This window comes from Lampris incognitus, chromosome 19 (assembly GCF_029633865.1).
Source record: "Lampris incognitus isolate fLamInc1 chromosome 19, fLamInc1.hap2, whole genome shotgun sequence".
Classification (NCBI taxonomy): domain Eukaryota; kingdom Metazoa; phylum Chordata; class Actinopteri; order Lampriformes; family Lampridae; genus Lampris; species Lampris incognitus.
This window is the reverse complement of record NC_079229.1, coordinates 34772703-34844298: the sequence shown is the minus strand read 5'-3', so window position 1 is coordinate 34844298 and position 71596 is coordinate 34772703. Positions and strand designations below refer to the sequence as shown.

The window sequence follows — 71596 nt, the reverse complement described above, 5'->3', positions numbered from 1 at the left end:
CGCATGCACAGGGGCACAGGTAAAGCACTGGATGCCATCCCAGTATTCATGGACTTGCACCCATGCCTGTCACCATTATACGGTCAAATTTAAACGATTTATTTAAAAGGTGATAACAGTAACTTATTTCACCAGTCGACATATTTGTCGTGTTGCCTGAGGTGGCGTATGTGCCCATGTGTGGTGTAGCCTATAAACTGTAGTTTTTCTGTCAGTGATGTGTTTGTTATGACATAACTCAGGGGGAAGGCAGAATGTTGCCACACCGGAGACTTCGGGGAAGCAGGAGGATTTTCCAGTTCTGTTGTTTCTCCCTCATCTTTGACCCCGGCGGGGGCCATGGTGACCCAAAAAGTGCAGATGGAGGCTACAGGTAAGCTACGCTATGTCGTCTTTCAAGTGTTGTTGTTTTGGGGGGGGGGGGGCTTTCTTCCACATGCAGCTAGGCAGGGATGGAGAGAAAAAAAAATACTGGGAGAATCGCCGATCCAGCTTCTGATTTTGAACTTCAAAATTGAAAGCTCATTTCGGTCAATCTTCAATTTAGAATCAGAATCGTGACACCCCTACAACAGATGTATATCAGTCAGCATTCTATCGGTATTTATTACTCACTGCTGTGTAATCGGTGGATTCTGTGCTCTCTCCATCCGATAACATCTATCTTAACATCACGGCCTCGTCTCTTCCTCTGTTGTGCTCTTGTTGCTATTTAAAGTTTTCTCTCTCTCTCTCTCTCTCTCTCTCTCTCTCTCTCTCTCTCTCTCTCTCTCTCTCTCTCTCTCTCTCTCTCTCTCTCTCTCATATTGTATCCGTTAACATTGTGGCACTCTCACATCCTGACTTATCTGCTGCTACAGCATCAGGAGATAACTCTTCCCCCACCTCCTGTAGCCTCCTCGCCTGCGCCTCGTTGCCGTCATCCTTTTTCTTTTTGAAAACCCTTCTTATATCCACAGCCTTCAAGTCTTGCCTTAGTGAATTAGCTAGCCAGCTAGCCACTACCAGCAGGGGCGGACTGAAACAATGATTCAGGCTGGGAACTTGACTCCATCCCAGCGCCCCCTGTTCATGCAAACCACCAGACCGCTAATTTTGTTGGCTAACCCCATTTGTAGCCTCGGACGCTCAGGCCTAACAACACGTTGGCGTCTCTCGTGTCCGAGGATCCATTCCAAGAGATTAAGGTGTGTGCTTGAAACGTAGATGGCTTGACAGTCCAAGGTGAGAATAGAAGAGACTGGAACAGTGTGGACGGGGGATAGCAGGGGGTGGACCCACTCCTTCTTCCACATGCATTCGTTTGTCAGTTTCGGCCTTGATGGTCGATGGCTGGTTCCTAACAATGCAGACTATTGAGAACAGTTATGGATAAAGGTATAAAAAAAACCACAATATTAGTCATGTAAGTGTTGTTTCCAAATGTTTTATTATGTTATGCTCAACATTTTTAGATGTGGAAAGTTAAATCTGATTACTGATTTCTGTCCAGCATAAAAACTTGGTCCTATAATCTTTTGTTAGGTGTCCACCAGAATAACCATCACACCTCGGTAAAGCCTCTCATACCAGAATCAAGTGTTTTTCCATTTGTGTGTGTAGTACACACACATTTACATTCGTTTGTGAATAAAGCACTTATTCACAAACGAACAAGAGTCCAAATTACTCTTTCTTGCAAAGTTCATTCAACTTCTCACGATTTGGTTTTTCTCAGATTGCTCTTAAAACATGTTATCTGTCTCATTTTGTTCGACATCGAAGCCACACCAGATAACTTCATGTAGGTCGCTTACAGTTCTTTCTTTTTACAAACTCTTGATGTACTGATTTGTGCACGGGCCTTTTATAAGGTCCTGATATCCTCGATAATTTTCCTTTGTAATGGGTTTCAGTGTATTCCTTGATACTTACTAAACTGTCTCTGCACCAGTGCCAGTACAAGAAAGGAGAGAGAAAAAATGTTTGTTGTACTTGGCAATTAAAGCAAATCTGAACCTGACATGTATTATTCATTCAGATTCTCTGGTTCTAAAGCCCAAGTGAGACTGAATGGGCATATTGTACCAGACATTCTTGTCTCTTAAATGACCGGTTGCCAGACCGTACCTTGACTGTGCAATGACTGTTAAAATTAGAATAAAATTCAAGTTCTAAAAATAATTTGGAGGTGTAATACATAGCCAGAAAGAACACCCTTGTTTAAGAGTCCTTTAGGAATGTTAAAGGAAAATTCAAGCGGACCGGTCCTAGAAAAATAAACCTGACTCAAAGCTCTCCTTTAGCATCACGTGAACAGCCCGAGAGGATGTCGGTGTCGTGCAGTTTACAGATAGGAGACCTACACCGGAAAAGCGTGGTATACGATATTCATGAAAGCTTTTCCTGATATAGGCCTCTAATGATTTTACTGCAAATCCAAAATCCCATCATTCCGTCACTTTAGTGAATGCTCCTGGGAATGCTAACAGAGAAGGGGAGATAAGGCTGCAGGTTGGAGGTGTCAGAAAGTTATAGGCTAAACCTTCACCCATCTAATGACAATATTCAGATGCAGCTTGTTAGAGAATGTCCGATATGGCGAGTTTGCCTCCCACGCTCATGACCACCACTGGTTTAATAGCAACTGACAACCATCCAGTCATCTATCCATCTATCCATCCATCCATCTGACCCTCTTGTTCATCAGTACTTTCACTTAATATGCGTCACTATTCCATGAACCAAACCACTTGTCCTGCTCTCAGGGTTGCGGGGATGCTCGATCCTATCCCAGCAGTCATTGGGCGGCAGGCGGGGAGACACCCTGGACAGGCCGCCAGGCCATCACACACACACACACACACACACATTCACACCTAGGGGCAGTTTAGTACGGCCGATTCAGCTGACCTACATGTCGTTGGACTGTGGGAGGAAACCCATGCAGACACGGGGAGAACATGCAAACTAATTGGAAGTAATTCTGCTTCCATCCTCTGGCTGGGTTGCACAGCTAATGTGGTACTGGACCAGGTAGGAGTTCAGAAACCAACTCCAGGATATCGTCACTGGAATGGCCAAACAAAAAACAATTACTAGGGAAAAAAGAAATGACAGAGCAAGCGCAAACATGACCATCCTAAGATTTTAATTTCAGTGTGTTTTCACAAGTAGAATAGCTGGAAAACGTTGTTAGAAAACACGCTACAGAGAGAAGTAAACACTGAAAAGCTAGTCAGTTAAACTCGGCAAGCAAATTGCATCGATAATTTGCCCTGTAAGAAGAAAAATGAAGTTGTTGACAATGGTAAAGCAGTTGAAAACCATTGTTGTGGGAGGGTTTGCATGCATGCATGGGGGGCGGGGGCTTTTGCTGGAGTGGGAGGTGTGTTACTGCGGTATTCTGGGGGAAAGGATTGTATGTTTGTAATTTTTTTTTCCTTTGGTGGCGGCGTTTGTCGAATATGCTCATGTTGCACAGTTCTTTTAATACAGGGATATGACTCAGTCTAACGTAACTGCCCCCGAGGGGGGAGCCATTAAATTCACCGGGCTTAATTGCAAAGGGTTTTAGTAACCCAATAAAATGCAGCAGGATATTTCATTATTGGGGAGCAAATGTGATTTTTTTTTTTGTTGCAAGTTCTAGACCAGTTCAAGAAGGGTTGGGCGGGTCAGGTCTCCTCCCCTCTTTCTCTTAAGTCAAGGGGAGGATAGCTGTTCTGTTACATAAAGTGGTTCCTTTCGCTCATAACGTTACTTTCAGATCCTAACGGTAGATGTATTATAGCTACAGGACAGCTTCACAATACCAGTGTAATCTTGGCCAGTGTCTACGCGCCCCGAACTGGGATGACGACACCTTTCTTGTACGCAGCACTTCCACTTGTGCAGAACCCTGCTTGATATGGTGTGAGTTCAGACACCGTACATAGCACACCAAGACTCGACTGTCTAAAACATACAGTGGTGCGTCTCCGGCGGCAGTCGTCGTCAGACTCTGGCTGACCTCACACACGTGTTCTGGCTCTGCCGGTCATTAGGTAATAAGTGGACAGAAATCTTTAACACCTCGTCAATCATAATCGGTGTGAAACTTGATCCTGAAGTTCTCAGTGCACTATTTGGCGTGTGGCCCTCCTCGCCTCTCCTCTCTTCATCTAAACAGTATGAAATAGCTTTTGCCACCTTACTCGCGTGAAGGTTGATACTGATGAAGTGGAAATCACGGGTACCTCCGTCTCATTCACACCGGACGCGAGATGTTGTTTTCCTAAATTGGAAAAGATAAAGGTCATCCCTGCATGGTGCCCCTAGTAAATTCAGTAAGATTTGTGACCCCTGTTGCCATTATGTCAAACACACTTCCTTTGCAGGGATTCCAATAACATTTCGAAACAATAACGTGGATTATGTTGTGAATTTGACTGTGTGGCTCCCTTTTTTGTGGACATATAGATATAATGTGGTATATATGTGAACATATAGATAGAGGGCATGTCTTGCTGCTGGGGAGCCAATCAGGGAATGGGGAAGAGGTGAGCAAGGCAGGGCAACAGCAGTCCCTGAATAAAATCTAATCTATGAACATACAACATAGTTAATATACAAGACAAACAAGTTCAAACACAAAACTATATACAGAATGTACAAGTAATGTGGAAACATATAATAATATAGGAAATAATATAGAAAAACATACAACACAGCGAATGTACAACACAGTTAACACGTGAAAGGTTTGTGCGAATAGTGTAAATGTTGACATTGTTGGTTCTTCATAAGCCACCTCTTGACATGACACTTAACTCGTCTGGGGGTTATTGTTGTTCCATGGGGGGGGGGGTATGCAATTATAGTGATACATTTTTTCCTTTTTGTAATTTTTATTGTGGGGTGTTACAAAATTCACTTTGTATTTTAATGTTACGACCTTTTTTTTAATTGTAATACCGTGTAAAAACTGCTATTATTATCATTATGTTTTACATGATGCCAATGCAATACTGTTTTCAGCCTGAAATGAATGTATTTCCATCGTCAGATGTTGTTCAGGTATTCGCCTTTCCATGCGTGTGTGTGCAGGTTAGCTGCAGTTCTTCTATGGGTCAGTTTCATGTTGACGTGACAGAAACGTGAGACACGAGACGGTCATGCCAGCAGCAGCTGCTGTGTAAGTCCGTCCATCCGTTATCCAAACCGCGTGTCCTTACTCAGGGCCGCGGGGATGCTGGAGTCTATCCCGGCAGTCATTGGGCGGCAGGCGGGGAGACACCCTGGACCGGCCACCAGGCCATCACAGGGCCCACAGTCCAAAGACATGTAGGTCAGGTGAATCGGCCGTACTAAATTGTCCCTAGGTATGAATGTGTGTGTGTGTGTGTTGGCTCTGTGACGGCCTGTCCAGGGTGTCTCCCCGCCTGCCACCCAATGACTGCTGGGATAGACTCCAGCATCCCAGCGACCATGAGAGCAGGATAAGCAGTTAGGATAATGGATAGATGGATGGATGGTAACAAATTCTTAATAGTATTAATGGGCAACGCTATCGCCTGCATTGTATGGCCTTGAAGGGTAAAGTGCTGAAGTAGCTTTAAAGAGGCCTCTAACATATTAAAACATAGCATGTTATTCTTTGAGTTGAAGTGCTCGAAGTGGGGGGCATGAGTCAAAATAGGTTTTATGCATGGGAGTTAAGGGTCACCATAGGAGTGTAGCTACATCAAAGCTCTACCTGAGGTCTCCCAGTCCCCTGAGTGAGATCCTAAACAACGAGTATATCTCTGCTACATCCCACCATCGCTCCTCCCATATATTTTAAGGTATCTCTGGTAGGACTAAGGTAACCTTAACACCTGTGTATATGTAACTGGCGTGTATTCGTTAGCACTGGTGGGGGAGGTCACGCAATGTTTTAAAGAATCGTTCTTGACCCAACGTTTACGGGCCTGCCTCGTAAAGACCCGGAGGAATAAGAAAATGTAATAAATAGCCAATGTAGAGCTGTTTAGTGCAATGCGTGGCTTTCTCAATTACCCACTATGCTCAGTAATTATAACTGGCAGGGGCGGTTCTAGGATCAGAGCTTTAGGGGTGCTGAGCACCCAGAGTGCTGGCCGGCCAGGCAAGATACATTTGGGGGGGGTGGATCAAACCATTTTCGAAGCATGGGGGGTGCTGTGTTTTTGTTGTTCAAATATTACGTGTAAACCATACACCGGATATGGTTTTGACATTTCTTCAGCTTATTAAACATGGACATACAGTAAAAAATAAAAAAAAATCTCTTCAATTTTAGGGGTGCTGGGGTTCGATTTAGGGGTGCTGCAGCACCCCACCCCCCCAAAAAATGGGCTAGAAACGCCTATGATAACTGGATTGAAAATGTAAGGTTTTTTTTTTATTTGCAGTTTATTCAAGATCCAGTCCAGCGGAAATCATGTTTTCTAACAGAGGGTTCGTTAACGTAAAGCTGCACACAGTATATAAGAGCTTGTGTTGTGGCGAAAACGTGGCTGAAGCCCCTTGAGAAACTCTCCTCTCCTGGTCGTCAACGTAACCGGCTTCTGGCGATAAATGACGTCATCCAACGCTCCGATTTGATTGGACGGTCAATTATCGTCATCGGTCAGAGGTCTTGTTTTTGAGCAGGTGCCTAGCAACGTCACGCTAGTTAACGAGCTAGCTAGCTGGCTATCGGTGAAGGGTCTTGTGAAGCCAGCCTGCTGAGATGTGTCGTGTTAAGGTCAAACAGTCGATGAATAAATCAAACGAGACTCCCGAAACTGAAAAAGAAAAAAGGACCGTTTCAGTAGGAGTCCACAGTGAAACGTTACCGACTGGACCGGACCGTTAAGACGCCGGGATTAGCTGCGTAACGTGTCGGCAGAGAGGAAAAGAGGGCGACGTGAGAATAACTCTTTTTATGTGCTGTCTAAGTTTTGCCTGACGCGGTTTGGTAAGTAAAACACTTTTCCCAGACGGGCTCCCACCAGCCGCTGTCCCTCCGTGTTGACACACACCCGGGGGGAGGGGGAGGAGGGAGGGTATAAAGGGGCCTTTCTCCAGCCAGGCCTCTGTCTAACAGGAGGAAGAAAAGTCCCTTCATTCCCTTAACATTATTCTTGGCCAACGCAGTGTGCGGTGCCCGGGATGATTTATGTACGTTTTGGGGGTACACTATCGGCGAGCTGGACCCCTTCTTTGCGACATCGGGGGGGGGGGGGGGGTTATAGGCAGGCCGGTCCTCATTAACCCGGCCGGGGGGGGGGGGAGTCTAGTTTATTTCCCTCCCTCTGTCTTGAGGGTTTTGTGACTTTGTTGTACGATGTTTATATATATATATATATATATATCGGTTAAATGACCCCTTCCCTGTCCCAGACTGCGCCCGGCCAGGACCAACCATGTACTTTCAGCGTGGTCTGTCATTCAGCACACCCGAATTAACGTGCGCCTAAATGCCGCCTCCATTTTGAGACGCCAGCCGACCTCCGACCACGTGATGTGCAATTACGTCAAATGGGTGTCGGCGGAGCGCCTGCTGCCGCTGCCTGCCTGCCGCCTCTATCTGGATAAAAATACACATTTACGGCACACACGAACCCGTGCGGGACGGTTCCGAGGGAAGAAGTGTCGCCCTGCCTCTGGGACCTCCAGCCGTTTCTGTCGTGTGGACGGTTTTACTCGACTGGCTGCGCGGCGTGTGCGCATGCGCGGAGCGGCCCGCGGTGCAGGTGTGCGCTAATGGGAAGCAGACGGGCGAGCGCGGTTTGAATGCGGCAGGAAGACAGGAATGTCCCTCCGTCTGGACACCGTGTGGCCGAAGGGCATCCACAAGACCACGGCCTCACATAGCAAATTGGTCGTGCTTTACCTCTGAGTCATCTGTCCTTTCTTTGGATTTCTCTCGCGGTTATGTAAACTACTAATGAGACACATTAGTCCAGTGTTTCTCAGCCCGGTCCTCAAGGACCCCCTATCCTGCAGATTTTCTTTGCAGCCCTGAATGGGTACCTGTCTGTAGTTATTCAACCAATCAGCAATGAATTATGTCAGGCGTTGCACACCTTGCATAATTAAGTGCTGCGAGATGATTGGTCGAGTAAGTACAAGCAGGCCTACCTATGCAGGGTTGCAATGAAAACCTGCAGGATGGGGGGTCCTTGAGGACTGGGTTGGTGAACACTGTATTAGCCCCCTGGCTAGCGGGTCTGACCCTTTAGCCGAGCGGTCAGTGACGTCGCCTTGTGGTGCAGGACACCCGTATCGAATCCCGCACCGGGCAACAAAATAACCGGTTGCAGTTATGTGAATTCTGTCACATCTTCATCCTCCCACCGCTGCTGCTGTTTTCCTCCACACTGCACTTCATGACGCGTTTTATTTTTATTTTTTTGTTTATCTCATTCTTTCCTTATTTTGACTTTTATTGTGCTGTTGTTGCATTCTTCCCCTGTCGAGAGGACAACTGATGCATTTCATTGCCAGCAACTGTTAAATGTGGGTATTGTTGCTGTGCATTTGACAAATAAACTCGAATCTTTCTATTTTACTGAGGCTCACGTTCTAATTTACTAAACTATTCTAGTGTTATTTATTATTATCTTTGTTATTTTTGCCATTGTTGCTTTCCTTTAATCCTGCTCTAAAATGAAGGGAGTTATTTTCTTCTGGCATGTAAAGCACACGGCACAGTATTCTAAACGTATGACATGAGCCACGCAGAGAGAGTTTGATTGGTTGATTGACAGGTGTGTGTCATGGCGGCTCACAGGACTTGGTAACTTCATTTTCTTCACAGGTTTTCTGAACTCTCGGCCAGCTTCTTTTTGAGGCTGTAGCTGCTTCAGTCCATGTCCCGGTTTGAGCTTCGTGACTCGGTGTGTTTTTAATAACAGGGTCACAGCCGACTGCATTCTCTTCATTTTCTAATGCCAGTGAAATGCGTTGACCCGGGTTCGAGGAGACTTGGTGTTGGAGGACAGAAGAAAGCCAGCCCCTGTTTCAGATCAACGTCATTTGTTTTCTTGCTTAGTCGGCCCAACAGCCCATCTGAAACAGGAGTTTAAGGCCTTTAAAGTGCCTGTAAACCTCCGATGGTCAAAGGAGAGGACTCTCGGCATGCCAAATGTCGTCAATGTTGTTGTAAACGGAGGTCATGCCGAGCTGGTGGGCTTTTTGAAAAGCCAGTAAAATGCAGAGGAGCAGAGTGGTGATGGGTTGAGACAAGTCAGGACACTTTAGACGCAGTGCCAGTTTGCGACCCGGTTCAACAAGCTCCGGGTCGGCTCCAGGCCACTGGAAGTGCAGTGAAGGTGACGCTGGTAGCTTCAACCCACCTGGTCGGGTGGAGCTCCCACGAGCCCCCAAGGTTACAATGGAGATTCTGAGGGGGTTGCGTCACCTTTGGCATGTGGGGCTCTGGCTATAGAGAACCAGACACACAGCAGTAGTTCTGCTTCACCCTCCTCAGTCCGGTTTCTGTAGTTTAATGTCAGTCTAGTCCTTGGTGACCTCAGTCACTTCTTTAGCCGGACAGACAAGAAGAAAAGGTGCCGTAAAATGAGGCGGTGAGATGAATGGCTGCATTTCTATGGCGCCTTTCTAGTCCTACGTTGACACGGCTATATGACTTTATAGTATGGGTGGACCCGGCGAGAATTTAACCTCTAACCCTGGCAGCATCGGTGCCATTGTCCAGGCTGCCACATACAAAGACTGAGCTGCACAGGACCAGGAGATGGCTTGGAGGTCATCAGTAAATGAACTCGGCTTGGTCGGCTGCAGGAAAATATGTGGCAGGCGTGTTGAAGAGCATTACAAGCCAGTGTGGTGGCTGTAGATCTTAGTTTCATGTCGATGAATTTGTTTGTTGTGTGTGTGTGTGTTGATTTCAATGGGTCTTAGATGTATAAATAAAAGATAAATAATTGAAATGTGGGCAGACACTGGTGGCACTGTTGCAAAATACAAGGGTGGGAGCAACTGTGGCATGAAGGTGGGTGGTCTTAGCCTGCCCTGTGCGTGCGTGTGTGTGTGTGTGTGTGCGTGTGCATGTGTGTGTGTGTGTATGCTTTTGCACCATAGCATGTTTACTCAGCAGAATTTAATATGCTTTTGAATCATTTGTGCTACACTTCGTCTGTTTGAATTCAAGAAGGAAAAAAAAACGCTCTTAAAAAGCAAACACACGCATAACCTACTTCTTGATAAGCAGTGTAGGATGACAATTACGCCATTAAAGTAATTATATAGATTCCTATAAGTGAGCCTTCTCTGTAGTTAGCTATGTGAAGTGCATCATGGATTCATGTCAGTCTTGGATGAGGGGCCGGCGGGGCCTCATTCATTCCCTTTGTCATTTAGCCGACTGTAAGATCTACTGCAATCACATTTAATCACATTCAAATCCAAAACTCTACACGAAAAACAATATTTAACAAAAACAAAAGATTAAAAATTAGATCTTTAATTTCAACAGTATAGACATTTTTGTGAGTTACAGACTCGGAAGAGACTTGATTAGTACGTGTGTTTGGGGTCTAAACTGAAAACTGCATCACTGTCTTCATCCATGAAATGTTAGGAAGAGTGTAGTCATGTTAAAACATTGTGTGGGTAAGATTGATATTCAAGGACTTGCTTTTACTCACTTCCCTTCAACATCCACTCATTCACACAAATGTCCCTGTTACAGTACAGAACACAATAGTCTTTTCTGGGGTCCCTCACCCGAAATGTTTTCTCTTTCACATTTCCTGGTTTGTTCGGTGGGCTTAGAAAGTCAGCCCTCCCTCCACAGAGCTGCTTTCACACCTCCGTCTGTCTCTGTGACTGGCTGAACCCTGTCCGGTCCTGTAGCAGCATGCACGTGTGCTGTTTGGGGGAGGTGGAGATGAGTTACAGCCACTATATGGAAGCTAATAGGACTGGGGTCATGGGTAGGTAAGCTTGCAGATGCATTGTGGGTGTTGTCTGTTGGTATTCTGAAACCAAATGACTGGCAGTGACGTGGCACGGGGAATTTTTTCGAGGAAACCAAGTGAGACAAGACCTCTAATCTATTTCCTTTTTTTGGGGGGGGGGTCTTAATTGACAGGAGTACACCTCTGCTTGAACAGCCAACATAATGTAACCCGATGAGCCGCTAGAGTGCCCGGTATCATTTTACACAAAATTGTATCATACAGATAGTTGCAGGACTTGTACATGCTAGTTATCTACCTTCTTGCTGTATAAAATATAGGCTATACAATATGGCCCAGTTACTCAGATGCACAGTACAGATTGGATAATGAATATAAGAAGCATTCATTCACAAACTCAATCACACACGCACACATGTATCAGCCACATGTATCAACGATATGTATCAACCACATGTATCAGCCACATATATCAACCATATGTATCAACTACATGTATCAACCACATGTATCAACCATATGTATCAACCACATGTATCGACCATATGTATCAACCACATGTATCAACCGCATGTATAGACCATATGTATCAGCCACATATATCAACCACATGTATCAACTACATGTATCAACCGCATGTATCAACCATATGTATCAGCCACATATATCAACCACATGTATCAACCGCATGTATAGACCATATGTATCAACCACATGTGTCAACCACACGTGTCAACCACATGTATCAACCACATGACTTACAAACCCCATTGTATGTCCTTGACGTACACAACTACTTTCCATACTTAGTGTTTAAAACTGCCAAATGTTCATTATACGACATGACCTAAAAGACTAACAACCAGGTACCAGACCTGCAGAGGCTGTAAACCATCACCATCTCATCTAAACAGGTCACCTGGCCCTATGGCTGCTGTCTGTGCTGCTTATTTTTTGTCTGCAAACAACCGCAGTAAAACAACTTCTTCAGTGGACTGACCAACACATGCAGCTAAATCCAGCCAAGCAAGGCACAGCACATCTAAACAATATAACCACATCACAAACTGCACACACAGCCACATGGACGGCTCCGTCAACAGCAAAGCCACAGAGAGAGAAGGGGCTGTGTATTTCACTCTGGGTGAAGAGGAAGGCCATTCTCCTGTTTCTCATGGTGGCAAAGTGGTCAGCAAGTCAGTTTTGGCGCTGGCCTGCCGTCAGTCTTAAATTTAATTTCCTGCTACAGCGGTAGTTTGGTGATGTTTTTGTTTTTTTTACTAAAACTCCAAATCTCCACCCTCCATAACTGCACGGCACTACTTGCTAACGGTGATATCAAAAATAGCTCATGCTTGAATCTCCCGTTTTTTTCATTTCAGTGATGCTGATAACATGCTATTGTAACAGTGGACGACCACAGATGTGTAGACTTGCTAGCCCATTGGCTAACGGGTCCGACCCTTTAGCTGACTGGTTAGCGCTGTCGCCCGTGGTGCGGGGAACTCGGGTTCGATCCCGCTTGCTCCCTGAATTCGCACTACATTTGGTGGCTGCGGTGGGATCGAACCTGGGTTCCCCGCACCACGGATGACTATTTAACCAGTCAGCTAAAGGGTCGGACCCGTTAGCCAATGGGCTAGCAAGTCTACACATCCGTGGTCGTACACTGTTACACTAAGATTTGATTGGTGTGAGGCCAAAGGGTGGCAGGCTTCCCTTGGCATCGTCATGACTAATCACAGTTTGGCAGTGACATCACAGTGGCCTCATCTGATTGGTTAATCCTTACGTTTTTTTTTTTACCAAGGGCAGTCAACTGCGGCCGGGCCTCCTCGTCTACAGTAGCAGCACAATACTGTGTTTCACCACACACACTGACTGACATTCACCACATGTTAACATTCAACACCACATGTTAACCGTGTTGAGGCCCTAAATAAGGCCGCTGTGCAGCGCGCCGTGTCACCGATGAGCCGCGTGCATGTTTATCGTTTGTCTTTCCATTTGCATCGGTGCTAACATCAAGACTAGGAAGTCCCAAAGAAAAACCATCATGACTGCAACAAATGGTGCCATGCAACATGCACATGCAGCATGTCCCCTGCAATAACCAGAGATTCTTGCAAGAATCTATTATTATTATTATTATTATTATTATTATCATCATCATCATCATCCTGACTGAGCCTTAGTTCTGCATTGCAAACACCTGAATGCTGATTCCGAGTCTTCAAAGCGGTGACTTGTGATGCAATATAATCTGGCAGCTATAAACTAAATTATGTTTCATGTTATAGCTGAAGAAAAAAGGCCCTTTTCTTATTTGCTCCATCTGTCAGTTGTGTAAACGTGTATTTCTTTTCTCCATCTAAAGGAACGTGCTTGCAGGATGTGCAGTTTGTGCAAGCTTTGCAGGTTTTAAATATGCCATGTGATATAAAATGATTGATTTGACTTGACAGTAGGTAAATATGATATTGTATGAATTTACTATGCAATAATAACATGCAATGACATTCAAAGACCAAAGTCCCTCTGTAGGAACAGTGACCGAAGCTCAGTTTGGTCTACGGACTTTTAGGTTATTTGAAAACTCACAAGCATATCCAGTAATACAACACATGCACTGGGAAATCTCCAGCGTGTTATTAATATTACTAACTACAATGAAATGTCACAACAAATCTGGATTATAAGAGACTGGCCGGGATTTCTGTTCCTGGGCTGGTCGGCGAACCCATTTACTCGCTGTCAGGGACAAGTTTCAAACGGGATAGGATATCCCACTTTCCCCTGTTGCTGTGCAGCTGCCACCGTTGACCTTTGACCTCTTAAGGGTTAAGGAAAACGTGTAGCGATCGCGCCATAACTCAGGGTAAGTCATGTGGCGCTCACCTCCAGCACTGGGCTGCCTGTCTCTGCAGAGCTCAGACCTGCTTCGCCATGTCGGGGGCTCTCGCAAGTCATTCCTAAGTGTGTGTGTGTGTGTGTGTGTGTGTGTGTGTGTGTGTGTGTGTGTGTGTGTGTGTGTGTGTGTGTGTGTGCGTGTGTGTGCACCCCCGGGCTTATTTTCAGTACACACCGTTGGATAAGCCAATGGAAATGCACGCAGGCACCCGAAAATTGGGGCCTGCTGGCTAAAGACTGCTCTGTCCATGCGTCAGCAGGAGGAATTACTTTCCATTTTTTGGTCTTTCATTGTCCTCTTTCCACCTGACATATTAGTCCGGACGTTCTCTTTCACCTCTCCCGTGAGACGCTATTGTAAAGCCGAGTCCAGCGGTGGTCCCGTGTCCAAAATCTGCAGATTGAAGCCGGTGCGTGAAATGGCATCATAACCGATCGGTACAGACAAGAGAAATAAGACCCAGGTTGTAAAAAAACGGAATTAGCCTTTAATGGCATGCTGCATGGCCTGAGCTGGAGAGCGTCTGTCCGACACTGTCCTCTGTATTTGATTGGTATGGTGATCATAAATGGGCGTGTCTGTACCTGTGGGTTGTGTTAGAGCCGTCCAGTGTTGACTCCCCCCACCCCACCCCCCCCCACCCCCCGGGGGTCATTACTCTGCCAGTCCTTGGGGTTAGATTTTATCTTCCGGTTTTCCGCGCTGGGGTTTGCGGGCGACATTCCAGACATTTCTGCCCCCGACTCGGGATTCTTGACCTCCTCTCACCCTCGTCGGGGTCTCCTGGAGTGGGCGACACCGACTCCGAACCCTCTCCACCCCCGGCCTTGTCTCACAGGGCCAGAAACAGTCCGCTGGGAGGGTGAGTCGCAACAGAGGATTCTCGTTGTCGTTAATCACAGAGACTGCTCACAGCCAGACGAACCGATCTGACTGTAAATCTCCCGCTGTCAATCAAGCCCACCTTCACGGAGTAGGCGCACGTAACAGAAGTGGGGTTTTCCTTTGCCCCCAGACCCGACGAGGTCCACCGTTACCCGTCAGAACGCTCTCGTCCGGCGGCAGACGCACGGCTGCAGGGACGGTCCTGTGAGCACCGACTAAACCTGATGGGATGCAGGGAGCGGGGAATTAGAGGTTAGTCCTCCACCAGAGACCCAGCCAGCCCCGTCATTATCTGCCCCTGCCCAGCCTGCACGTGGGCCTCCACAGGACACGACGCCTCCTCCTCTAAGCACCGTTTTAGGTCTTTAGGGGCAAAACAAAAATTAGCTTCTGTCTCGTGGATTCCCACATGCAGGCCTGTGGTCCGTGAGACGGGGAAGGAGGGCAGAAGGTCCACCTGTCTGTCTGCCGGCAGGACGGGAACAGCGACACGTTCACCAGTCACATTTCCCATTTTACTTTCCCACCGACGGGAATTGTGTACAGACCAGCACGGTAGGCGGTCTTCTCCCGTATGGGGCAGGCTGACGTTTACAGGGTGCGGTGTGGGAAGACGGAGGCCGGAACCTCCGAGGGGCCGCGGGACATTACGCAGAACTCCCTCGTTCACTGCAGCGGCCTCGCCCAGCACCGACTGTGCGGCGTCTCTGTGCGTGTGGCGTGCGGGGAGGCGTGTCGAAGGTGTCTGGCTGGGAGAGCTGGCGTTGGATCGGCTGAGGGAGGCCCGGTCCGCTGCGTCCGGTGGGCCCGGGGACCACGGCCCTGACCGGGGCCGCGCCCGAAGAGGAAGCACCGAGGGCGGTCTGACAGGACGAGGAAGCGGGGCAGGCTAAGCTAACTGCTAGCCCATGCGGACCCGGGGTTCTGACAGTCGTCCTGGCTGGCGTTGGTTCTCCTGGACAGTGGACTTTTTGGACTGTGTTGCACCGAGTGGCCTGTGTTGTTACTGTTTGTGTTTTCTCGCTTTGTTGTCTCTGTTTTTAGCGGCGTCGCTTTTGGAAATGTTGGATGTGTGTTGGATGTGTGTTGGATGTGTGTTGGATGTGTGTGTTGGTCTTTTGTGTTGCGCTGCTGCTGCGGGCTGGGGGACCCGAATGTCATGTCTCGTGTGTGGACAAGTACACGACGTTCCTGATTCTTGAAAACTGTCTTCAGCCGTGTTTTACTGGAGTCTTTCGGTGTTCGTCCAGGGGTACGGCGAGACACGTGACCTCATGACCGAAACGAGAGGACGCCGCCTCCTCCCACCGACGCCAGCGGGAGAGACCCCGACTGAGCGGGCTCCCCCGCTGGCGTCGGTGGGCTTTTTCCTGTTTGCTTTAAAGGCCACTGTGTAGGATAGAGGAATAGACGACCAAAGTAAAGACTCGGGAGACCGAAACACCAGAGACCGGAATTCCACACCGGTCCGAGAGATGCACTTTGTCCAACACACACACACACACACACACACACACAGACACACACACACACAGACACACACGCATCAAACAAACAACCAGGACTCATCTCTGACACGTCTGCAGAGGCACCACCGAACCAGCCACTTGGCCCGAGTGTGTGTAGGTCCAACTGTGGCGTTTCACTGCTGGCTATCGGACATATACGGCATCCCGCCACGCCGCCGCCGCCCGCCCAGCTCCCGTCATGGAAGGACTCGTTTACAGGTGACCTGAGTTTACTGTCTAGGCCGGTATCGGGCCTCCCCGGCAGCCCGGCCACACGGCTTACGCACACCAGGTGCCGGTCCTCGGTAGGGACCTGCTGAGGATGTGGGAACTCGTCCACAGACCGAAGCACCGCTGGGACCCCATCCTCACCCCCGCTGTGTTACCGTGGTCCCCCGGAAAACAGAGGTGAGCTTCAAGAACTGGGCTCGAGTCAGGAAGAAGACGGGCATGTCAGGGCTGATACTCCCGTCCTGCCCCTCACCAAGGCAACAGGGAGAAATAGCTGGAGTTGGTCCCCTGCTGCTGCACGTTGGCTGCCTTCTGCTCCTTGCTGCACAGCTGGGATGCTTAAATCTATTATATATATGTGTGGTGGTGCAGTGGTTAGCGCGGTCGCCTCACAGCAAGAAGGTCCTGGGTTTGAGCCCCGGGGTAGTCCAACTTTGGGGGTCGTCCCGGGTCGTCCTCTGTGTGGAGTTTGCATGTTCTCCCCGTGTCCTAGTGGGTTTCCTCCCACAGTCCAAAGACATGTAGGTCAGGTGACTTGGCCGTACTACATTGTCACCATGTGTGTGTGTGTGTGTGTGGGCCCTGTGGTGGCCTGGCGGCCTGTCCAGGGTGTCTCCCTGCCTGGCACCCAATGACTGCTGGGATAAGCTCCAGCATCCCCACAACCCTGAGAGCAGGAAAATTGGTTTGGGTAATGAGCATTTTCCCTACCATTGAGTGTTTCTTTAAACAAAGTTTTATATATATATATATATATGTGTGTGTGTGTGTGTGTGTGTGTGTGTATGTATGTGTGTGTGTGTATATATGTATGTATGTATGTATGTATATGTATATATGTATATATATACACATACATACACACACACATATATACACATATATATATACATATGTATGTATATAGTCCTACCAAAGGGGAGTGGATGTTTGGCGTGGCCACATCTCCATCTGGAGCTCAGATAATCAAACTGGACAAACTGAACAGTGGAGAGGAGTCCCGGGTGGTGGTGTTGGTGGTGGCGTTGGGTGGTGGAGATGGTGGGTGGTGGTGGAGGTGCTGGGTGGTGCTGCATGGTGGAGATGCTGGGTGGTGGTGGAGGTGCTGGGTGGTGCTGCGTGGTGGAGATGGTGGGTGGTGGTGGAGGTGCTGGGTGGTGGTGCTGGGTGGTGAGCACAGCACCGAGCATCATCCTCCAGCCAGCAAATGTCCAACACACAGGGAAAGAAAGTCCCGAAGCAGGTCAAGTTTAGAGAGACGCTCCAGAGACAAGTCGGTTTCCTCTCGGGAGCGGAGACAAAACAATCAGGCATGAGGACAAATGTGTCCTCATGTCCACGTGGGAAGGCTTATTTGTCAACGTGGCCAAAGAGCCCAGAAAGGCAAATACACACCTGACTTGATAAACGTCATTACTTCATCGAGAAGTGCACCAAAGTGGACGATGACACGAGGTTCAGGCTGAGCAGAAGCAGCAGCCAGTTGTCCCACTGCTCAAATGTCTCAGTTTACTGGGTGATGTTTTGTTTCTATGTGTTTCTATGCTATCCTCTCTCCAGGTAACCCAGTATCTTTTGTTCTTTAGCTGTCGAAGTGTGATGGGCTGCTGTAAAGTCAGTGGGGTATGTGGTGCGAGACAGCAAGATGACTTGACTTGACATGGAACGACTGCATCTCTCGAGTGCTTTCCAGGTCCGAGGACACAAGTGATTCCAGGAGACGGCCACATCACATGACAGTAGTGGCAGTAGTAGTCAAGAGCCTCTGCCTATGCTCATCGTGGTGAGGGACATGCTCACCGTGGTGAGGGACATGCTCACCCTGTTGAGGGACATGCTCATCGTGGTGAGGGACATGCTCACCGTGGTGATGAACATGCTCACCGTGTTGAGGGACATGCTCATCATGGTGAGGGACATGCTCAGCGTGGTGAGGGACATGCTCATCATGGTGAGGGACATGCTCAGCGTGGTGAGGGACATGCTCAGCGTGGTGACGGACATGCTCAGCGTGGTGAGGGACATGCTCACCGTGGTGATGAACATGCTCACCGTGTTGAGGGACATGCTCATCATGGTGAGGGACATGCTCACCGTGTTGAGGGACATGCTCATCATGGTGAGGGACATGCTCAGCGTGGTGAGGGACATGCTCACCGTGGTGAGGGACATGCTCACCGTGGTGATGAACATGCTCACCGTGTTGAGGGACATGCTCATCATGGTGAGGGACATGCTCACCGTGTTGAGGGACATGCTCATCATGGTGAGGGACATGCTCACCGTGTTGAGGGACATGCTCATCATGGTGAGGGACATGCTCAGCGTGGTGAGGGACATGCTCACCGTGGTGAGGGACATGCTCACCGTGGTGATGAACATGCTCACCGTGTTGAGGGACATGCTCATCATGGTGAGGGACATGCTCACCGTGTTGAGGGACATGCTCATCATGGTGAGGGACATGCTCAGCGTGGTGAGGGACATGCTCATCATGGTGAGGGACATGCTCAGCGTGGTGAGGGACATGCTCAGCGTGGTGAGGGACATGCTCAGCGTGGTGAGGGACATGCTCAGCGTGGTGAGGGACATGCTCACCGCGGTGAGGGACATGCTCAGCGTGGTGAGGGACATGCTTACCGTGGTGACGGACATGCTCACCGCGGTGAGGGACATGCTCACCGCGGTGAGGGACATGCTCACCGTGGTGATGGACATGCTCAGCGTGGTGAGGGACATGCTTACCGTGGTGAGGGACATGCTCACCGTGGTGACAGGGTCGTGTGTTATGGAGTGTTGCTGACAGGATCAGAGGGTTCTGCTTTTAAGCCGATCTCTGCATACGAGAGGTAACTGTCCATTCAGCTCCATGACCCTCTCCACCGCTTCGGTTTCCAACGGTTTTCTCCTTCCCTCGTCCCTCCCCATTCCAACCTCTCTCCCCCCTTTCCCTTCTCCTCCCTCAAATATACCTACCCTGTTTTTCCTATCCCTCTTTCCCTCGCCATCACGCTTTTACAGCATCTTTGGCTGACATGCTGACTCTATTTCTTCTATACTCTCTCTCTGTCTCTCTGTCTCCCTCTCTCTGTCTCTCTCTCTGTCTCTCTGTCTCTCTCTCTCTGTCTGTCTCTCTCTCTGTCTCTCTCTCTCTGTCTGTCTCTCTCTCTCTGACTCTATTTCTTCTATACTCTCTCTCTGTCTCTCTCTCTCTCGCTCTCTGTCTCTCTCTCTCTGTCTGTCTCTCTCTCTGTCTCTCTGTCTGTCTCTCTCTCTCTCTCTCTCTGTCTGTCTCTCTCTCTGTCTCTGTCTCTGTCTCTCTCTCTCTCTCTCTCTCTCTCTCTCTCTGTGTCTCTGTGATGGGAGCGTGGAGTGTCCACCGTTGCTCCCCTCACCTGTGAAATTTCAGAGGCAGATCCTGCTGAAAGGGGGCATTGTGTCCGCTGACGAGGAATGCCCATGCCTCCTCCTCAAAGAAAAGGCTTCATTTGCACAGGAATTTGGAGGCATCTCGAGAAGTGCATGGGAGATTTTCTTGGGTGTTTTCGGGTTGGGAGGACGGGACAGAGAATCCTCTTAAGCTGGACAAGGGCGAGATGGTCCTTCTCTTGTCAGAAAATGGTGACGTCCTCCATGTATGATTGTGATTTGAAGTATTTCACCGTTGCAGTCCTGCGAGTTTAACAACAGATACACAGATTTGCAGCCGTTGCATCGGCTGATCCCTTTCCATTCACCCGGAGATACTTTTCTGTGTGGCCAGGCACTTTTTCAGACCACCCCACAACCAGTTTCACTTGGTTGCACCAATATGACAAACTTTCCTAAGTCCTAAAGCATCTATGAACCTATGTGTCAGTCAATCACTCAGCTAATCAACCAATGAGTCAATCAATCAATCAATCAAACTTTATTTATAAAGTTATAAAGTACATTCCATGCATTTAAAATGCAATGTGCTTTACAACCGGTGCAAAATAAGGCAGTAATAACAGAAGAAACCATCCAGAATAAATAAATAAAAACAAAAAATGAATTTGGGCATGTATGCTGTGAACCCAGCCTGCCTGCATACCTGATAATGAGAGAGAGAGAGAGAGATGATGTAAAAGGAAGGTTTTTTTAAAGAAATGAAAATTGAACTGTTTGAATGTCTCTTTGCTGTTATCTCCCCTCAAAGATTTTCCTTTACTAATTGGCGATTATTATTTTTTTAGCGTTACAGCCGGCCAAAAAAACCTCACTTCTCACAATTTTTATTTTCACAGCTATTATCTTAATTTAATTATCTTATTAGTAACTTAACTTTTATCATTCTATATTTATATTAAATTTTATTAAATTTTATTAATGCATCAGTAATTTTGACTTATCTTAATTTAATTTAATTTTCACAACTATGATCTTAATGAATTGATTAATTGTAAAGTGCTTTGAGTGGCTGTTGCAGCTAGAGAAGCGCTATATAAAATGCAACTTGACTGATTGATTGATTGATGGATTGATTGATTGATTGAATTTGAAATGGAAACTCATAAAACGGGATATCCAACCTGCCAGTCAGCTGCCACTTTTGTGGTGAGAGCGACCTCTGCCGGTCAAAAGAAGCACACCAAATAAATGCAGACCGTAATTGGCACGTCACAGAAAGATGGATCAGGGATTGCTGTGATTGCGCCTGCTCCCCAGTCCTCTGGGACTCGTACACGTGGCCTTTGTAACTCTAGTTACTGCTCACCACAGTCTGCATATGACACCGGTCGTTGGTTTGGGTGGTTCTGCCACTGTATCGTTAATAAGGGTGGGACACCTGCAGCCAGTTGAGACTGAGGAGGTCCCCGAGATGAGTGATGACACGTTTCTCTCTCAATGAACGTTGTGCCCAGGTGAACTGATTCACCTCTCTGTGATTTAAAAAAAATATTCAATATCAGAAATACCGAATACATATAGCAGTAATAGGAATAACAAACAAACAGATAAACAGCGCCAGGGGTTACAAACAAAGTTTGACACAATTATAGAAATGAAGGGGTGCAGTAAAAACATCTAAAGAAATGATATACGACTTTGTTAAAAGAAACACTCAACGGTAGGGAAGTGCTCAACAAATAAGGAGCAAAATAATCAAGTGAGTCAATTAAATTCTTTAAAATTGAGAATTTACTTGACTCACTATATATATATATATTAATATGTTACATTTGGAGCATAAATTTAAGGTTTTCACAGCTTTTCCTATTGCATGCAGTGGATAATGCACTAATGCAGGACTCTGCTTCCTTTTTAAAGGTGCAAAAAGAGGGATAATTTGAACACCTTACTTGTATTTATGCATATAAAATTTGGCCAGCAATATGACGAGGTTACACAGAAACTATTCATTTTCCAATTCTTTTCTATAATTTGCAAGACCAAACAAGACACCCTTCAAGCAAAGTACAGAAGTGTGATAGATCTAGTCCGACATGAAACGAGACTGGAAGACAGTCTCTGGGTGCATATTACAAAAAGTATGCATATCAATATCCTTCTTGAATCTTACTAAAAACGACTTGACAGGACAACAGCGATGAATGACGTGACAATAGATTTCTTTAACTTTGACAACCAGCAGATACTATCCATAAGGAAGAGACCATATTTCCCCCCATTTTCTGTGATTTCTTGACCTGGATTACTGAGCCTGTGTAACGACGTGACTGGCACATGGCTCGGCGATTCAAGCCGTGGCCGGACAACACATAATGTGGCCTGCCTAAGCAGCAGCAGAGAGGCGTACAGGATCTTGGCTGTGGCTGTGGGGACGACATTGTTATGTCTGTTATGCTGTTCCATTGTGCTGGGATCGATTGGTGATGCCTGCGGGCTCTGGGTCGTTTGATCGGGTCTGCCTGTGATGCTGCGTCAGTCTAAATAAAGAATGCAACGAGCGACAGATTTCTAAACACAATATCCACAGGGCTTTCTTCTTCTTCTTCTTCTATCGGTTGGGCGGCTGCGGGAGGCTCATGTTAATCTCGCAGCCCCTTTCCGGTTTACGGGAGAAGTGTGGACTGAACCAGAGTAAACGCGTTTTGGACCGGAAGTGGAAGAGCCGCACCGTGTATGAGAGCGCCGCCGCAGCGTTACGGGCAGAAACGATATGAACGGACGCGACAAAAGCCGTCGAGCATGAGTGAACCACGTGGGATCGCGACGTGAAAACAGACGAGTTTAATGACAAGTTGTAAGTACAGGTTCCCCCGAAGTCCCCGGAGAAGTTTGTTAAGTAATTGAGAGCGCTCGGAGCGGCTGCCGCAGCCACAAAAGCGCGATTAAAGAAACGCGACCTGTTTGATTGACGGACATCGTTCAGCCAATAAAGCTTCGCTCCGTGGGCGGGCGGATCGAGCGTCCAATCGGCGCTTGCTTTGGGCGGAAGTGACGTGTTCGTATCGCCGTTACCGTTTCGCTAGGGTGTCCCCGCTGGCCGCTGTCAGGGAATTCATTCGAAACCGCCACGCGTTTCGTTTAGTTTGGGCTTCCGATATTCGCTGCGTGTCGACAGCGGCCCCCCTTTTGGGTCCGTGGCGGTGCTAAAAGCGACGCAGCGGCCGTCTGCGGCGACGAGAGTCGCGTTAGAGAGCTTGCGGAGTGCGGTAACGCGAAGGTAAGCTAATGCGCGGCTCCCTGCTCAGCGGTAGCAGCAGGTGGGGTTCTCCTGCGCCTCCCACACGTCACAAGCTCAGTCGTGGATCAGTTATTATTATTATTAAAGTTATCACACAAGCTGGGATCCAGTTTACTTGCAAACCCACTTTTCTGCAGATGTGGCTCATATTAACATGCTCGCCCCATTCCTCTTCTGTTGTACGTCTGGCAACCGATGGCGCTTGATGATTACGGTGCACTTAAAAGGGCAATGTTTTAGTTTAAAACGTTCAAAAATGGTCAACAGGATGCGAAGAAGTATCAGTTCTGACGCTACGCCGAAGACGTCTTTGTGCGGCGTTGCAGAGATACAATGAAGTTAGCATGCTAACCAGCTAGCCCCGTCCCGTCTCGTAATACCACTTTGTACCTCAAGAGGGGGTAGTGAGTCGCTGTGGCGTCCGGTCTGCTCTCAATCCAGCATGGAGGGATTGGGGATAATTGTGGTTGTTTGGGGTGACGGGCAAAGTGAACGGATGTAATGTTAATTTATTAAATTGTGTTTTCAGCCGTGCAAGGTTTGCTGTCAAGCTAAGGAGGAATATGGCCCATTACGAAGAGAGGAAAGTTGAGGTGTGGAATATTTGTAGGAGTATAATGGAAATGGATGTTAATATGTTCTGTAGTTATGTTAGAGAAGAAGAGTTTTAGTGGGTTTATGGAGGGGAGCACTTTTATTGTGATTGGGGGAGGAGGGAGGGTGATGTTGGGTTTTGGTTAAATAGTGTAGTACTTTCTTTGATTTTCTTACCTGGATTAGGAATTCAGCAGGTTTGACATTTAAACGATATGTCGGTGTCAATTCAACACAAAGTGGTATTGCGATTTGGTCGCATTAGTTGTTGATGTTCCTCTTATCTGCAGTATAATTTGAAAACTGCAATAATCTGGAGAAATTGTGGAAAAATGCATTAAACTGAAGTCCCATATGTCATTAAAGTCCAAAACATGGCGACGTTTCCCTGAGTAAAACATTCAAACAATTTAAATTCAAATACAGAGATGCAGAAATCATAATAACAAACCTCTTCACGGCATCCGTTCACTGTGCTTCAGTGATGTAATTCAAGGAAATTGCTGCAGGGTGGTATTGTGATTCTGCGCTGAATCCATTTCCTGACCCCTTATTAGGGCTGGGTGAAATGGAGAAAATGAAATATCACGATGTCTTTGACCGAATACCTCGATATTGATAGTTTGATGACATTGTAGAGATGACTGTTGGTGCGCTCACAAAATATTTACATAATGGCATTTTTGATAAACACTCATTAGTATTGTGGATATGATGCCCAAACAGGTAGAAACAAATATAGATAACAGCATATATGCAGCAAGGAACGTTTTTTGTAACGTTTATTTATCAGGCTTCTTTCCTTCTGCAGTAAAATGGACAATAATGAGTCACTGGTCCAGAGAAAGGAGGCTAAAACCCTGCTCATCCGACATTTACCAGCTGAACTGACCCCGGAGGAGAAAGAGGACCTCCTGATGTACTTTGGAGCCGTGTCAGTCAGACAGTTCTCAGACAGAGGACCTTTGGTAGGTTGTGCCTGGCTGATGCATTGTAAGTCTAAATATCAAACTGTAAAGATGACAGAAAGTTTAATCAGTTCATCTGGACACAACGTTTATTGAGAGAAATGTTTCATCACTCATCTAAGTGACCTCTTCAGTTTCAACTGACTGCAGGTATCCCCATCCCGATAAATAATACAGTGGCATAATGACCGAAAACAACGATCGGTTTCATATGCAAATTGCCGTGAGCATTAACTAGAGTTTCAATGGCAATGTGTACTATTCACAGAGGATTTTTGATGTTTACCGTAAACCAGCTCAAACGTACTTAAGGTTTGACTCGCATCATCCACTGGAGCGCAAACTAGGAGTCATCAGGATGCTGTACCACCGAGCTGACAATGTCTCCACTGACACAGCAGCTGGGGAAGGGGAGAAATCCCACATTAAACAGGCCCTGGATAAGTGTGGTTATCCTAACTGGGCGTTTGTCAAAGCCAGGAAGACGCCCAAACAGTGCACCAGCCAATCGATGGGAGAAGGACAACAGCTGTCTAATGACGTTTTCACAGTGGCCAAAAAAACCTGCTAACATCTGCCTTTGGTCAATGTAAAAAGGTGGATGTTAGCGGGTTTTTTGGCCAGTGTGGAAGGGGTATATGCATAAACCAGTGGTGATTCTGTATCTGGTGGCAGTGTCGGAACAGTTGAGATGCATATTTTTCAAATATCATGTCTCAGTTGCTTTCAAACCCCAAAACACTGCGCCAGAAATTGGTCCACCCCAAGGATCGGGTCCCCTGGCACAAACAGAGCAATATAGTGCACTGTTAAGTGCCTAGAGGATGGCCGTGACTTGTACATTGGGGAAACCAAACAGACGCTGACCAAGAGGATGTCACAACACAGAAGAGCTAACACGTTAGGCTAAGACTCCACAGTCTGCACCCATCTACAGGCCAGTGGCCACTCTTTTAAGGATGAGGATTTGCACATCCTTGATGGGGAGGAACGCTGGTGAAGAGGGAACAACCATCCCGTATGCAAGAGGGGGGCCTAAGGGTACATCTGTCGCATCACATCTCATTTTACAATGCTGTGATTGCGACCATTCCCAAATCTGTGAATAGTACACATGGCCATTGAAACTAGTTAATGCTCATGGCAATTTGTGTTTGAAACTGATTGTTGGTTTCGGTTGTTATGCCACTGTATTGTTTATAAGGGTGGGATACCTGCAGTGAGTTGAGACTGAAGAGGTCACTTAGATGATGACGAAACGTTTCTCTCTCTATAAACGTGTCCAGATGAACTGATTCACCTTTCTGGCATTTTCTTACTGGATTATTGAGCACGCATAAAGACATAATGTAAAAAGTTTTCCCAAGAGTTTTGCATGGACTATAGGCCATCCAAAAAAATAACTGATGGTTTCACACTGAAAAACAGCTTTATCTTTACATATTTTCAAGTAGATATTTTCAAACTAACAAAACTGACTTTTACTGTCTCCATAGAAACATGCAGCATTTGCCACTTTCAGCAGTGAGAAGTCGGCAGCAAAGGTGATCTTTGTATTTTATGATGAATTGTAATTGCAATGTATCTACACAAACTAAAATAACTACAGTTACATATATTAACAGACATTTGCTAATGCAGAAGTATTCTGAGATATATATTTGCTTCCATATGTCTTTCAGGCACTCAGCAGACTCCATCAATCAGAAATTCTCAAGCACACGCTTGTTGTGGAGTTTGCCAAAGGCCAAGATCATGTCACAGTGTTAAAGGACCCACCTGTGTCAGACAGGTAATTTTCCTGAACCATGACAAATGATAATCACAACCAAATCAGTTATTCCACTTGCCCTGCACAAACTGTACCCACTAGGCTGAATAAGTATCACAGCTGCCTTTCCTTCTTGCACGTACTAAGTGTTTGAGCATTTATCAGAGAGCAAGATGGCTTCCTTTTTGATCATAGGGGTCGACCGATATGGGTTCTTTGTTTTTTTTTTCAGGGCCGATACCGATATCGATTATCGGTACGTTATGGCGGCCGATAACCGATATTTGGGGCCGATATTCATTTGCAGTATTTTTTTTTTTTTTAACAATGTGTACCAAAATTTACAGCGACACAAACCCCAACACAAGGCTGCCTTTAAATGAACATAGGTTTGATTGAATTTTGTGTAAAACAGAAAATATTTGAAAAAATAAAGCGCATGATGGTCAAGGTACTAGATAACAATCTGAGTGGAATTCTTCTTTAATAAAAAAAATAAGTAACTTCCAAAACATGAAAACGGAATGAATTAAACAGCATGGACAGCAGGAAGTAAACTTGGATCAAACTGAATAATTACAATATTAAAATAATTCCACATAAATTGGTTCGAGTGCTCCCAGCAGGCTTTGACTGAACTGAATGGAAAAATGTGCATTAGTGTCATTATGTTCCCTTTCTCTTATCTTTAAAGGGATAGTTCGGGTTTTTTGAAGTGGGGTTGCATGAGGTACTTACCAATAGTCAGTGTATTATCTGCAGTAGGTGGGAGTCTGTGGGCTCCCAGTTTGGAGATTCAGCAGGAGTAGCCGGCACGGAAGTTGAGGAATAGGACACAGACAAAACCCTCCCATGTGTTTTTTTTTTTCCCCACGATTCAGTTATATACGAATTTGAACATTCATTGACAGCCCGACCAGTTTACCAAAGAGTTGTCCTTTGCTCTCTCCCTTTATGAAAGTTTATGACAGTTTTTAAAAGCAACTGTCAATAATGTATTTTGAAGGAATGATGTTGCCGATGCTGAGAAGGTTTAAAGACTCCTGCAAAATTTAGAAATCCCTTGAAAAATGTTCGGGTGAGTTCCAGCTAAATAAAGGTTGTAGCTTCATTTTGAAGTTTATTTTCATAACCTTGCTCCTGTGCAGCGAAATTTGATTGATGCATTTATTGTGTCTAATAGATTTTACTCCTGATAATGCTGTAGTTAGGCTTTTGAACACACGACCTGACCATTCTTGCTTGCTGTTTTTCTACAAGTTTCCCCTTTCTCCTCTTTTCACTCACATCTCTCCTCTTCATGTGATTGTTTCAAAACCTTTTTTCTGTATGTAAGGAAATAGTAAACATTTTCAATATGTGATTTAAAAGGAAATATCGGCTTGGCCGACAAAAATATGCCGATAGCAATATGAAAAATGACATATCTAAGCCGATAATCAGCTAGACCGATAATTGGTCGATCCCTACTAAAAATCACGTTAAGATCACAGATTGAAAAAAATGTTTTTACATAAACAGAGAAAATCCGAGCATTTTGAATAATTAGCTAATGAGCCTAACTTTAATAATGCTTTAATGCTGCTACAGGTGGTCTCTGTTAACTGTTAGTTCTCATTTGAGTATAGTTTTAACTATAACCCCATTCTTCTCATTGGACATTGATCTTATGGAGTAGGATGAGTTTAATTTATGGGCTTGAAACTTTATGATGACACAATTAATAATGCATTTAGCAAAACACAGGGGACAACGAACCAAATGAATAGATAAAGAGCTGCTCCTCCTCAATGTTCTAATGCATACCACAAACTTGTCGGAGAGTTTTTAAAAATGGGCGGGGGGTGCTGAGTGTGTGAGGAGAGAATGGCTGCGATTGCACATTATCTGTCTTGGCTATGAGATTGTGCTTCCCGCTGATCCAGGCTATCATCAACCTTATTGGATTGTCCAATTAGTAGTGTCCATCCATTATCCAAACCGCTTATCCTGCACAGGGTCGCGGGGATGCTGGAGCCTCTCCCAGCAGTCATCAGGCGGCAGGCGGGGAGACACCCTGGACAAGCCGCCAGGTCATCACAGGGCCCACACACACATTCACACCGAGGGACAATTTAGTACGGCCGATTCACCTGACCCACATGTTTTTGGACTGTGGGAGGAAACCGGAGCACCCGGGGGAAATCCACGCAGACACGGGGAGAACACGCAAACTCCACACAGAGGATGACCCGGGATGACCCCCAAGGTTGGACTACCCCGCGGCTTGAACCCAGGACCTTCTTGCTGTGAAGTGACCACGCTACCACTGCGCCACCGTGCCGCCCCAATCAGTAGTGTAGTTTTAGTAAATTCTGCGGCATTTCTGAGGGCCAATCGGTGCGTAACGTCTGCTTGAAGACACCCTTTACACTCGACCTTGGCAAATTTCTACCAAAACTTAGCATAAGCCTTTATTTTCATAGCGAACATGAACGTGCATCGTCACTCTTGTCATGTTTGCACTTACTGTGTGTGGAGGCTACAGTGCAGCACTTTATTTGCTCAGGTCAAGTGAATTACACGAGAATGATTGTGCATGGCGTGAGAGAGTTTGCCATGAGTCAAGTTTGATTTCCAGCAGCCTGAGCAAATAAAGTGCTGCTTACAGCCCAGTAGCCACTGCCTCACAGAACAGTGCGATGTAAATAACGCCGGGCGTTTAAAGCCACCTTCCTCCGCAGAGCAGCGCAGAGATGCACGCGAAACGCTTGTACAGGCGAAGAGACTTAAACAAACACGAAAGCTTCAGATCCACAGCGCACCTGTACTGCACACGTAGGTGCAGCAAGGGGGTGTTCACTGAGAAAGGGGGCAACAGCAGACGTCCCTATCAGGTTGTCTATGAGTGAGCCAGTGACCACAATTTGCCACTCGTAGCCCCCAGTGGAATTTGTGCATGCGTCCTACCAAACGTCCCTCTCAGGTTGTCCATGAGTGAGTGATTGGCCACAATTTGCCACACGGCGCCCATGGCGGCAGCTGCATGTGCCGTGAACAAAAAAAAAAGAAAAGCATGACGTGTGTTCTCCCTCTTCCCCTCTCTCGCCTGTAGACGGAAGTTGTGGTTAAAATAATCCAAATTCAATATATGCGTTTATCAAAAAAAATGCTTTCTCTTTGTATTCTAATCTCAAAATGCTCCAGAAGGTTTAATTTGCGTATAACAATCACTAAAATGTTCTTCCGGGAGAGAATGCCCCCGGACCATGCTACCTGATTTTAATTTTTTTTTCCTCCCACGGTCCAAAGACATGTAGGTCAGGTGAATCGGCCGTACTAAATTGTCCCTAGGCTTATGTGTCAGCCCTGTGATGGCCTGGCGACCTGTCCAGGGTGTCTCCCCGCCTGCTGCCCAATGACTGCTGGGATAGGCTCTGGCATCCCCGCGACCCTGAGTAAGGATAAGCCGTTTGGATAATGGATGGATGGATCTTGTCATCTTTTTCAAGACTCTAGAGTTTGCGGGTCTGCTTATGCAGACTTGGAGGATCGGTTTAGTCCGGGATAATGCCTGAAGTGGGATTGTAACGAACTGATTTTCCTCCTCTGTAGTGTTAAAACTGCTGAAGTGCAGAAGAGACCAGAGAAGAAACAGCCGCCACCCTTCCCCCTCATAGAGATGGGCATTGCACCGAACCTGGGGTAAGTGTGGCAGAATGCATCGATGCAGTTTTAGATAATTGTTGGACGAGTACTCTTGACCAGCTGTGAGTCATCTTTCGTCTCATTGAAACTTTCGACTGTGTTGAACGTAAAGCGGTGTTTGGAGAAAACAAGTCATGAAACATTACATGTTGTAGTCACTGTGTCATAAGACATCCACCAGTCGGGTCACCACCAGAATACAAGACGGTGTGACAACCCAGTTGTCAACAGAGCTCTCACTTTCCTGCAGAGATGTATTATGACACAAAGTCACATTTCATGGACAAAATAATAATAAACTATCAGAGCCCCCCCCCCCCTTTTCTGCCCAATTGTACTCGGCCAATTACTCCACTCGTCCCGGTCGCTGCTCCACCCCCCCTGCTGATCCAGGGAGGGCCGCAGACTACCACATGCCTCCTCCCATACATGTGGAGTCGCCAGCCGCTTCTTTTCACCTGACAGTGGGGAGTTTCACCAGGGGGACGTAGCACGTGGGGGGCTCACACTAGTCCCCCCAGTTCCCCCTCCTCCCCCCGAACAGGCGCCCTAACCGACCAGAGGAGGCGCTAGTGCAGCAACCAGGACACAAACCCACATCTGGCTTCCCACCCGCAGACACGGCCAATTGTGTCTGTAGAGACAGCCGACCAAGCCAGAGGTAACACGGGGATTCGAACCGCTGATCCCCGTGTTGGTAGGCAACGGAATAGACCACTGGGCTACCCGGGTGCCAAACTATCAGAGTTTTATATCATTCTTTTGCAAAACCTTTTGAAAATTCTGTGGCACACAAATTAACTTTGGTCACATAAGTTTTCCCTTTCACTGAAAAGGAAACCGCCGTTTTCACATTTCACTGACGGGGGATTAGTGGGCAGTTATTCATGGTTAGTGAGTGGATGGCACTTCAAGAGCTAAGAAAGGGGAAACAGAGTAAATCTTGGTTTAATCCACTTCATGACTGTAACCTGTTCATTAACCCACCTCGCAACACAGTTCTTCCCCTGCACATCAACACACTCACATACGCGCCTCACATCAGCTATAAGGGCTGTCAGCGTGAGCGTGCGCTGGCCCCCAGCTTAGCACCCGCCTGCCTCGTTGCTGCCCTCAGACTCGCTGACTGATTGAGTAAAACTGTACATGAGTCTGAGGGCCCTGGTCAGGAGCTGTCAGTGGCCTCATGTCCAATTAGAGGGCCAGGCTGGGCTCTCACAGCTCCCGGTGCCCGGCACCTGACAGGCCGCCTGTCCTGCCAGTTGGTGGCACCAGGTGGTTTTTGATAGCCCTCGCTCCAAGGCTGCGAGTCTGTACCATTCCAGCAAAGTAATCAAATCTCCTTCCCATCATATCAAAGAGGAGCGTTCCCTTGTGTTATGTTCAATAAGAGGGACTATATTCTTTGTTTAGGCTTTACCATCTGCTATTACTTGATCTCTGAACAATGACTTTTAAGGAATAGTTTGGCATTTTTGAAGTCTATGCAAGTTTTATACTCACCACTCATGCAGCACATAGATGGGTTTCATTTTCACAGTCATCCGCCCTTTTCGTCACACTGGACAAGCAGTTCAAGCATCCCATCTAGAATTCAGTCCAAATGAAAATGTCGAACTGCTTTAATCATATATTCCTCTGCATCTCAGCAGGGGCGCCACATCGCACAAGTCTCACTGTCATTTGACCGAGTAGAGGGGACGGTGCATCTACTGTACACAAACTTCCAGTCCACGTGTCTGAGTTGAATTGGATTTGGCCTCTCATACTTTCTTTACCCAGGCTGAACCCCTCACGGCCATTATTACATGGAGACAACGTCTTGGTCCATGCTTGGCATCTTGGTCCTGATGTCCCGTAATGTGGCTGGTTTTAACATAAGCAAGCCATCTATAGCTCACAAGCCTGCTTCTGTATTCATGTTTCCCGGTGTTTTGACTTTTTTTCCCCCTCCCCAATTGTATTCAGCCGATTATGCCGCTCTCTGAGCCATCCTGTTCACTGCTCCACCCTCTCTGCCGATCCGGGGAGGGCCGCAGACTACCACATGCCTCCTCCGACACATGTGAAGTCACCAGCCGCTTCTTTTCTCCTGACAGTGGGGAGTTTCACCAGGGGGATGTAGTGCTGGGAGGATCACGCTATTCCCCCCCCAGTTCCCCCCCTCCGGACAGGCGCCCCGACCAACCAGAAGAGGTGCTAGTGCAGCGACCAGGGCACATACCCACATCCAGCTTCCCACCCACAGACACTGCCAATTGTGTCTGTGGGTACACCCGACCAAGCCGGATGTAACACGGGGATTCGAACCTGCAATCCCCGTGTTGGTAGGCAATGGAATAGACCACCATGCTCCCCAGACGCCCCCCAAATTCTTCTTTTTTAAGGTTGCAGGATGCAGCTGCTGGTTTTCCTTTACCTAATACTCCCTTTTCTCTCTCTCTCTCATGCTCTCTCTCTGTGTCTCTCTCTCCCTCCCCTGCTCTGCCTCTCTTTCTTTTCACAGGTTGAAATTTCAAGTAAACCCCAGTCTGAAATATTTATACCCACCACCTTCAAATGGAATCCTGACAAATATAACGCATGCCCTCATCAGTGTACCAAAGTTTTATGTTCAAGTGAGTACATCATTCATATTCTTTCAGTTCTGCGTCGGTAGCGGGGGTTTGCACACAGACGTTAAGTCAGCTGTGTGTACACAGTAACGGTTTTCAGGCACCGATGCTGTCTGTGCATTTACATATATCTCTATTTTTACCTCAACGTGGGAAATGGGAACATGTGCAAAATATGCAAATATGACAGCCTTTCTAGGCTTCGGATTCAACGTGGTGAAATGGCGTTCTAGTTGCAGAGTAAATGTCTCGGAGGTTTGTGAATGACATCAAACCTCTTAAAGATCAAACATCAAATATTTGCCTTGTAAATTTCAATTTGGGGAGCAAGTATTAATAATAAACTGTAAGTGGGAGGTGTGAGTTATGGGCTTAACATTTCCCTCAGAGCCAGGCCGACTGCATTTTCACTGTTGCTGCTACCCGCTTGTCTTTCTTGGTGGCGCTGGTGTGTCGCGCTGGAGCTTCCTGCACACTCGGCGACGCCGTCACTGTCTCACACACTGCCTCACCCTCATCCTGTCTTTTACATCAACATGCAGAAGCTTTACGGGCTGGCTTCCATGTGGAGCTGCAGGCAGACGCTGTCTTTTTGCGGTGTGTTTGTGTTTGTCATCTCCAACACGGCTCTCGTTGTGAAATTTAGATATGCAGATGAGCTTGAGTGGAATAACTGTTAACACTTTGGTCTCGTCACACAGGTTCTTCACCTGATGAACAAGATGAATTTACCATGTCCCTTTGGCCCGATCACTGCCAGACCTCCCATGGTAAGCCTTGACTTATACAATATTTACTTGGTACATGCAGTCACAGTGCAGTTCAACTTGACGCCATATTCCCTGTTACAACTATTCATAAAGGTGAATCCCAGTTTTTTTAGTAACTAGTTTAACTGGGCGTCCGGGTAGCGTGGCGGTCTATTCCATTGCCTACCAAGGTGGGGATCGCTGGTTGGAAGCCCCGTGTTATCGCCGGCTTGGTCGGGCATCTCTACAGACCCAATTGGCAGTGTCTGTGGGTGGGAAGCCGGATGTGGGTATGTGTCTTGGTTGCTGCACTAGCGCCTCCTCTGGTCAGTTGGGGCTGCTGTTCAGGGGGGAGGGGGAACTGGGGGGAATAGTGTGATCCTCCCATGCACTACGTCCCCCTGGCGAAACTCCTCCCTGTCAGGTGAAATGAAGCGGCTGGCAAACAGAGGAAGCATGTGGTAGTCTGCAGCCCTCCCTGGATCGGCAGAGGGGGTGGAGCAGCGACCAGGACGGCTTGGAAGAGTGGGGTAATTGGACAGTTTGGGAGAAAAAAGTGGGGGGGGGGATCCAAAAAATAAAAAGAAAGTAGTTTAATTTTGCTTATGCTGACCTCTTATTTGGATCAGAACCCTGTGAGTTAAGCTAACAGCCCATAGGCAACAGTAGGCCAATCATCTTTTACACTCTGACATGTCCATCTACCTCAGGCATGTATGTAAGTAACCTGCTAACATCAATTTACGCATATCTGATATATTCTCTGCACCATTGCACTTTATGACCGCTTATTTCGCCTGTATAAGTCAATCCTTGTCTATACATCTGAAGATTGTAGTGTTGTTATTCTGTGTAAGTACACACACAGCCACGAAACCGCAGTCACATTCCATGCATGTGCAAACCTACATGGCCAATAAACATGGTTCTGACTCTGGTATCTTTTTTCTTGTAGTTTGAGCAGCCTCCTGTACCACCTGTCCCCATGCCTCCTCCACTGCCACCAGAAAACCCTCCTTTACCAGAGGAGGAGATGGAGCTGTCAAGTGAGGAGGAGTCGGAGTACGAGAGTGGAGACGACGAAGACACAAAGAGGTGGGCCACAACTTACCATGATGTCAGCGGGGACTCAAATACCCCTGGTTATTGACATGGAGCATAAATTGCTTCGTGATTGTTAAAGTCATACAGAAACTGGGTGTCCGGATGTCGTGGCGGTCTATTCTGTTGCCTACCAACATGGGGATCGCCGGTTTGAATCCCCGTGTTGCCCCAGCTTGGTCGGGTGTCCCTACAGACACAATTGGCCGTGTCTGCGGGTGGGAAGCCGGATATGGGTATGTCCTGGTCGCTGTATTAGCGCCTCCTCTGGTCAGTCGGGGGTGCCTGTTCGGGGGGGAGGGGGAACTGGGGGGAATAGCGTGATCCTCCCACGTGCTACTTCCGCCTGGTGAAACTCCTCACTGTCAGATGAAAAGAAGCGGCTGGCGACTCCACATGTATCGGAGGAGGCATGTGGTAGTCTGCAACCCCCCCCCCCCCCGGATCGGCAGAGGGGGTGGAGCAGCGACCGAGGCGGCTCAGAAGAGCGGGGTAATTGGCTGAGTACAACTGGGGAGAAAAGGGGGGGGGGGGGGTCCAAAAAAAAAAAAGTCATACTGAAACTGTCACTGCAACTCATGCATTGTAACCTCTATTCACCAGATTTTATGTTCTGAAGCCAGAAGTGGTTGAAATAAAAAAAATAGGCTCACCAAAATATTTAAGTTTTCTCTGCAACGTTAGTTTTAAGATGTTAATCTGAATCCTTTTGCTGCTTTTGTCCAGGATTGCTCGCCTGATGGGTCTGGTCAATCAAGCATGCAAGAGACCTCTGAGAACAAAAACTGTTTCCAAGAGAAAGAAGCCGAAGATCAAGGATCTTCTCTGTGTTCCTAAACCGGATTCTCAGAGGTACGCCGAGCATCCATGCACATCGCAGTCCCAGCACACCGCTCCGTTCCACACTCTTTATAATCGCAGTTAAAAAAAAAAAAAATAGGAGGAGCAAACCCCTCCAGACGATACGCTTCCATCATAAAGACAGCCCTGTGTGACCTGGATGCTATTGTCGCTGTGCCACACACACCCCTCCCTTAATGATGGAAAACCACAAACTCTTGTTTCAAAACTATAAGTGCGCACACATCCCAGAGTCTCACGGCTGCGTGTTGCAGACTGGGAAATATCGTCTGTTGACCAGAAAATGACATATCCATCCCAAACCCTTCGCCCGCTCAGGAAATGAGTTTATTGTGAGCATTTTTAAAGGTCGCAGGTAAGGGAGGTTGTGATTGTGTGTGTGTCTCCCCCCACAGTGCATCAGGGCCTACGCTGCAGCCCTCCGACGTGTTTGAGCAGCCCGTGTCTGCCACGTCAAGGAAAATAGAGTTCCACCTTTCAGTTCCAGAAGTGGCAGCCATACTGGAAGGAGGGGGCAAGAATCAGGGGGCCGATTCTGTCATCGAAAGGAGAGGTATTTCTTCACTTGTAAAAAAGAATAATAACCAAATCAAGTTCACAGTGTAGTCACTTTTGTCATGTTTAACACATTATAGCGACATTACGAACCAAAGAAGCTGTTTTTTTTTCTTGTTGTTGCTTTTCCCCCTCTTTTTCTCCCTAGTTGTACTTGGCCAATTACCCTGTTTTCCGAGCCATTCCAGTCCCTGCTCCACCCCCTCTGCTGATCCGGGGAGGGCTGCAGACTACCACATGCCTCCTCCCATACATGTGGAGTCACCAGCCTCTTCTTTTCACCTGACAGTGAGGCGTTTCGCCAGGGGGCTGTAGCATGTGAGAGGATCACGCTATTTCCCCCAGTTCCCCCTCCCCCCTGAACAGACTCCCCCGACCGACCAGAGGAGGCGCTAGTGCAGCGACCAGGGCACATACCCACATCCGGCTTCCCACTTGCAGACACAACCAATTGTGTCTGTAGGGATGCCCGACCAAGCCGGAGGGAACATGGGGAATTGAACCGGCGATCCCCTTGTTGGTAGACAACAGAATAGACTGCTACGCTACCTGGATGCCCCAAAGCAGCTAATTTATACTCAGATTGATGGGTTTGATATTGGTTGGAACACATTTTCTACTAAATAGCCCAAATTAATTTGCATTGGCTTGTTGAGTTTCCAAACCAGCATGAGGGAGAAATCCTGAACTGTTGAATGGAAACTGGATCAGCAGGAAGGCTACAAGAACTGGGTTATATTATCTGGAGCTCATCTAGCGTTGAAGTTAAGGTGTGAAGCTGTTGTGGCTGCAGTCAGGTTATATTGTGTTAGACAGGGTAGCAGGTTGGTGTTTTTCAGTGTTAACCTGTGTCCATCACATTCATTATCTTGATGACATGGAGTCGTGTGTTGATCATTTCATACATCTGTTACTCCAGTTGCCATCAGCTTGAGCTTTTCCATCGGATGAAGTCGAAGCGGCGTCCTTATAGTGTTTTCCTCACCCGGGCTGCTACAAGGGGAACTCGTGCTGTCGAAGCTCTGCCATTATCTGTATGATAAAACGCCATCGGCGGCTCCGTTTGTGTTACCTGTCAGCTGGGCTGTTTCCCGGTTCGCCTTATCTCCCTTCTCTGTAGCGACCCGCTTCTACAACCTCTCCGCTCGGCGAGCCCCGGAGAAGTAAAACAGATCTCAAAGTCAAACACAAAAGATTTCCTCAAGGCACGGGAGAGATAAACTATGACAGGTGGCTTTTTGGATTAGTCTTGTTTTGGGGAAGTGTGAGTGGTGGCTCTGATAAACAAGCTATTTAAATGAAAGTGGAGGTGGGAAGGGAGATAAGGAAGCGGATAATTTGAAAGAAGTGATCAGGTTTGTTTTTTTGCAGAGTGTATCAGAACAGTTCCCCGTACTGCTTGCCTGAGTGCACAGCAACATACGCTATATGTGGGTGACAGGCTTCTTTTTTTTTTGGCCCCGGATTTGTACAGGCCCACTGCTCCTAGTCGTTTTATCTTCTGTGTGTGTGTGTGTGTGTGTGTGTGTGTGTGTGTGTGTGTGTGTGTGTGTGTGTGTGTGTGTGTGTGTGTGTGCGCGCGCGTGCGCACGTAAGAATGCATTTGCGCCTTTTCCTATCGTTCACCCAGAGATTTTTTTTCCTCCGCCTCTGCCTCTCGAACTCATTTTCAAAGCAGGAGTGGGTTTAGAGTTGAGTTCAGGTCTTTATTTGAAGTTTAATGCGAGAAAAACAAAAGTCCATTCGAAGCCTCTTCCCTTCATTCTGCAGCTTCTTCAACCAATTCTCCGCCCTGATCATGTATAAATTGCCCTTCCTTCCAAAAGCCAATATAAACAATGTTAAACCCGGAGAAAACAGACCAGCATGGAAATCACTGCTGTTTTCCTTGAAGGTGTGTTAGATTTTAACCCTTCCTAACGCCCTCTGTGTTTGTCTGCTTTAGAGGAGGACGAGAGGAATCCCGTGGCGAGCAGCAGCCTGGAGGAGGCGGGAGAAGGCTTTGGGAAGCTCTTTCCCAGCATCCAAGCCTCCCAGCAGCAAGAGGAGCACAGCGACGAGGAGCAGGACCTCCCCTCAGACGTCATCTCCAGGAAGGAGCTGGAGAAGGGACGCCTTTCCAGAGATGGTAGGCCTCGCCCGCGATCTCCCATCACACACTGTTTCCCTTTTCCACCCTCACCTTGATCTCCACCCGCCGACACCTGTTCATGTCAGACTTGAAAACCGTTTAATTGCGGCCCACTTCTTTAATGGGAATAGATTTTTGCCGATGGGCTCCATTGTGGCAGCCGACAGAGCAAATGTTCATGTCCAAAAAAACAGATGACGATATCTTGTCGAGTTGTTGATGTACCGGTGTCCTGTGAAGAGCAGAGAAGAAAAGTCATGCTGTGTTTGTTCTAATCCAAGAAGAGCCAGTGTATAGGACAAATAGCTCTGGGTTCAAAAGTCGAAAGACTACATCATTTATCTGTCTTTCTTTATCTGCTGGTAGGTTAAATCTGCCACTGGGCAGTTTTTCATGTGGACAGTGTAGCCGCGTGTCATGGAAAACACCTGGAAAATTAAAAAATTGATCAAATGTTCTGGAAAAATTGTTAAGATCATGGACAATTTTAAAGCTAAGTTATAAAAGCATGCTTTTACCCACTTAGATGGCATATTTTTCATATTTTTATGTGCTAAGATGTGACATCCGTGTGTGAGGTTTGGGCAGTATATTCAGGAAGTGGCTAAAACTTACACAGTCCATTCGGAGACTGTTAATACTGTTAATAATACTAAGTAATATGACCGTCTGTACAACATACTTACAGTACCAACACAGCCAGTACATATGTCACTCAAGGTTCTTTAGTGCATTACTACAGAGAAACGGTAATCAATTTGGAGATATTTATGATTTAAATGGTAGCATGGTGACCTAGTGGTCGGCACTGTTGCCTCACAGCAAGAAGGTCCTGGGTTCAAACCCCAAGCCATCCCAGGTCCTTTCTGTGTGGAGTTTGCATGTTCTCCCTGTGTCTGTGTGGGTTTCCTCCCGGTGCTCCAGTTTCCTCCCACTATCAAAAGATATGTATGTTAGGTTATGGTCTGGGTGCCTGTTCAGGGGGGAGGGGTGATCATCCCACGTGCTATATCTCTCTGGCGAAACTCCTCACTGTCAGGTGAAAAGAAGCGGCTGGCAACTCCACATGTATCAGAGGAGGCATGTGGTATTCTGCAGCCCTCCCCGGATCGGCAGAGGGGGTGGAGCAGCGACCGGGACAGCTCGGAAGAGTGGGGTAATTGTTAGAGTCCAAACTAGTGACCAGGACACCACTGGAGAGGGTCGATGTAGCATCATTCACCGGGCTTGTAGGTGGTAACACAAACCTGATCAACAAATGGGGAGAGCTCCTTGCTCCCCATATCAGTCACAGTCAGCTGTATCCGGGCCTGGAACCGAGCTGAACGGCTGGCGGCTCATATCCCAGATCACCGCCCGCTGTCTTTCATTTCTCCTCGTTGTCCTCCCATCTGCTCTCCAATGTGGCTTACACCGGCTTTTCTGACTGTCTGGCACCACCAAATGGAGCGGTGTTTGGAACAGATAAGCTGTAGCTTGGTAGCTCGCTGTAGTGTGTATTCATAACAAGTCTAGGTGAGCAGCTCGTTAGCAATTAACTTTTAGGTAGTGTGGATAAGTAACTTTGATACCATATATCTATCAATTTACCTAATGATATATCTATTGATCTCTCTGTCTGTTATTGATCCGTCTCTGTATAGGATCCAACAGGTCCGAAAGGACATGCAAGGTACCCTTCAGTATAACCTCACATGCCAGATGATCTGTTGCACATAACCATCTGAGACGTCGTCTTTGGAAACCGTTTGGAAAAGGGCAGGCACTTTCATAAAATCCTTGGCAGGTGGTTGGATGAGCTGTCTGTCTAGCAGTGTCTATCACGGGCTGACGTAAACTGATCAGGTCAAATCAAACTCTGGCCGAAGCCAGTCGGGAGAAGAGCGAAAAAATATGTTCCATCGAGAAAAGCCTTCAGTGCTGTTCTTTGCTCTTCTTTCAGTGGAGATGTACTCCCCAGGTGTGATGTAACTGATGCTGTAGCAGCAGCTACACTAACCTCTTTAGGAGCCGCCATTGTTGTTTTCGAAGGAACAGTCACTTCTAGCTGTCGTCACACCTAAACCACACCCGTATCCGCCAGTAGCTCCTCATAGTACGCTGCTTGGTTCGAACCACTGTGGTTCAGCCACAAGCGCATAACTTGAAGCCTGGCAAGATGGATTTGTGTGATCTTGTGATCCCGCGAATCCAGCAGCCTCGCAAGGTAAACTCTTCAGTAGACTCCAGTGCGAAACCACCTGTGACGGTGTTGAATGCCTGCAGCGCCAAAATGTTTCTTATATGATGATTAATTACATATAGGCAAGGCTCAGCGTTTTCAGTTTTTATTTTTCAAAGCCATCCAGCATGCCGAATTTCGCCACAAGAGGACACTGTTACATAACCTCACACGAACAAGAACTACGTTTGGATCCGTGGAAACATAAAATCCGGGGGAAAATCAGTTTAAAAATCTGGGTATTTTTTGCTGAAAATTTGTAAAAACTGAAAATAGGTTGGGGGGACGACCCCCAAGGTTGGCCAACCCAGGACCCTCTTGCTGTGAGGCGACCACGCTAACCACTGTGCCACCGTGCCGCCCTGTTTAGGTCCAGGGTTTACTTGTGGCTTTATGCTGCTGTGCGTGTCTTGCGTCTCCATTTGGCTCTGGTTTAAATAAGATGGGCTCAGTGCTGGACGTGAAGTCAGAAAGGCTTTTGAGTTTGCCGTCATGTGAGCAGAAGCACCGTTTGGCTTCTTTTCTACCTGTGTTTGAAATGCACCTGAGCTGAGCTGTGTTTTTATTTTTCTCCTCTTGTTTCAGAGATAAAAAGGATGTCTGTGTTTAAAAGTTATGAACCAGGCGAGCCGACCTGCCGACTGTATGTGAAAAATATCGCCAAGCAAGTGGAAGAGAAAGTATGTACCTTTTATAAATGCCGACCCACTTCACGTCTGTTGGCCCGTGTTCAAGTGGTTATCAAGGCCTGTGCTGTGTGTTCATTTATTTCTGAATCATTTATCACTCCTTTGTCCATTATCATCTAGCCGTGTGTGTGTGTGTGTGTCTGTGTGTGTGTGTGTGTGTGTCTGTGTGTGTGTATGTATGTATGTATTTTTTATGAAGTTATTGATATTTTCCTTGGTTTTGGTGACGGTTTTGTCTTCCAGGACCTGAAGTACATCTACGGGAGATACATCAACCCTTCATCAGACGCTGAGAGAAACATGTATGTCATCCTGTTTGGTGTAAAAATGAATAATTAACTTTAAAAGTCTACATTAGCCTAACCAGTGTGCACATAACCAACAGCTTAACAAGGAATTTAGCAAACCGGGTCACGTAGTGGGTGTTCAAACAGATTCTGCCGGTCACCCTCCACATAGAAACCAGGAGCAGGGAATCCGCCTCCGGTAAAACCCGTATTCAACCAGAATAACTTGACGCTGTCCTCAGCTGTATATGTCCTGCATTCTGAACCTCATTAATCTTGGTTGCATGTCACTGCACACCCGGGGGGGGGGGGTATTCTATCTGATCCTATTTTTGAACGTAGCATAAGGTGTAAATTTGACTTGAAAGTCTGAAGTTAGTCATGCAAAGTACCTTATTTTGGATTGCCACACACAGATGGAGCTCACGAGGACACTCACGTTTTCCCTTTGTGTCAGCGGGGCCTCAAAATAACACCCGTCTTGTCAAACGCGTGTCGAGCTCCCAGACGCAGATGAGCGCTAACCGCTCACACACAGCTGGGTTCTGGAGGGTCGTGAGCAGCCGAGTCAGCACCGCCATCGACATAGAATGGCAGAGAAAAAAAAGATGCATAGGCCAGTCAACAGTAACAATAGAAATTACTGTACCATGTTTTACCAGCGTATAAATAACATTTAATTCTGCTCCGTTCACCCCACAACAAGGCGCGCGCGCACACACAAACACACACACACACGCCACACAACAAGGCAGAGCTTGTTGTCTTGAATGGGACTGCTTTGGTATTTCTCTCAGTAATTAAATATAATTTATCCTCTTTCAGAGGTATTTTATCCGGATGAAATTTAGATATTGCCAGACCCTGGTACACAATCTTGATATCGAAATTTTAACCAAAATCTGTTGCCTGGGCGTCCGGGTAGCATAGCGGTCTATTCCATTGCCTGCCAACACAGGGATGGGCAGTCCGAATCCCCATGTTACCTCCGGCTTGGTCGGGCATCCCTACAGACACAATTGGCCATGTCTGCGGGTGGGAAGCCGGATGTGGGTATGTGTCCTGTTCACTGCACTAGCGCCTCCTCTGGTCGGTTGGGGCGCCTGTTCAGAGGGGAGGGGGAACTGGGGGGAATAGCATGATCCTCCCATGCGCTACGCCCCCCTGGTGAAACTCCTCACTGTCAGGTGAAAAGAAGCAGTTGATGACTCCACATGTATGGGAGGAGGCATGTGGTAGTCTGCAGCCCTCCCCGGATCAGCAGAGGGGGTGGAGCAGCAACCAGGACGGCTCAGAAGAGTGGGGTGATTGGCTGGGTACAACTGGGGAGAAAAAGGGAGGAGAAAAAAAAGAATCTGTTCTAATTTTCTCACAAAACGAGGTTTCAAATGTGAGGAACGTGGTATTTGAAACTAGTTCGGGTTTTCTGTTGTACTTTCCATCACCAAACCGCTCGGTATGACCTGGTCTGCTTGTACATGTGAGCAGATATGGTATGATGATATCGTGTGTAAACCTCTATGGTCATCGTGATGTTTATCATTTCCCATCTGGCCCGGCAGTATTATCTGCTTTTGTCGGGATTTGGTGTTCGGTGTAAGACATGCTCCTCTTGTTGCGTTGCGTGGCTCTGCAGTGTGACCGACTCGGCGGTAGAGGTGTGTGACCCTTCCTGTCTCTCCTCAGGTTTGACGTGGTGTTAATGAAGGAGGGGCGGATGAAAGGACAAGCCTTTGTCGGACTCCCCAGCGAGCGCAGCGCCGAGAAGGCCCTGCGGGAAACCAATGGCTACGTTCTCTACGACAAGCCGCTCGTTGTTGTATCCTTCCTTCCAACTTTTTTTTTTTTTTTTTTGGCAAGTTGTATTTTTAGGGGGTTGTGGTATAGGCGGGGTGCTGGTTTCTGTGACAGGAGTGGAAACAAGTGGCAACAGGGGTTGTCTATGTTAAAGGGACACAGTCATGATTTTCAACATTACTCTATGTATACACACATGTTGTAGGCAAAACACTCCACTGGCAGCCATAGCATCGAGCAGTCCTCATTGTTTCTCTAAAACATGGGCAGCGCAGTGGTTAGCGCTGTCGCCTCACAGCAAGAAGGGCCTGGGTTCAAACCCCGGGGTAGTCCAACCTTGGGGGTCATCTCAGGTCGTCCTATGTGTGGAGTCTGCATGTTCTCCCCATATCTGTGGTGGGTTTTCTTCGGGTGCTCCGGTTTCCCCCACCATCAAAAAGACATGCATGTTAGGGTTAATACTCCTGTCTGTGCCCCTGAGCAAGGCATGGCAACACGAACAGGAGTTGTTCCCCGGGTGCTGCACGGCGGCTGCCCACTCTACACAGCGAGGATGGGTTAAATGCAAAGAAGAATTTCCCTTTGGGGATCAGTAGAGTTTATTCATTCAACCACTGCTGAGATTGTGTGGAATTGCACCAGAATTAAATGTCACTTTCAGACAACCCATGAATCGCCATCTTTATATCGTGTTTGGTGGCATTTGCTACAAAAGTTGTATGTAGTGTATTTATTTGCATTTTCCTATTCAGTGTAGCCCACAGAAGGTAGCGGCCAACCTGGAAGTAAGGGTTGACATTTTCACATTCATGGATTGTCCCTGGTGACGTCACTGGCGGGACGTCGTTTCAGTGGCGTTTCGGAGACACACAAGACTGCTCAGTATCATGGCTGCTAATGGAGTGTTACAGCTACAACATGCATAGAAAGACGATATTGAAGATGGTACAGCCGATTCACCTGACCTACATGTCTTTGGACTGTGGGAGGAAACTGGAGCCCTCGGAGGAAACCCACGCAGACGCGGGGAGAACGTGCAAACTCCACACAGAGGACGACCCGGGACGACCCCCAAGGTTGGACTACCCCGGGGCTCGAACCCAGGACCTTCTGCAAGGCGACCGCGCTAACCACCGTGCCGCCCAGTCTCAGTTTAGAGTCCTCATGATAGTTATTTTAGTGTTTCGTTGGAACTGCATTAGAGCTTAGTGATGTCAGACAGGTGTCTTCAGACGCCGGGATACCTTTCAGATCCTAACAGATCAAACTCCAAGACTGTACGAACAGCAGAGTTTTCCATGTCCGCCCGCTCCACTACCACTCTTCTATCTAGAAGCTGTACCCCGCCATGTAAATGTCACCGGTTGTCACTGATTTATCGACCAGTGTCTGCAAGGGTGGGTGTGTTACGGTAAGCAGCAGACACCCAAACTCTTTTATGGTCCACTTATGATGATATTTATCAGACTCGAGACATTTATCAACAACAGAGCCGAGACCTTTTCTCAAATTAAGTTTGCTTGAGGGAAGCATCCACAGCTTCGGGAAAAGCCAGGCTTACATTTTTCATACATACATCCCCGTGCTGTCAGTCACCCAGAGACGCCATTTCACTACCGGCCAGACAAAACCCGCTTTTCCGTAGGATCAGGCTGCATGCAGTCGGCTTTACAGGAAACCTTCACCAGAAGTAAACCCTGGTATGAATGTGGACCTTTCGTTCTACAAGCGGTCCATATGGATGACTAACAGACGTTTCCGGGTCAGTGGTAATGTGTGTGTGTGTGTGTGTAAATGTGCTATTGTTTCTTCAGCGTGATGAACCACAGTAATGCCCTGGGGGAGGTTCAGATGAATCCAATGTTGAATCGCCCACCAACAGACATATCGTGTATAAGTAGCGTCCGTACGTGTCGAGAGAAAAGCGGTTCTGGGCCCCGGCTGGTGTTGTTTTAGCGGGCTGGACAGAAAGCCCGCTCCATTTCAGAGATGACCGTTAAAAGCTCTGAAAAGCATTTTCAGCTGAATCCTGAAATTATCTGGACTCAGACGAGGTTTTCACTGGTGGTTTATGGAGCTGTCATGTCTGCTGTACCCACACCTTAACTCAAAGCCCACAGCAATTCGCCAGATCAGCCCGGCCCAAAGCCGACGCCGCCGACCCCAGGAGAGGAACAAAACCACGCTGAAGTCAACAGGTGAGCGAGTTTTATCTTCCGTTATTCTAAAAGTATTTCACGTCCTGCCAGACAGACAGAAGAAAAGTTATTTGTTTTAAAGGATACTCACATATGTATCGCAAACATAACTGCCATTATAATGTTGTTTTAAACACTTATTTTTTTCAAGATGTCGAGCCTTGAAATTGTGACCCAGCAGAACCATTTGTATCCTTATTCTGTCATATCCTTTGGAAGTAGACCTTTATTTTGGCACTGAAGTGATTTGTGTTTATTTCTAAGCTGCTGGTGTTTTAAGTTGGTCAGAACGTAAAGGTACAATCCACAGAGCATCTGGATGGTGTGGCGGTCTATTCCGTTGCCTACCAACACAGGGATCGCCGGTTCGAATCCCCTTGTTACCTCCGGCTTGGTCGGGCGTCCCTACAGACACAATTGGCCGTGTCTGCAGGTGGGAAGCTGGATGTGGGTATGTGTCCTGGTCGCTGCACTAGCGCCTCCTGTGGTCGGTCAGGGTGCCTGTTCGGGGGGGAGGGGGAACTGGGGGGAATAGCGTGATCCTCCCACGCGCTACGTCCCCCTGGTGAAACTCCTCACTGTCAGGTGAAAAGAAGCAGCTGGTGACTCCACATGTATGGGAGGAGGCCTGTGGTAGTCTGCAGCCCTCCCCGGATCGGCAGACGGGGTGGAGCAGCGACCGGGACGGCTCGGAAGAGTGGGGTAATTGGCCAAGTACAACTGGGGAGGAAAAGGGGAGGAAATGCCCCCCCCCCCAGAAAAAAAAACTTCACGGTGTTGCCCTGATGGAGAGAGATGTCACGGTTCTCTCCTGTTGTCGGGCTACTCCGTGGGAGTGCACGCCATTGCGGATCGTACCTTTAATAGGATTAAATGACGTGTCAAAAAAAGAAAAGAAATGCAAAACACTCAACTGGATTCATCTCTGCACGAGTCCCGTTGAGAGTCTTGCGTTTCATTTTTGACATTTTGCTACCCGGGTGACTGAAATGAAATCTACTGACTTCAAACTGCATTTTATGACTGTACGCTGTCTTCAGTAATCAGGGATTTTTAACCTGAGAGGCTGTAAAGGTTTATTTTAAACTTCACCTGACATCAACTCTGAATTGCAGGTACCTAAACCAGAGGAGATGGAGATCAGATGTCTCTCGTTTACTTTTGTAAATAAAAGGTTTGTTTTTTTTAAAAGGTTTATGATACTCTGTCTTTATTTGTCAGACCTTCACACTATAAACTTGTGGGACGGACTGGTGGGGAAATGCTCCATTGTGAATGGTAATCTTTAGTCCTGAACTTGAGAGGGCGCAGACAGGCGGGTAAACACGGCGATGGGAGAAGGTATAACGAGATCTAGATGAACTCAGCAGCAGATGGTCGGGTATCAACACGGTGGGGGAAAAAAACCCCGACTCCTGAAGAGACGAGCAAACAAACAGACCGGTCTGTGAGAAATGACTGCAGAGTTTGCTTAGCCATATTTTACAATCCCCGGCTGGCCCCATCTGTGAGCTTAGCAGAGACGGTGGAGGACACTGGCTCCCCGTAAACGGAGCAGTGTTGTTTGTGGTGCTGCTGCCAGTCAAGTTTCTTCTGAATTTGTCCTTTAGCTTCTGCAGCGCTGCCTTGTAAATGCTCTGGGAACCATGCACGGGTCGTAAGGGGATTTAAAATTGGCGGGGGGTGAATACATGATGGTTGTAAATCTAATAAGAGCAAAATCACAATGGTTCCCAGATGATGTACATCTTTTCATTCAACATTCACTACACAGGGCTTTATTTTTTATTTGATAATTATAAAAATGATCATCCATCCATTATCCGAACCGCTTATGCTGCTCTCGGGGATGCTGGAGCCTATCCCAGCAGTCACTGGGTGGCAGACGGAGGGACACCCTGGACAGGCCGCCAGGCCATCACACACACACACACACACACACATTCATTCCTAGGGACAGTTTAGTACGGCCGAGTCACCTGACCTACATGTCTTTGGACTGTGGGAGGAAACCGGAGCACCCGGAGGAAACCCACACAGACACGGGGAGGACATGCGAACTCCACACAGAGGACGACCCCCGAGGTTGGACTACCCCGGGGCTCAAACCCAGGACCCTCTTACCGAGACGACCCCCGAGGTTGGACTACCCCGGGGCTCAAACCCAGGACCCTCTTACCGAGACGACCCCCGAGGTTGGACTACCCCGGGGCTCGAACCCAGGACCCTCTTACCGTGAGGCGACCGCACTAACGGTGGATAATAGACTTAATTGATATTGCACCGCTGGTCCATAAAATGCAGCCTGAAGTGCTTTACATCAGAGATACAATACGTTTTAAGAGTGCTTTAAAACAACACAACTGAAAACGGGTATTCAAGAATATAAAAGGCAACAAAGTGACGGATGGCTTGCTGAGTTTAATGTCTGTTTTCTTGTTTTAGCATTGCTGTCTTTTTATGTCTACTAACCCCTTAATGGAAATCTCCGTGCATTACAATTTAGTGCAGGAAATGTGCTATTTAAATGAAGTTTGATAGATTTGGAAGAGCGGCCCGGGCGCCTCAGCGAGAGGAATCCTACATTTCCCACAATGCACCCGTTCCAAGATGGACGCCAATGCGGCTGGCTCGCTGTGTAAGTGGCAGAGTTAAGAAGGCCTCGGGATTACAAACCGCTCTCCACATCTGGGTCGGTATCGTCTAAAAACGAGATAAATACGTAGAGCAACACAACACGGCAGGACACAGACAGCTGGGGGGGGGGGGGACACTTGTTCATCAGAGAGCTCCAGTCGCTTTAAACTGGAGAGGTCAACATGAAGAAGGTAAGTAGGTCACGTGCATAGTTTGGCACAGACTAATGACTGGTGCTGCGTGATCATTTCGATACCGTTAGTAGTGGAACACGTTGACTATATCAATAAATATATCGGGTTTTGCACGATATCGACGCATATCAGAATATGTGTTACACAGAACTTTAGGAATTGGTGAGGTTCATCAAGCAAGTTGTGTCTTTGTAGCGGTTTCCTAGCAACAGCCACTCAGAGCGCTCATCGCGTTGACGCGTTGGGTAACGTAAAGTACGATGTCAAACCAACGCTATTTTTCAGGTAGTAGTCCCTTCCATATTCCACAATTCACTTTTGTAAGAATATGAGGTCGTAGGGTCTCGTTATCATTCATTTAGACCAACAACAAAAAAAAACACAACTTGTGTATCGTGATGTGACAATATCCGAGTTTCATCCCGATATGAAAGACGATAAACGATACTGTAAACTGCTAATAAGACCCGTTAGCCCCTAGCTAGTGGGTCTGAGCCTTTAGCCGAGCGGTTAGTGACGTCACCTTGTGGTGCAGGACACCTCGTATCGAATCCCGCACCGGGCAAGAAAATAACCGCTTACGCTATGGTGGTCCTACACGCCATGCGCCCCCCCCCCCCCCCGATGCTAGCGGAGTGGGTTGGGCCGGAAGCGGTTAAAGCAGTGTTTCTCAACCGGGGTCCGCGGACCCCTAGTGGTCCGTGGTGTAATTGCAAGGGGTCCGTGAAAATAAAATATCTTTAAAAAAAGATCCTGTGACATTTATAGAAATAGGATTATTTTACTCAAATGTGACTGAGACCTTTATCTACCTAAACTATAAAGGGTAACAGGAATCTTTTCTCTAATTACATCTGTTTCACAAGTGTAATTTATTGTATTTTAATAAGAGAGCTCGCTCCCGTTTGCATTGTTAAAAGTTACTGCATAAAAATTCTGTTACATATATCTGAAAGTTACTGAATACATATTCTGTTTTGTTACATATATCTGAAAGTTACTGAATACATATTCTGTGTTGTTACATATATCTGAAAGTTACTGAATACATATTCTGTTTTGTTACATACACTACCGTTCAAAAGTTTGGGATCACCCAAACAATTTTGTGTTTTCCATGAAAAGTCACACTTATTCACCACCATATGTTGTGAAATGAATAGAAAATAGAGTCAAGACATTGACAAGGTTAGAAATAATGATTTGTATTTGAAATAAGATTTTTTTTACATCAAACTTTGCTTTCGTCAAAGAATCCTCCATTTGCAGCAATTACAGCATTGCAGACCTTTGGCATTCTAGCTGTTAATTTGTTGAGGTAATCTGGAGAAATTGCACCCCACGCTTCCAGAAGCAGCTCCCACAAGTTGGATTGGTTGGATGGGCACTTCTTTGAGCAGATTGAGTTTCTGGAGCATCACATTTGTGGGGTCAATTAAACGCTCAAAATGGCCAGAAAAATAGAACTTTCATCTGAAACTCGACAGTCTATTCTTGTTCTTGGAAATGAAGGCTATTCCATGCGAGAAATTGCTAAGAAATTGAAGATTTCCTACACCGGTGTGTACTACTCCCTTCAGAGGACAGCACAAACAGGCTCTAACCAGAGTAGAAAAAGAAGTGGGAGGCCGCGTTGCACAACTGAGCAAGAAGATAAGTACATTAGAGTCTCTAGTTTGAGAAACAGACGCCTCACAGGTCCCCAACTGGCATCTTCATTAAATAGTACCTGTTAGAGCCTGTTTGTGCTGTCCTCTGAAGGGAGTAGTACACACCGGTGTAGGAAATCTTCAATTTCTTAGCAATTTCTCGCATGGAATAGCCTTCATTTCTAAGAACAAGAATAGACTGTCGAGTTTCAGATGAAAGTTCTATTTTTCTGGCCATTTTGAGCGTTTAATTGACCCCACAAATGTGATGCTCCAGAAACTCAATCTGCTCAAAGAAGTGCCCATCCAACCAATCCAACTTGTGGGAGCTGCTTCTGGAAGCGTGGGGTGCAATTTCTCCAGATTACCTCAACAAATTAACAGCTAGAATGCCAAAGGTCTGCAATGCTGTAATTGCTGCAAATGGAGGATTCTTTAACGAAAGCAAAGTTTGATGTAAAAAAAATCTTATTTCAAATAAAAATCATTATTTCTAACCTTGTCAATGTCTTGACTCTATTTTCTATTCATTTCACAACATATGGTGGTGAATAAGTGTGACTTTTCATGGAAAACACGAAATTGTTTGGGTGATCCCAAACTTTTGAACGGTAGTGTATATCTGAAAGTTACTGAATGCATATTCTGTTTTGTTACATATATCTGAAAGTTACTGCATAAGAATTCTGTTTTGTTAACTATATCTAAGTTACAACTGAAAGCTCGTATTTTTGCCCCAAAGAGTGAATAAATGCTATAATGCAATTTTAAATGCAGTTTCTACCGTTTCTATCAAATTGCAACCCCCCTCCCCCAAGATCAGGTGGAGGGGTCCCCAGGGTAGATCAAAAATACGCAGGGGGTCCAGGACCCCAAAAAGGTTGAGAACCACTGTGTTAAAGGATAGTGTAACGTGCATGGATAAGTGGACACCCTGGCCGCCAGTTGGCGAGTCTGACCCTTTAGTCGAGCGGTCAGCGACGTCTCCTGCGGTGCGGGCGACACGGGTTCGCCTCCCGGCCGCGGCAGCTCCTGCGGTTGCGTTGTCCCCCGAATTCGCTACGATATAACAAGGTGTTGATCCGTTGTGCGCTTTTTGCCTTTCCGTATCATTTTTACAATACAAAACGCACTTGTTGTGTATTTATTGGAAAGAGGTTAGTGCAGTCAATATAAATTACGCCGTTTTAAATGTCTTTTGTCAGGCATTTCAAATGCGACGCCGCCTGCTGCGCGTTGGGTGCGCATGCGCAGTTCCTCTCAGTCGGGACACCATACAAGTCATAGTCAAAACGCCTTCCTTGGCCTGTACAGGTGAGAGCCGGGTCTGTGCTGGCGGTCGGTCTGGGTCTGGGTCTGGGTCTGGCCTACACCTTCCCTCCATCTACACGGCGCCCCTCCACCATCGTCCACCTGTTTGAATGGCGCTGGAGCGACGTTGCCCAGGAATGTGAGCGCTACTTGGCGCCCGGCGGATTTGATGGAGTTCAGGTACGGCAAGGTCTTTACGATGCCGATCTTTCTCCGTTTAAAATGCGTGACCCGTGACCCGGATGTGAAGGAAAAGGGGCAGGCTGGGCTGACGGAAACCCGTAAAAACGTTCTGATTGAAGCCGAATACGTGTGCGTGTTGGACGCGTCCCGCCCCCTTTCCTCCGTGAGTTACCAGGACTCTGGGACAAAACCAGCCCAGTACCAGAACTCAAAATGTGCCCCTGCCGAACCCATACACGCTGCTTTTAAAGTTCAACAGTGTAAACTACTACTAAGACCCGTTAGCCCCTAGCTAGCGGGTCTGACCCTTTAGCCGAGCGGTTAGCGTTTCGAATCCCGCACCGGGCAACAAAATAACCGGTTACACCAGCATCGCTATCGTTGCCAGATGTGTTGTAATAGCTACAAAGTAACACCATGCATGTTTAGTATGGCGGCATTAAAAGCAGTTATCCCTAAACAGTTCTGTCTCCGAGGCCCTAAAATGGCCTGGTGTACTTGGATGCAGTGGCGGATCTAGAGAATTTTTCCTGGGGTGGCAAGACTGTGTCCCAGAGGTGGCAGCTGCCACCCCTGTTGCCACCCTGTAGATCCGCCCCTGCTTGGATGCGATGCAGTATATTATAAATAAATAACTAAATAGACATAGCCCTGTGAATGTGTAGAGCAATTCACCGTCGCGCCGCAGACTAACCTGTTGCTTTGATTTTTCGCGTTTGTCCCTTTTGCCCCCCCCCCCGCCTGCACAAGGTGCATTTACCAGTTTTACTTCATATGCATTTACTGCAGCGAGCCCCGGTAGACAGTAAGTACCGGAGGTGGATCCGGCGGCGGTCGGATGAGGACCGACAGCCTGAGAGCATCAGACACGTGTGCGTTTTTGTGTGGGCGTCTCCCATGTTCACGTGTGTACTAAGTGCTGACCTGCAGTCAGTTTGGTAGGACTTGGGTATGAATACATTATTTCATTTAAAATATTGATTATTTTGTTGTTTTTAGATATGATCCATATCATTCGCATGCAAAGTAGGCCTACCCAGCCAGTGGACAAAAACCTTCAACCCGCGGCAACGCTTCAAAAGTGGCCCAATTCCGCGGGAAAGCAGCGGACCTGGCAACGCTGCAGGGAGGGAGGGGGGAAAGGGATGAGTCGCCCTCTAGTGGTCACGTTCCTACCTCAGCGTGAAATTCCTCGAATTATCCACAGAGAATTTTTATAAAAAAGATAAACCTCGGGCTGCATTGCAACATCATGTTAGTGTTGACACTTGGATACGATTTGAGTCAAGTTTTCTTATCTACATATGTATGTATACAGTCGATCTCTATCTGTCTATCTATCTATCTATATCTATCTATCTATCTATCTATCTATCTATCTATCTGTCTATCTGTCTATCTGTCTGTCTATCTGTCTGTCTGTCTGTCCGTCTGTCCGTCTGTCCATCTGTCTATATATCTATCTATCTATCTATATCTATCTATCTATCTATCTATCTATCTATCTATCTATCTATCTATCTGTCTATCTGTCTATCTGTCTATCTGTCTATCTATCTATCTATCTATCTATCTATCTATCTATCTATCTATCTATCTATCTGTCTATCTGTCTATCTATCTGTCTATCTATCCGTCTATCTATCCGTCTGTCTATCCATCTGTCTATCTATCTATCTATCTATCTATCTATCTATCTATCTATCTATCTATCTATCTATCTATCTATCTATCTATCTATCTATCTATCTATCTATCTATCTATCTATCTATCTATCTATCTATCTATCTATCTATCTATCTATCTATTTATCCAATAAAACCTATTGAAGAAATATAAAAGAATGATAAATTAGCATGACATGAATCAAAATAAACCCGTTTACTACTGTTTATGTCATCAAGTCAGTCTTAATTGCAATACAAAATGTTTGATTGTCAGATTTCCCCTCCGACTGAGAACATCGTGGTGACGTCTCCTCCGAGGCCGTGGTGGGAGCGATACCAGCCGGTCAGCTACGACCTGTGTTCCCGCTCAGGGACCGAACAGGAGCTGAGGGACATGATCTGCAGATGCAACAATGTCGGGGTAAGGCGACTCGCCTCCGTTCACTGCAGAGACAATTATCACCAAAGAACCTCTTCAGACACTGCAGCAACTTGTAGATCAGTGATATTCAACCATATGCCATGTAGATCCATGTGGATGCAGGTTTTATGTTATTACACCAGCTGATTTCACTAAAACCACACCGTAAACCAGACAGGAGAGGTGTGATTGGTGAGCTAACGTAGTGCTGCGGTAGAGAGAAAACCTGCATGTGCATGGACGGGATCACGAGTAGAAACATCCTGACACATGAACCTGCTTGATTAACTTGGTACAGTGTTGGGACGTGATGACTAATTTAGAGAAAATTAAGCTACTCAGAAACATGATCTTTAAATCAAATCAGTGTTTGTTTATTTATTTATTTATTTATTTAGGCAGGCTTCTTTCCCTTCTTTTTCTCTCCAATTGTACCCGGCCAATCACCCCACTCTTCCGAGCCGTCCCGGTCTCTGCTCCACCCCCTCTGCTGATCCGAGGAGGGCTGCAGACTACCACATGCCTCCTCCCATACATGTGGAGTCGCCAGCCGCTTCTTTTCACCTGACAGTGAGGAGTTTCACCAGGGGGACGCAGCGCGTGGGAGGATCACGCTATTCCCCCCCAGTTCCCCCTCCCCCCTGAACAGGCGCCCCGACCGACCACAGGAGGCGCTAGTGCAGCGACCAGGACACATACCCACATCCGGCTTCCCACCCGCAGACACGGCCAATTGTGTCTGTAGGCACGCCCGACCAAGCCGGAGCAGGTAACACAGGGATTCGAACCGGCGAGCCCCGTGTCGGTAGGCAACGGAATAGACCGCCACGCCATCCGGATGCCCCAGAAACATAATCTTTAAACCATACGTTATTTGTGTAGCACCATTCAGACAAGCCGATGCCATTGTCAGTGCTTTACATAATAAAACAAGGGCAGAGCACATCATAAAAGAAAACAGAACACAGAATAAGAGAGAGAAAGGAAATAAAAGATGAAGTGGAGATACCAATAAATCAATCAGAGTAAAGCAGGTAAAAGAGCCCATCAATAGAAACTCCATCAATAGAAAATCAGCAGCTGTTAAGAAAGTAGCGGCTTGGTCGCCCTTAGTAAACACAGTTGTAAAGATGCTTTTGATTCAGTGGTTTTAGTTGCAGCGTCTGTTCTCAGTTGACATGTGAGACCATCCCACAGTTTAGGCCCACACACACACACACACAACCCCTCTTCACCATGGGTCCAAATCAGAGTAAAGCTACGGTAAAAGTACACTCGCTTGTTTTAGTGGTGACACTACAGTAAACTTGCCCACAAGGGAAATGGATTTGTCTGCGGGGGGCTCCCCGTCCCCGACCCGGCTCTTACCCGGCTCTCCTCATGGTCTCGTTCAGGTGAAGATCTACGCAGACGTTGTCATCAATCACATGTGCTCGGCCGGCGCTGCGGCAGGCAGCCGCTCGACCTGCGGCTCATACTTCAACGCCGGCGCCGGGGAGTTCCCATCTGTGCCGTACTCCGCCTGCCACTTCAACGATGACAAATGTTTCACCCGCAGCGGAAATATCGAGAGCTACCAAGACATTCATCAGGTGCTGTTTGAACGATATGAAAGATAACCTTGTGTAAGCAGACACATATGAAGATGCATGGAAATGCCCAGCGCAGCTTATCGACTCCCGCCCCCTCACACATAAGGTCATGACTGCATGGTTTGCTTTTGGTTTCCTTGCAGGTGCGTAATTGTCGTCTGGTCGGTTTGCGGGACCTCGCCCATGATCAGGAGCATGTGCGGGGCCGGGTTGCCGGCTACATGAATAAGCTGTTGGACATGGGAGTCGCAGGTTTCAGGGTGGATGCCTCCAAGCACATGTGGCCGGAGGACCTGAAGGCCATTTACAGTAGACTGCACAACCTCAACACCACCTGGTTCCCGGAAGGCTCGCGGCCTTTCATTTACCAAGAGGTGAGAGACCTTCTCCTTCCTCGAGACGAGTCAGGTTTCACTGGCCAAGTACCATCGTGAGTCCTGACTCGGTACGTGCTCTCAGCCCCACGTTGTTTAAGCAGACCTGTGCAGGAAGATGAAACAAGTGTACATGAAGTTTAAGGCAGGTTATAAAGCACTCTTCATACACAGAGCTGCTCTGTGTATGAAGTGTGCTTGGTCCGCGATATATATCATAGTAATATATACATAGAATACACTGCAATATATATCATAGAAAAAAAAGAATTTTGCAGTGTGAGTTTTTTCCAATATTGTGCCTAATGTATGCAGGTACGTCAGGAATTAGGAACAATTTATTGTCGTTTCTTTCATGTACTTGCATCCACAAAAGAAACGAAATTCCATTTCCCCCAGCCCACAGCAGTGTGACAAAAGACAAAAACATCCCAAATTCCCCATAATGACACTGCCAAAAACAGAGAGAACAAAGCAAAACAAAAAAAAAACACAAACAGTTACCAACACAGTACATTCAGTGCAACACAGTCCAAAAACTCCACTGTCTGGGAGAGCGAACACCAGCCAGGATGACTGTCGGAACTGCTGGTCTGCATGGGCTAGCAGTTAGCTTAGCCTGCCCCGCTTCCACGTCCTGTCAGACCGCCCTCGGTGTTTCCTCCTTGGGCGCAGCTCTGGCAGGGCCGTGGTCCCTGGGTCCACAGGATGCAGCAGACCAGGCTCCCCCAGCTGATCCAGCACCAGCTCTCCCAGCCAGGCACCTTCGACACACCTCCCTGCACGCCACACAACGACGCTAAAACACAGTCGATGCTAGGGCGAGACCGCCGCCAGACCACCTTCGGTGTGATCAGAACTGCCGGTCTGCATGGGCTAGCAGTTAGCTTAGCCTGCCCCGCTTCCACGTCCTGTCAGACCGCCCTCGGTGTTTCCTCCTTGGGCGCAGCTTCGGCAGGGCTGTGGTCCCTGGGTCCACAGGACGCAGCAGATCAGGCTCCTCCAGCCGATCCAGCACCAGCTCTCCCAGCCATCAAACCAAGACAAAACAAACTTACACGCAGACGTGGACAAAGACACCGCATGGACGGTACTGGGTGAGGCCGCCGCAAACGTACGTTCGCGCCGCCATCTTCCCACACCAGTAGTGGGTGAGGCTGCTGCAAACAGGAATTCGCGCCGCCATCTTCCCACTCGGTACAATAACTGCTAGTGCTTCACATAAAGGCATAAAAAGACATTAAATAAGAAATCACGAATAAGATAAAAAGCGATGAAAACATACAAATGTAAATGGAATAGAAAGGTCAAAGTGCATCTGTTGGTATGAGGATCCGGTTCAAGCCGATGGCGAGCTTACATGTTTTAAGCCTGGTTTAAAAAGTGGGCAGAGTTGAAGTGTAAGGTTAGATATTAGGAGAGTAAACAGTCTCTTTAATTTCATGTTAGACTTTTCGTGGGTCACGTTCACCCCGAACAAGGTTTACTGCAGTTTTATTATTCGGATGTTTTTAAATTAGGCCTGCGCCATTTTCCTCCTCAGGTTATCGACCTTGGTGGCGAGCCGATAAAAGGCAGCGAGTATTTTGGACTTGGTCTCGTGACGGAGTTTAAATATGGTGCTAAACTTGGCTCGGTCATCCGCAAGCTGGGTGGACAAAAGCTCTCCGACCTCAAGTAAGACTGAAACCAGAAGACTGGTCTCTGTCTTGTCTTTTTGGTCTCTTACCTTGTTCTGTGTTGGGCCGTCATGGTGGTCTGTGATTTCAGGTCTTGGGGAGAAGATTGTGGACTGATGCCATCTGAAAAAGCGCTGGCCTTCATAGATAACCATGACAACCAAAGAGGCCATGGGGCAGGAGGAGACGCCATCATCACATTTTGGGAACCAAGGTCCATTATTATTATTATTATTATTATTATTATTATTATCATTATTATTTACTCTGTTTTAGTTTATGCAGTTTTATGTTTTGACTAGCGCGGTTGCCTCACAGCAAGAAGGTCCTGGGTTGGAGCCCCGGGGTAGTCCAGACTTGGGGGTCGTCCCGGGTCGTCCTCTGTGTGGAGTTTGCATGTTCTGCCCGTGTCTGCGTGGGTTTCCTCCGGGTGCTCCGGTTTCCTCCCACAGTCCAAAGACATGCAGGTCAGGTGACTCAGCCGTACTAAATTGTCCCTAGGTGTGAATAATATGTGTGTATGTGTGGGGGGGGGGGGGGGCTTGTGATGGCCTGGCAGCCTGTCTAGGGTGTCTCCCTGCCTGCCGCCCAATGACTGCTGGCATAGGCTCCAGCATCCCCTTGACCCATTATCCATACCGCTTATCCTACTCAGGGTCACGGGTTCGAACCGAGGACCTTCTTGCTGTGAGGCCCCCGCGCTAACCACTGCACCACCGTGCCACCTATTATCATTATTGTTATTGTTATTGTTGTTATTATTGTTATTGTTGTTGTTATCATTGGTTGCTCAAGCCGGTTAAACCCACAGGGTGGTAGAATAATCATTGCTCATCGTGAACGCTGCTGGTACTTTTCTAGAAATCTTTCCGAAATCTGTTCATTTCATAAGCTGTTTGAAATGGCCGCGTTGTTTCCTGTTTGAACAGGATGTACCAGATGGCGGTGGCCTTCATGCTAGCCCATCCTTACGGACGAGCCAGGGTCATGTCAAGCTACCGCTGGGACAGACGTCTCGTGAAGGGGAAGGTCGGTCTGTGTTTCCCAAACCAAACGTTTGCCTCGTGCTTCCTCCCCCGGCGGTGTCAGTGTGGGCACGTCAGCTATACGCTGAGTCCCCGATCACATTTCTGTTGTTTGTGACTGCCGAAGATGGATCAGTGAAATGTAAACAATGCTCGGGGCAAGAATATATAATCACACCAGGCGTGGCAGTTTTCTCCCTGCTATTTGTCTGCACACACGCGGTGGTCCCTTACCGCCGGTTAATTAAGTCCGCACGTGTTGTCCGTATGTTTCCCTGTCTGTCAGGATGAGAACGACTGGATGGGCCCTCCGAGTCTCCCCGACGGCTCCACCAAGCCCGTTTCCATCCGCTCAGATGGGAGCTGCGGGGACGGCTGGGTGTGTGAACACAGATGGCCGCCGATCAGGTGACTCTCCTCACCCGTCACTCAAACACCCCGCGGCTCTGGTTCACCGAGGGCCGCAAGACGCGCGCGGCGTTCCCAGAACGGGAAAGGGTTTGCTTTAAGTGGGCAGCGTGTTTATGTCTGATTTACTGGATTATTTGGTTTGCTTTGCGAGCCCTCAAGGGCCGTAAAACCGAGAAGGGGAGCAGATGCAACGGCCGCCGCCGTATTATTTTACTACGTGTTGTTCTACGGCCGTGAGCGCTGAGAGTGGTATTTACTTTCAGTCCCTCCAGTTTCCCGCACATAGCTTTTATGTTGTTTTTAAGTGAAGTGTCTTCTGGTCCAACTGCGGAATGTGCAGATTACACATCGGTGGCAGAAGAATGCCGTCTTTATGAAGGTCAACCCGTCTTTGACATACAGGAGCTCTGTTGGGCTGATGTTAAACTAGTCCCTAGAGATGCAATGTACTGATGGTTGATGGCCATATATACACACACACACACACACACACGTGTATATATATATATATATATATATATATATATATATATATATATATATATGGCCATCAGCAACACCATGATGGTTTTGGAAAAAAACATTACACATATACATATTTATACACACACACACACACACACACACACACACACAGTATACACACACACGTGTATATTATATATACATATGTATGTGTGTGTGTGTATATATATATATGTATGTGTGTGTGTGTGTGTGTATATACACACACACACACACACACACACGTGTATATATATACATATATGGAGAGAGAGAGAGAGAGAGAGAGAGAGAGAGAGAGAGCGAGCGATTTTTTTCCGGAAACCGTCAATGGTGTTGATGAAAGTGCTCAACAAATGAGCAGCAGAATATTAAGATAGATGTAGGAAAAAAACTTTAATTCATAGCAGCTGATGAGTGTACTGCTGTGAATTAAAGTTTTTTCCTACGTCTACCTTTATACGTATATATATATATACACACACACACACACACACACACACACACACACACACACACACACACACACACACACACACACACACTCAACCTACGGATATATGTAGACTAGGCGGCACGGTGGTGCAGTGGTTAGTGCAGTTGCCTCACAGCAAGAAGGTCCTGGGTTCGAGCCCCGGGGTAGTCCAACCTTGGGGGTCGTCCCGGTTCGTCCTCTGTGTGGAGTTTGCATGTTCTCCCCGTGTCTGTGTGGGTTTCCTCTGGGTGCTGTGGTTTCCTCCCACAGTCCAGAGACATGTAGGTCAGGTGGATCAGCCGTACTAAATTGTCCCTAGGTGTGTGTGTGCGCGCGTGTGATCTTAACGTCCAAATTGTTTTTGAAAATCTAAAAATATTGTGAAAATTAGTATTGTGATACTCAAGTGTATCAGTATTTTCTTATAGCGCTGTTGAGGAGGGGTTGTAAATGGTGCTGTTTATGGCCTCATTAATAAATTGAAATTATAATTAAATAATAATAATATAATTAAATTAATAAATTAAAATTTAATAAATTGTCATTTCCGTGTGAACAATGTCAGCAGGAACACTAATAGAAACAGGATTTAGTGAATCCACACTTCACATGTGATTTCTCTGATCCGGCTGAGACATGGAGCATCGGGGTACATGTGGGGTACATGTGGGGTACATGTTGGGTACTGGGCACAGCTTGTCAGAGGTAGTTTCTAGTTTAACCTGAACTTTGATTTACTTTCTCATTTCGACTGGCTGATTCGTCTCGTCCGCAGGAACATGGTCGTGTTTCGCGGCGTCACCGCTGGAGAGCCCCTGTGTAACTGGTGGGACAACGGAGGAAGCCAGATAGCCTTCGGACGAGGAGGCCGTGGCTTCATCGTCATCAACAACGACGACTGGTGAGCTCGCGTTTGTTTGATCGTCGCTATCATTTCCTGTTCTCTCTGCGGAAACAAATGTGACAGATCAGTTTAGAAATGACTGCTTCTACGTGATATTGTTGAATTTGAAGCGGCGCTCGTGTGTGGTCAGAAAACAAACGACGGATCCTGTACAAGTTATCCGCTGCGTTTCTTCCAGTCTCTTGGATGTGAGCTTGCAGACGGGCCTGCCCGGAGGAACCTACTGCGACATCATCTCCGGTCAGAGAGAAGGAGGCGGATGCTCCGGTAAACGGGTCGTGGTGGATGATGACGGGAAAGCCCATTTCACCATCCACCCCTCCGACCTGCTCCCCATCATGGCCATCCACACAGACGCCAAACTGCCCAAGTAAACTCCACCCACCACAGTCGACATCTGCAATCTATGACATGATTCTGTAAAGTGGGTTTCTGATGATCCTTTGGGTTGTTTTTTTGGGGGGGGGGACTACAATGTTAACAATAATTAAATGTTAATATTTCACCTTAGAAAAGTTATCAGGCATCAGGAGCACTTTATTTGTCATTTCATTTCATGCACTTGGGCACACGAAATGAAACGACATATCGTTTCCCACAGCAGTACAACACAAAGACAAAAACACATCCAAACTACAAGTACACACATACCCAAACTAACACACATACCCAAACTAACACACATATCTAAACTAAACAAAAAATCACTGTCCAATGGAACGAACGCCATCCAGGATGACTGCTGGAACTGCCGGTCTGCATGAGCTAGCAGTTAGCTTAGCCTGCCCGCTTTCTGCATCCTGTCAGACCGCCCTCGGTCTTCCCTCTTTGAGTGCAGCTCCAGGCAGGGCCACGGATGCAGCAGACCAGGCTCTCCCAGCCGATCCAGCGCCAGCTCTCCCAGCCATCAAATGAAGACACAAACGTAGATGCTGATGTGGACAAAAGACACTGCATGGACGGTACTGGGTGAGGCCGCCACAAACGTGAATTCGTGCCGCCATCTTCCTACACTGGAAGTGGAAACATGGAGTTTTAAGAGATTAGGCATTTGTTACCTTACTTCGCTTATTTAGTTTATTTGTATAGCCTAAAATTATACCAAAGGGCGTTATTTACAACACTATACACAATACACAACACTGTAAAACACTCAATCAGAGCTTCTCTGTAACGTGGAAACTAGGAAGGTTGGATGATGTCAGCAGTCGACATGTTATGATGCAGAGGTTTGGATAGCAGGAAGTAAAGAGGGATGGTTGAGATTCTGTGTCCTGTCTTGGCGGGTGGTTTTCCATTTCAGGCTCAGGAACATACCACTGCTTGTAATGACATCTGCCTTTTGCTGACAGGCTTTTTCTTTGTTTGAGTTGTAGTCTAATGTCATCTAATATCTAATATCTAGTCTAATATCTAGTCTAGTAGCTAGTCTAATATCATCTAATATCTGATATCTAGTCTAATATGTAGTCTAATATCTGATATCTAGTCTAGTATCTGATATCTAGTCTTAATATCTAGTCTAATATGTAATATCTAGTCTAATATCTGATATTTAGTGTAATATATAGTCTAATATCTAATATCTGATATCTAGTCTAATATCTAATATCTAGTCTAATATCCAGTCTAATCTCTAGTCTAATATATAATATCTAGTCTAATATCTAGTCTAATATCTGATATCTAGTCTTAATAGCTAATATCTAGTCTAATATCTCCTCTAATGTCTAGTCTAATATCTGATATCTAGTCTAGTATCTGATATCTAGCCTTAATATCTAGTCTAATATATCATCTAATATCTGATATCTAGTGTAATATCTAGTCTAATATCATCTAATATCTGATATCTAGTCTAATATCTAATATCTAGTCTAATATCTATTATAGTCTAATATCTGATATCTAGTCTAATATCTAATATAGTCTAATATCTAATATCTAGTCTAATGTCTATTCTAATATCTAATATCTAGTCTAATATCTGATATCATCCTGTACCTTTGTGACAGACTCTCAGAGTTTGCAGAGTTGCTCTGACCATAACTTAAACTTTTCATGAAGTCTGGGCATGACCAGAGTAGCATTTGAAATGTGACAGTAATGATATTGATATGAGACTAATATTGATAGTAATATTAACGCTAATGTTACCGAGTCTGAGTGGGTCACATTAATGAGAAGGTTGCAGATTACATCATACATCAGACAGGGTGGGGTGTATTGTTTAGACTGGAGCTCTCTGAGCCTTTTGGTGCAATCCACTTCTGCCAACCATACTGTTTCCTGTTGAAGTCCTCCCATCACACACAAAAACATGTATTAGATAGACTCACATACTGGTTATCGATTATTTTTTTTAAATCTCTGCAGTGCAAACGTTCATTCATTAGTATTTTTTTTAATCTTGTTTGCACCACTAGGGAGTTGCACTTAATTTCGTTGTACAGCGGTGCAATGACAAATAAAGGCATTCATTCAGTCATACAATGCAAATTCAAGTGCAAATGAATTTGCATTGTATGATACAAAAAAAAGCAAAAAAAAAAAAAAGCAAATATAATTCAACTGTTTCGTAAGCCGCCTTTAGAAGAGTTGGAAGTGAAAACAAGCCTTACATCCGTGCTGCATGTACGTCGCAGTGGTCAGCAGCAAGACTCACCAGTGTGCCGACCCGCTGCGGCTGCACTGGGTGTACTGGGGGACGGCACGTGTACGGTTAAGGTCAAGAATAATGCCTCATTGTCATAGATTACATTTAGTTCTCCTCTCTGTGGTCACGGTGCAAACCGCATCACAGGAAAAAGTCCCCACACCATCTGGCGAGGAGCTGTTGAAACCCACTCCTGATGCAGCCTCCAGCTCAGACGTTGCAGGTTCACACACACACTTTCAGATTCTGCACAACGTTGCCACAAGCCTTTAAATCTCTTGGTTGTTGAACGAGGCCTGCGGGTTGTGAGGGAGATGAGAGTGATGCTTGTTTACCTTCCCAGTCACATTTTTACCGGCTAGTAAAAGGAGTTGAACTGGCCAGCGTCCAGTCACAGGCCTGATTCCTCGTTGTAATGCAAAACCAGGAAGTAACTCATAAAGCTCAAGAGAGATGTTTGCATGTATGAAGCGTGAATTTCCTTTACCCACATAAGCACGCCACATGCCCGTACGCCACGTGCCCGCCCGTCAGTTTTGATGTTCACCCTTATGAGGCCGCCGCACACATCAGTCACATGTGAGCATCCTGGATGTCCACCTGCAGCTGAAAACCCACCATTATTACTGTCGAGGTTTTCTACAGATCTGCAGCGAGAATGTCCCCCGCCACTGGGGTCACGGAATCGATGGATGATCATGTAAACGACAATAAATACGCGGTAAAAACTGGATTTTAGGGCGTCCGGGTCGCGTGGCGGTCTATTCCATTGCCTACCAACACGGGGATCGCCGGTTCGAATCCCCGTGTTGCCTCCGGCTTGGTCGGACATCTGCGGGTGGGGAACCGGATGTGGGTATGTGTCCTGGTCGCTGCACTAGTGCCTCCTCTGGTCGGTTGGGGCGCCTGTTCGGGGGGGGGTGACTGGGGGAATAGCGTGATCCTCCCACGCGCTACGTCCCCCTGGCGAAACTCCTCACTGTCAGGTGAAAAGAAGTGGCTGGCGACTCCACATGTATGGGAGGAGGCATGTGGTGGTCTGCAGCCCTCCCCGGGTCGGCAGAAGGGGTGGAGCAGCGACCGGGACGGCTCGGAAGAGTGGGGTAATTGGCCAAGTACAATTGGGGAGAAAAAGGGGGGAAATAAAAAAAAAAAGGTTTTAACATCGCGGAACACCTTTCTGGATTACTGAAGTGACGGTGGTGGTGAACATGGACCAGATAATGAGGTTATCTTGTAAACACGTGATGTTTTGTAGCGTTTCAGGCTCGAATCTGAACAATGGAGTTGGAGGTGGCAGAGGTGAAGATGATAAGATTTCCACTGGGAGTGATGAAGAAGGACAGGATTAGGAAGGAGTATATTAGAGGGACAGCTCAGGTTGGACGGTTTGGAGACAAAGCAAGAGAGACAAGATGGAGATGGTTTGGACATGTGTGGAGGAGAGATGCTGGGTATACTGGGAGAAGGATGCTGAATATGGAGCTGCCAGGGAAGAGGAGAAGAGGAAGGCCAAAGAGGAGGTTTATGGATGTGGTGAGGGAGGACATGCAGGTGGCTGGTGTGACAGAGGAAAATGCAGAGGACAGGAAGAGATGGAAACGGATGATCCGCTGTGGCGAAAGCCGAAAGTAGTAGTAGTAGTAGTAGTGGTAGTAGTAGTGGTGGTAGTGGTAGTAGTAGTGGTAGTGGTAGTAGTAGTGGTAGTGGTAGTAGTAGTGGTGGTAGTAGTGGTGGTAGTGGTAGTAGTAGTGGTAGTGGTAGTAGTAGTGGTAGTAGTAGTGGTGGTAGTGGTAGTAGTAGTGGTAGTGGTAGTGGTAGTGGTGGTAGTAGTGGTGGTAGTGGTAGTAGTAGTGGTAGTGGTAGTGGTAGTAGTAGTGGTGGTAGTAGTGGTGGTAGTGGTAGTAGTAGTGGTAGTAGTAGTGGTAGTGGTAGTGGTAGTAGTAGTGGTAGTGGTAGTAGTAGTGGTAGTGGTGGTAGTAGTAGCGGTAGTGGTAGTAGTAGCGGTAGTGGTAGTAGTAGTGGTAGTAGTAGTAGTAGTAGTGGTAGTAGTGGTAGTGGTACTAGTAGTGGTGGGAGTGGTAGTAGTAGTGGTACTAGTAGTGGTACTAGTAGTGGTAGTGGTGGGAGTGGTAGTAGTAGTGGTAGTAGTAGTAATGTGAACAAGGGTGTGTTGTGTGACGTACAAGTTGGGCGGGTGTTCTACAGCACATGTTATAATATGTTTCCAGCTCTATAACGCTGAGCCACATCCGGGTACTTGGTAAAAGCAGGACCGTGTATCACTCTGCTTTTCGGGATGACCTTCGTGTAAACCGCGGCTCATTTCGTTGTCTTCCCGGCAGACAGAGTCAGCCACCAGCTTTCCGGGACTCCGAAGTGGACCCGGCAGAGAGACGCCGTGCCTGGTCAGCGCCGGCGTGTGCCGTGGCCTCGGTTTGTCTCCGTGAGAGCTACCGTGCGGGTTCTGAGGTGGCCTTATTCATTATGAAGCCAGTGATGGCCCGCCCATGAATATTTCACGCGTTCGAACCCTGCAACTTTCATGAAGTTGTCCAAATGAGTAGCATTCCAAACTGAAGTGAAGTAATGTGCTTGAATAATTTATCGGTGTGTGTTTGATAAGAAATACCGCAAGGTCGTCGGTTTTACTTCAGCCACCAGCGGCCTCCGTTAACGCCGGTAGGATGTGTGGCTCGCCTCTCTGTTCAGGAGTTGCGGGGATCGGATCCTGCAGGCTCACAAAACAAAAATCAATATGTCACGAAGCAAAAGCAGTGTATGTATTGGAAAGTCACTTTGATAAGTTGTCTTTGTCGCCGCAGCACAGCCGTGGAGCCGGTCTACACCAGAGGCTGACTACTGGAGACTACTAAGAAGACTCGCCGGCTGATCAGCCGGGGGTTCGGCCCCTTTGGTCAAGCGGTTAGCGATGTCGCCTCGTGGTGCAGTGCAACCCTGGTTCAAATCCCGCAGCGGGCGGAAACATGCTCGGTTACATCGGTGGCCGCGGTGGGCTCCGGAAGTGTCCGGAAGCATACAGATCCTCATAAGTCTCTTTGGAGCGCAGGAATAGAGGGTGACTACTGGAAACTACCAAGAACACTCCCCGGCCGATCAGCTGGGGGTTCGGCCCCTTTGGTCGAGCGGTTAGCGATGTCACCTCGTGGTGCAGTGCAACCCTGGTTCGAATCCCGCAGCGGGCGGAAATATGCTCGGCCTGTTGAGACCGGGATCTCACGCCTACCTAAAACGACAACGGGCGGGCGGTCAACGTCCTGCATATATAGGACAAGACTGGTGTGTTTCTAGGACGGAGCGAGGAACGTCGAAGGAAATGATGCGACCAACGCACGTCATAAATGGTGGCATGCAAATTACCCGCCGTCATTTTGACCGCTCGTGGTCGTTTTAGGTAGATCGTGTGACTTTTTTTCCATGTAATTGATTTAAAACTAATTTAAATGCCAATATATGCAATTTTAGGAGCATTCGGGGAGCGGCAGGTCTGTATCTCTTTTATTTTTTCCTCCCCACAAAGTTATTAAACTTCGAGGATCCAAAAGCGCCAGATCGGCGGCCCTTGGTACACATCCTGAAACGTCCCGACGCTGCCGTAAAGGTCACCCGATCCTCTTACTCCTCCCGCTCCGTCCGGGCGGCGGGCCTCATCTCGGCCTCATCTCGTCCACCGTAACCTTGTTGATTCCCCGCGGTGGCATTAGTGGAGCCGTAAAAGTATTTATGGAGGGGTACGTGAGCGGGAGAGCCAATCCGAGGTAAATCTATAAATCCCGCTTGTTGAATTCTCAGGGCCGGGAGGTGCAGGCCGGTGATCAGTAGCGGTAGAAGTATTCCCCCGGTGCTCCGGCGTGACCCACGCACAGCATGCCAAGCAGCGGTGCGGCCACGCCGCCGTATATTTAATATGGCCGGGCTGGCCTTCGCCTCTGAAGTGAGCCGCGGCCCGGCCATCCATCTACCCCGGCACCCGCTATCATTAGCCGGCACCCAGCGGGGACCTGACTCAGCACTCGGCCTGTTTTTGTAACTTGGCCCTTCTAAGCAAAGTCCAATCAGGAAATACTTTGGAAGGTCTCTTGAGAGGAAGGGGGAAAAAAGGGCTTATTTTGCAGTTTGGGGTTCCAGGATGAGGATGGCGTGTGGGGTCGGCTGCAGGTTACCGCGTGGAAGTCCAGTGTGGAGTCACTTCGGTTTGTAGCTGGAGTAACGCCGCATACTGCCCGCCCGCAGAATCCGCTCACAGCGGACCTGTCCTGAACGTAGGCCGACACAGCCTGGCCTCTACCTTCTTCTTCGTGTGTTTCTGTGTGCACGGCGGGACTTTGACCGACCTCTGAACCCACAAACACAGGAGAGTTTAGTTTTCTTGGGCCGCTTCTGCTTTAGAAAGACAAACTGGACAACGGTGTCTGTTCAGACAGGAGCTCGCCCTGCTTCCCTGACGACGACAAACAGGAGATTTACTAAAACAATACCCCCCTCCCCCTCCTTTTTCTCCCCAATTGTGTCCAGCCAATTACCCCACTCTTCCGAGCTGTCCCGGTCACTACTCCACCCCCTCTGCCGCCCCGGGGAGGGCTGCAGACTACCACAGGCCTCCTCCCATACATGTGGAGTCGCCAGCCGCTTCTTCTATTGTGCGACAGTATTCTCAGCAAGGAACCAAACTAAACTGAAAAACGAGTGATCTTGCGTACAGCTGAGTTGTGTGAACTGCTCCCCTTCATTTGTGGGGTTGTTTTATTCTGCTGTCTTTCGCGTGTCTCCTCTTTATGTTGACGTGGTTTAGTTTAATGAGGAGCCCATTAAAACCACTGAAGCCAAACCAGAAGCCGCGTGGCCTTCTACACTGCAAAAAGTGAAGCTCGGCATGCTATTTGATCTAAATCTCATCATGCTCATTTCACCACATGGCTAGTAAAATCTTACCAAACAACTGGCAGATGCAAGAAAATAGACTCATATCTATTATCTTATTACCATTACTTTGTCATTATTATTATCATTATATCATTGTTATATTATAACTGTTAAAATCAGATGAGGATAAAAACTAAAGAATGAATGACAAGGCATGAATGCTATAAAAATATGGTCTAATAAGGACATTATTATTATTTTTGTTATTATTGCAAAAATAATAAATACAATGGTTAGTGCAGTCGCCTCACAGCAAGAAGGACCTGGGTTCGAGCCCCGGGGGAAGTCCAACGTGGGGGGTCGTCCCGGGTCGTCCTCTGTGTGGAGTTTGCATGTTCTCCCCGTGTCTGTGTGGGTTTCCTCCCACAGTCCAAAGACATGTAGGTCAGGTGAATCGGCCGTACTACATTGTCCCTAGGTGTGAATGTGTGGGCCCTGTGATGGTCTGGTGGCCTGTCCAGGGTGTCGCCCCGCCTACCGCCCAGTGACTGCTGGGATAGGCTCCAGCATCCCCGTCACCCTGAGAGCAGGATAAGCGGTTTGGATAATGGATGGATGGCTGTTATATTATACTATATGATTACTTGCATCGTATTGCTATATCATGATTATATATCTGCATTACATGATACTGTTTACTTATTACCCAGATTGTTCTGACATGGCACCTGACCTCATTTGCATACTGCCCGTAGCACTGAGATAGATTGTGTCATTTTTTTTTATATCTGCATTTTTATTTATTTTTATCATTAGATTTTATATTTTTGCTTGTGCGTCTGTACCTCGTGGACTCCCTGTCTCGTTGTTATGTTGTGCGTGTTGGTCTGCAGGCTTTTGGTTGTGCTTACACCTGTGTGTTGGCTTAATGACAACACATTTGAATCGTTTCATGATTAAAAGACTTGTTATAAGGAACTTTTACTAGACTGATACAGAAATCTTAAGAAATATGAGACTTTAAACAAGATAAAAAAAAAAGCTTGGTGAGTGTGTCTGTTTTTGCAGCGTGTTGTGTGCTCAGAATGGTCCCGTGTCTTCGTGTTGTTCCTTTTCTTTCATCGCACAAATAGCGTGAAGACCTCTTCTTTTCATGTCATTTCCACTCAGGTGGAGCTTCGTTCACCTTTTTACCATCCCCGGTCCTCGCGGCGGCTTCCAGTCTCCAATAAGATTGAGAAAGTGTGGGAGGGCGAGGCAAGGTCACGCGTCTCGGGAGCTCCGTCCTCGATATTGGCGAGCAAATCGATGCGGTGAGTAAACCGAGCCGCGCTGCCTGCAATCAGCGGCCCGCCGAAAAGTAATCACTCCAACTGAAATAATCCAGAAAGGTTTCCGCCGCCGTAGCAAAGACAGCAAATGAGTCACGCGGTGCCTCACCTTAATCCCTGTATCAAGAATAATTACAGCGTAGGGCTCAGAGGCGGCGGCCTCGCAGGGTTGAGCCCCCCCCCCCCCCCCCCCCCCGTCGTTCCTCCGGATCTTTTCCAACATTTCACAAAGTGTCTGGACTTCCTGGACCCACTAACACAACTCACCCGGACGGACAACGCGGTCGCCACAGATGGCGGTCCCTGGGCGCCGGTGAACCCCGTCATCAAGACGTGCCCGGTTGTTGAGACGAGGCCCTCCCTGGTTGTCCCCGCGGCAGGTCTTTGTCATTCTACACCGGCGTCCTGATGCTGACGGACAAGTCAGGCGATGTTTGCTAATTAGCTGTGAACATTAGTCATGTGTAGCTTCCGAAATCTTCTTCTAATGCTTCTTAATAGGAGGTGGCAGGTCACCCGCTGATTCAGCCCGAACGTGTCTGCCTCCATACAAATCCAACAGCATTTCTGCTTCATGTAGGACTGAACCTGCTTCATTCATCTGGATCAAACCAGCCTCCACCAGAACAAAGTCTGAATGTGGGTCAGAACCACTGACCACCTGTGTCTGCTGAAGCTGAATGTGACTGTAAGGTGAATATTGAACGTGCTGCTAGCAGAGCCATGCTGACGACAGCACCACATTCAATACTCACCGTATATTCCAGTTAACACATAATTACTAGTTATCCCTGTGACACATCCATCCATCCATTATCCAAGCCGCTTATCCTAATTAGGGTTGCAGGGATGCTGGAGCCTATCCCAGCAGTCACTGGGCGGCAGGCGGGGAGACACCCTGGACAGGCCGCCAGACCGGATTCATGATACTGTCTGCTTCAATGTGATGTGTGACTTCATCCCATACAGTGTTTGATGTAGATTATATCTAACACACATCATAATGACAAAGAAGCACACCACAAGACCTGTTTTTTCTCCCTTTTTCTCCCCACTTGTATCCGGACAATCACCCCAGTTTTCCGAGCCGTCCCGGTCGCTGCTCCACCCCCTCTGCCGACCCGGGGAGGGCTGCAGACTACCACATGCCTCCTCCCATACATGTGGAGTCACCAGCCGCTTCCTTTCACCTGACAGTGAGGAGTTTCACCAGGGGGACGCAGCACGTGGGAGGATCCCGCTATTCCCCCCAGTTCCCCCTCCCCCCCAAACTGGCGCCCCGACTGACCAGAGGAGGCGCTAATGCAGCGACCAGGACACATACCCACATCCGCCTTCCCACCCGCAGACACGGCCAGTTGTGTCTGTAGGGATGGCCAACCAAGCTGGAGGTAACACGGGGATTCGAACTGGCGATCCTCGTGTTGATAGACAACGAAATAGATCGCTATACTACCCAGACGCCTGAAAGAGCCATTTTACCCATTATATCTTAGTGTCCAACATGTGCCGTAGAAATAGTGGCTGGTTGATTGTTAGATGATGTTGTGATGCTGTGAGCTTTAGGCCGTGGGGATAAATTATAAACTCCGTCTCAGCGTCCAGGTTCCATAACGTTTGTCGTGCCAAATCAAATCGCACAGCTTCTGCGGGGGTATGTACCCACGTATTTAATCAGGACTGAACCGGATATTTATTTGAACAGCGGTGCAAATCCAGACCGCCTGTCTTCGCACGTTGATGTTTTTGTCCTCTGCCGTTGTCTCCCCATCCTCAAATGTCTGTAGGCGTGCGATGATGAGGCTTTCCTCTCACGCCACATGGCTGTAAACACCTTCACCGCCCCAGAGGAGGTTTGGTTGCACCGACACTGGTGTGCAAAGCACAACGCTCAGTTACCTGCAATAATGTTGTGCATCCGTTGGAGTTTGGGGTGACATTTAAAACCATTACTGCTGGTTCCTGACATCCATCCATCCATTATCCAAACCGCTTATCCTTACTCAGGGTCGCGGGATGCTGGAGTCTATCCCAGCGGTCATTGGGCAGCAGGCAGGGAGACACCCTGGACAGGCAGCCAGACCATCACAGGGCCCACACACATTCACACCTAGGGGCAATTTAGTCTGGCCGATTCAACTGACCTACATGTCTTTGGACTGTGGGAGGAAACCAGAGCACCCGGAGGAAACCCACACAGACACGGGGAGAACATGCAAACTCCACACAGAGAGGACCTGGGACGACCTGGGGTTCGAACCCAGGACCTTCTTGCTGTGAGGCAACAGTGCTAACCACTGGGCCACTGTGCCTCCATGGAGTGGTCTCTTCCAGGATGACAATGCCCCCATCCACA

At 47.3% G+C, this 71596-nt stretch overlaps 2 protein-coding genes across 5 annotated transcripts; both read left to right on the top strand.

Moving 5' to 3' along the window:
* The first annotated feature begins 22449 nt into the window (after positions 1 to 22449).
* rnpc3 (RNA-binding region (RNP1, RRM) containing 3) lies at positions 22450 to 46537 on the top strand. 4 transcript variants are annotated; one of them, XM_056299647.1, is made up of 16 exons: positions 22450 to 22674; positions 24524 to 24680; positions 26177 to 26224; positions 26363 to 26472; positions 30046 to 30135; positions 32645 to 32756; positions 33455 to 33523; positions 34458 to 34597; positions 35330 to 35455; positions 35860 to 36017; positions 37965 to 38147; positions 40957 to 41051; positions 41304 to 41362; positions 43034 to 43166; positions 45265 to 45342; positions 46458 to 46537. In XM_056299647.1, exons 2-15 carry the CDS (start codon positions 24528 to 24530, stop codon positions 45331 to 45333), a joined length of 1545 nt encoding a protein of 514 aa, XP_056155622.1. In that variant the 5' UTR covers positions 22450 to 22674; positions 24524 to 24527; the 3' UTR covers positions 45334 to 45342; positions 46458 to 46537. The 4 variants fall into 4 exon arrangements, with proteins under 4 accessions (XP_056155622.1, XP_056155621.1, XP_056155624.1 ...); XM_056299646.1 differs by lacking the exon at positions 22450 to 22674 and adding an exon at positions 22909 to 23097; XM_056299649.1 differs by lacking the exon at positions 22450 to 22674 and adding an exon at positions 22909 to 23097 and having other exon boundaries at positions 45494 to 46510.
* Positions 46538 to 48161: 1624 nt separating this feature from the next.
* On the top strand, positions 48162 to 60783 carry LOC130129665 (alpha-amylase-like). The gene is made up of 11 exons (XM_056299255.1): positions 48162 to 48170; positions 51137 to 51313; positions 53259 to 53405; positions 54800 to 54997; positions 55141 to 55371; positions 56915 to 57048; positions 57142 to 57264; positions 57980 to 58079; positions 58362 to 58483; positions 60241 to 60366; positions 60548 to 60783. Exons 1-11 carry the CDS (start codon positions 48162 to 48164, stop codon positions 60741 to 60743), a joined length of 1563 nt encoding a protein of 520 aa, XP_056155230.1. The 3' UTR covers positions 60744 to 60783.
* Positions 60784 to 71596: the final 10813 nt, after the last annotated feature.

Bases quoted from the DNA above. Each gene is read 5' to 3' on its own strand.
- rnpc3 (XM_056299647.1), top strand. From the start codon at position 24,528: ATGGACAATAATGAGTCACTGGTCCAGAGAAAGGAGGCTAAAACCCTG. The intron at 33,524-34,457 runs GTAAGCCTTGAC...TTTTTCTTGTAG, and splicing joins TCACTGCCAGACCTCCCATG to TTTGAGCAGCCTCCTGTACC. The intron at 36,018-37,964 runs GTATTTCTTCAC...TGTCTGCTTTAG, and splicing joins TTCTGTCATCGAAAGGAGAG to AGGAGGACGAGAGGAATCCC.
- LOC130129665 (XM_056299255.1), top strand. The intron at 57,265-57,979 runs GTCCATTATTAT...CTGTTTGAACAG, and splicing joins ATCACATTTTGGGAACCAAG to GATGTACCAGATGGCGGTGG. The intron at 58,080-58,361 runs GTCGGTCTGTGT...CCTGTCTGTCAG, and splicing joins GACGTCTCGTGAAGGGGAAG to GATGAGAACGACTGGATGGG.